Here is a 72,089-nt window from a genome sequence, read left to right on the forward strand (position 1 = left end):
AGGTCAAACCACTCAAAACAGCGGTAAGGAGGCACTAAGCCCCCAATCCTCCCAAGAGGCCCAAGGAAATCGGAGCCAAGAGAGTAACGCAGTGGAACTCCACTGACCCAGTCACCAGAATGAATGCTGAAAAAGGACTGACACAATCCTCCCAGCCATATGGATCCCTTTAGAGAGTTTAGCTGAACTTGTAAAGAAAAACAAGAAAACACACAAATAATAACTTGAGCACTCAGCACCCCACCTGACCAGCCAGGCAGAACAGGCGCCACGTGTCTGAATAAGCCACAGGACAGAAGATCTGAATCCCAGCAGGACCAGCCGCAGCTGGGGTCATAACTGTCAAGTTGGCTAAATCCTCCCTCAAAGGGGAAGGTAAAACAGACAAACCTAGGACTAACGTGTCCCTTAACAAACTTCCGAAGAAGCAACCAGCGATAATTGATCCCAGAAGTTCCTGAAGGAAACACATAATCGAAATTAAAAGACATCCTAACCGGATAAAAGAAAATATAAGGCAACCCGTAGGTTAACGCCCAGAAAGAAAGCAGGCATACCCGCAGGACCAGCCAAACGGAATCCCGATCTTCAAACAACAAACTGGTAAAGATCTCAATCAGACAATTTGGAAATTACGTCATCCCCCCCATGACTAATGAGGTGAGCCATTCGAAGAAGATGACTGCGGATTCCCGTATCCGTTAAGGATAGGATCCTCTAAAAACTCAAAAACGTGTCTGAGTAAAATGCGAAGACGCGATATTCTGTAACGAAAGGCACAACACTCAGGGACAGCTACACCCGCAGGGAACTGTATAGGCCCACCCAAGGCCGGTAGACCTGGGACGATCAGGCATGAGCACAAACGAGAATAAACGTCTGGACTTTGCAGACGCAAAAATATGTGAAAGCGAAAACGAGCTGCAACCTACGAGGGGAACAAGTCGCCCTGTAAGGAGGGATAAACATAATCTGGATTACCCGCATGTGTAGTAGTAGGGAGCGGTAGGGAATTCACCTCTTGGAGGACAGAACCCCCAGAGGCGGATGGCTCAGCAACAGGAACAGGGTGCTCTAATACGGCATATCAAACATAACTGATTGACCCGTGTCAACGTGGCCAATTCGCATTCTTCACAAGTCGAAGAATCTGAATCTGAAATTTGAACAGTCTCAGCATGAGAATGCTCCATAACTAGATAGAGAATATAATAATATGGACTAAGAAAAAAATTAAAACGGCACCCGACACCCACAATGGCCGGGGCACTCACCACCTCCTAGAACCAGACACAAGCAGACTCTAATTTTTCAGTCTCCACACGGTCAGGAATGCGGAAATGGAAGACCAGAACGTAAACACGTCCCGTCACAAGGTGAACCGTACAGTCCAAAAAAAGCGTGCCCAACCATAAGGTTGCGTCACTTCCAAAGGCCTTTATGTTCTAAGCAAAGAGCCCAGTTAACACTACACAGAAGCAGATTGAATCACATAACAAACATGATTAAAAAAAAACCTGTTCAATAATCCCCCTCGGGAGATATTAACCCTCAATTCCAAGATACCAAAGGAGCCTCACTGAGGCCCTATACATTTTTTTTCTTTAATGATTCAGAGTATGCAATTTTAAACAACTTTCTAATTTGCTCCTATTATCAATTTTTCTTTCTTCTCTCGCTATCTTTATTTAAAAAGCAGGAATGTGATGCATAGGAGCCGGCCCGATTTTGGTTGAGAACCTGGGTTATGCTTGCTTATTGGTGGGTAAATGTAAGCCTCCAATAAGCAAGCGCTATCCATGGTGCTGAATTCAAAATGGTCTGGCTGCTAAGATTTATATTCCTGCTTTTAAAATAAAGATAGCAAGAGAACGGAAAAAAAAATAATAGGAGTAAATTAGAAAGTTAATTACATTTTCATGCTCTATCTGAATCATTAAATAAATAATTTTCGTTCAGTGTCCCTTTAATAAGTCCCGCAAGATAGTTACTTACGGGAAAACATAAGTTACAGTACGTTCTGATGAAGTAAAATGAAACAATCTTACCGGAATCTTCGCCGTGGAACAGGAACAGGGCCCCCTCAAGTGTGACGAATAGTAGCAGCGCCTCCGCCATGGACTTGAGAGAAGAAAGCAGGCAGCAGAGCGAAGTTCGACAATGCCGATTGCCTGTGGAGCTGTTAATATGAGTCGGGATGGTTTCGCAGAGAGACTCTTCCTGCATCTCTGGACTCTAACTTTCATCCAGGCCCTCATTGAGAGACAGATAGGACTACTTAAAACTCCTGTCCCATGCCGAAGAGTACTACCCTCCATAAGAGACAAAACAAACTTCTGACACTTCTCTGCCAACCTCCTGGGACGAAAGGCAAAGAATGACTGGGGGATGATGGAAGTGGGAGGAGTACTTACGCCTTTGGCTGGGGTGTCTTTGCCTCCTCCTGGTGGCCGAGTTCTTATTTCCCAAAAGTAATGAATGCAGCTGTGGACTCTTTCCATTTAGGAAGAAAATGACATGCCCTATCTGAATCATGAAAGTTTAATTTTGACTAGACTGTCCCTTTAAAGGGACAATGAACACACACATATATTATATATATATATATATATATCAGCAATTTCATTTTGATCAATCAAATAACTGAAAGACACAGTAATATTTCAGTAGTGAAATGAGGTTTATTGGAGTAACAGAAAATGTGCAATATGCATCCAAACTAAAGTAGACAGGTGCATAAATTTGGGCACCCTTGTCATTTTGTTGATTTGAATACCTGCAACTACCTAGCACTGATTAATTGGAACACACAATTGGTTTGGTGAGCCCATTACGCCTTGAACTTCATAGACAGGTGCATCCATTCATGAGAAAAGGTATTTAAGGTGGCCAATTGCAAGTTGTTGTTCTCTTTGACTCTCCTCTGAAGAGTGGCAACATGGGGGGCTCAATACAACTCTCAAATGACCTGAAAACAGAGATTGTTCAACATTATGGTTTAGGGGAAGGCTACAAAAAGCTGTTGCAGAGATTTAAGCTGTCAGTGTCCACTGTGAGGAACATAGTGAGGAAATGGAAGACCACAGGCACAGTTCTTATTAAAGCCAGAAGTGGCAGGCCAAGTAAAATATCGGAGAGGCAAAGGATGGTGAGAACGGTCAAAAACAGCCCACAGATCGAAAGACCTACAACATAATCTTGCTGCAGATGGTGTCACTGTGCATCGTTCAACAATTCAGCACACTTTGTGAGTGATGCGGAAGAAATCTTTTCTGCACACACACCACAGAGTCGCTTGAGGTATGTAAATGCACATTTGGACAAGCCAGCTTCATTTTGGAAGAAGGTGCTGTGAACTGATGAAACAAAGATTGAGTTATTTGGTCATAACAAGGGGCATTATGCATGGCGGCAAAAGAACACAGCGTTCCAAGACAAACACTTGCTACCCACAGTAAAATTTGGTGGATGTTCCATCATGCTGTGGGGCCAGTGCCGGTACTGGGAATCTTGTTAAAGTTGAGGGTCGCATGGACTCCACTCAATATCAGCAGATACTTGAGAATAATGTTGAGGAATCAGTCACAAAGTTGGAGTTACGAAGGGGCTGGATATTTCAACAAGACAACGACCCAAAACACTGCTCAAAATCTACTCTGGCATTTATTGAGAGGAACAAGTACAATGTTCTGAAATGGCCATCCCAGTCCCCAGACCTCAATATCATTGAAAATCTGTGGGGTGATTTGAAGCGGGCTGTCCATGCTTGGCAACCATCAAACCTACCTGAACTGGAGATGCTTTGCAAGGAGGAATGGTCCAAAATACCTTCATCCAGAATCCAGACACTTATTACAGGCTATAGGAAGCGTCTAGAGGCTGTTATTTCTGCTAAAGGAGGCTCTACTAAATATTGATGAAATATTTCTGTTGCAATTTTTAATTGCGATTTTCACCTCAGCACCCCCTGTAACCCCTATAAGCCCCCTCTGTAACCTACATAAGCCCCATCAGCTCCCATTGTAACCCTGCACCCCCTGTAAACTCCATAAGCCCCCCTCTGTAACCCAAATAAGTCCCATCAGCTCCCATTGTAACCATCCAATAAGCACCCCCTTTAACATCATAAGCACTGCCTGTAACCACCATCAGCCCCAGCACACCTCCCCTCCCTGTAACCTGCATCAGTCACAGCGCACCCCCCTCCTTGTAACCCACATCAGCCATAGCGCTCCCTGGTAAGTCGGCCCCCCTCCCTGTAACCTACATCAGCCACAGCGCACCCCCTCCCTGTAACACGCATCAGCCATAGCGCACCCCCTCCCTGTAACAGGCATCAGCCACAGCGCTCCCCAATAAGTCGGCTCAATGTCGCAAGGCGGGCACGTTTAAGTCATAAGTGATGTCAAAGTGGGCGGGGGTAAAAAATTGCATACTCTTGCGTTTTTAAAAACGCATCCACGATTAATCGTACAGCCCTACTACATACCTACCATTCTCTGTTTGTAAAACACTATTGTCCTGTTCTCTGCAACTAACCCTTTCTTATCCTTGGTTTGCATAGCTTTGCCTATGTAGGTTTGCTCTTATATTTGGGGGGGGGGGGGGAGTACAGTTTTCTATTCTGAAGCAAAACATTTCTAAAAATTTGTTCCATTTGATCCAGAGAAAGAAAAATATTCCCAAAGCTTCATATATTATGTGCTTATATGTATTATATATGTGCTAATACATGTTATATATGTGCTTATATTTATATATGTGATTATACTTATATATGTGCTTATACTTATATATGTACTTATACGTATTATATATGTGCTTACACTTATTATATATGTGCTTATATTTATATATGTATTTATACGTATTATATATGTGCTTTTATTCATATATGTGCTTACACTTATATATGTGCTTATACGTTTTATATATGTGCTTATACATATTATATACATTATTTGCTTATAATGATATATGTGCTTATACTTATGTATGTGCTTATGATGATATATGTGCTTATACTTATTATGTATGTGCTTATGATATATGTGCTTATACTTATTATGTATGTGCTTATAATGTTATATGTGTTTATACTTATTATGTATGTGCTTATGATGATATATGTGCTTATACTTATTATGTATGTGCTTATATTTATTATATACTGTATGTGCTTATACGTATTATATATGTGCTTATATTTATTATATACTGTATGTGCTTATGATGATATATGTGCTTATATTTATTATATACTGTATGTGCTTATGATGATATATGTGCTTATACTTATTCTATATGTGCTTAAACTTAGATCTCTCTTTCCCAAATTAACCTATCACCCTTTTTTTTAGTTTCTATCTTCATCTATCTTATCCTCTCCAAATTCAGCTGTTACATTTGTTTCTATAATTTAAACAGACTTAATGCTAAACCAGATTATAAGGACATTATAACTAGCTTTTTATTTATACGGTGTGTGTATCAACAAATAAAGAGACAATGTAATCAGGGACACATTTAATAAGAATTAATTGTATTTAAATCAGCTGTAGTAGCACCCATTCAAAAGGACTGGTCTCTCCCACCCCCACTGGGAGGTTGATTTCTATTGCTGGCTCTTGTTAACATAGATTACTGCAGTATTTTCAGTATATCACACAATTTCATTTTTCAAGCAAGTGTTCACATCAGAACTTTCAAGCAGGTGTTTACATCAGAACTTTGTTCCGATGTTAAACACTTGCCTCAGGCATGAAGGGGTTAACGGGAAAACCACTTGTCCCAGGCATGAAGGGGTTAACAGGCAACCCACTTGCCCCAGGCATGAAGGGGTTAACAGGCAAACACACTTGCAATAACAAAGTAAAGGTAAAGGAGCTATTTGTAAATAACGGCAGATAAAACAGATTATTGAAAAACATTAAAGGGGAAAAAAATACTGTACAATGTTTCTTTAAGATTTGTGTACAGAATACATTTATTAAAACTGACATTTGTTACTTAGTTAGCAACAAGTGTGTAGGGCTTTGCAAATAAAAAATAAACAGCTTGGAAACCTGTGGTTATGCTCCCTTATCTCGCTTGACCGTAGCCAATTTGGGCTAGCTATAAATGAGTCTGTGCACTGCTCTAAGCAATCACTGGGTAGCATGTAGCCAGGTACGAATCTCCAGCATTCACTACGGAGTGCGAAACAAGCACAATTTCAGGAGGGATATTACAGTAAAATCATAAAAAATGCATTTTATTACAGTATAGTTATATCTTCATTAAACAAGCATTTTATGTTGGATTACACTTTGAGATTAAAGTCAATTTAAAGCACAAATACTGGTTGTAACGTGCAAATCCTCTTCAATCTCAATGTAGCCTCCTTCCCCACGCCCTACAACGTTGACCCCTTTATCAGACATTTTATTATTACTATCTTTGTGTAATGTGCCAGCTGATCGTTTAAAGCACTGAAGCAAAACTGCACAATGTTATTTATTTTGATGACAGCAGTGTTTGCACAATGTATAACATTGATAAAAGTATTGTGGCAAAACTGCTGTCATATAGAGCTCTAGATATATATGCATGCTACCAAGAAGAAGCATGCTCTTTAACAAAGGATACAAAAAGAACAATGTCATTGTGATAACCAAATTAAATTAGAATTTTTTTTTTATTGTACATTAAATACAAAATGCATTTCCCCATGTAATGTTGAGCAGAGCAAACCAACTTTGTAATATATATTTTGCCACCTTGTTATTCTGTAATGTAACTGAAAATTGTGATTTTATTTTTTCCATTGACCCAAGGAAACTGGAGAACGTGCCACAGAATTCAGAAGCCTGACCCTATGACATGCTACACAACAAAGCATATAAGGAGTATACTCGAAAGTCTTTTCATGGGTTAAGGCACTGGGCTGTATAACAATATACATTTTTGCTGACAAAAATGACTGTCTAAATGCTTTAAAAACATATTCTGTATGTAGAACTTTCTCAAGATTGTGCTTAAAGGGACATAAAACACAAAATGTCAGTTTCAGACAAAGAATACAATTTTAAACAACTTTCTAATTTACTTCTATTATCAAATGTTCTTTGTTCGGTTGGTAACTTTTGTTGAAAAGCAGGCATATGCGCTCTGCGGGGGTCAGCACTCTTTACGCTACATGTGTTCACAGGAAACACTTCCTCCGGAACTCTTAGTTCCCAAAACTGGTGCCCAGGATACACAAGGCTTCACCACGGCCCCATAATAGATGCAATCCATAGACAAATAATCCTCTCACTCAGCGAAGGAACATCAGACAGGTGCGCAATAAAACCAAAGCACATTTATTGAAAACTCACAACACCACGAGACATGCGAGTGAGTCAAACGCATTTCGTTAGACGTAACTTTATCAATGACCATGTAGTGCTCGACACAGACCTAGGTATCTCTTAAACAAAGAATACCATGAGAACAAAGCGAATGTGAGAATATAAATAAAATTAGAAACTTTTTTTTTTTAAATTGTATGTTCTGTCTGAATCACAAAAGAACATTTGAGTTTCATATCCATTCAATTGCTGAAATATATTAAATTTCCCTTTAGTGGAAAACATCTTCTTATTGTGAGTACATATAGATTTTATTTTAAAAATACATTGAACTCATAGCTATTTATAAATCACTTTCCCTCCATCCCAGGACTTTGAAGATTTGTTTTACCCTAAAAATTAAACGCACACAAAGGTTATTTTTTTTAGAATGTAATATTTATTATTAAGTTCAAAAAATGCTTAAAAGTAAAACAATTTAAAAAGGTGCATCTTAAAATATTTCCCTATCCGCAGATTTCTTCATTTCCGTATAATTTACACACTAGATTAAAACATGGCGCTGGCAGATAAAAATTGTAGTCTTTTTCATAAATATCTAGATAATTGGGAGTGGAATTGTTCCTTCTGTACGGGGGGCGGTAGATCAGTGTCAGATGTACTGAGCGCTCCATGTCTCAATGCCATAAAAGCACAAAAATAGCTTAACTGACAATTTCCTTCTGTTTCCTGGCGAGTCCATCCCAGCCAGTATTTTGCTACCACAGAAGACGCATGGAAATGAATATCACACAAAGTGCCATGCTTCACTGGTACAAAGGCTGGCATACAGCACCACGCGTCACTGGTACAAAGGCTAGAATACAGCACCACGCTCATGGCTGTATGCACAGACTGGCAAACAGTGCCACGCTCATGGTTACACGCAGGCTGGCACAGAGGCCCAAGCATATGGCTGTTTATACAAAGCTGGCACAAATACACAATGATTATTCACAGGCAACTGTCACATGGCACATCAAGCTTGCGCTAGGCAGTCTGTAGTGTATACTTTTCCCAACAGGCGGCTTCACACAATCACAGTGTGAGCTCCCTCTAACGGCCCCTGTGGAATGTGGGTGAAGGGGGTGAGACGATAAAGTCCTCTCACGACTGGAGACTGCAAATTACGTTAGAGACGGGTGGAATAAAAGGCTAATTCACAGAACTTATTCAGCCTTCTGTGTAGGAACAAGCACCTGAGAGAGGAAAGATACAGTCAGGATTCAATAAGACAGGAATCGGCAGGTTACACAGCATATTGTACAAACTCATATCACATACACATTAGTGATGGGACTGTGCAGCGGATAGGATTTACTTAAATCTCAAAATGCTGGGAGAACTTGCAAGTTAATTAACCCCTTGTAAGCAGAAGCCTGTCCAGTCTATTTATTAAAGGGACAGTCAAGTCCAAAAAAAACTTTCATGATTTAAATAGGGCATGCAATTTTAAACAACTTCCCAATTTACTTTTATCACCAATTTTGCTTTGTTCGCTTGGTATTCTTAGTTGAAAGCTAAACCTAGGAGGTTCATATGCTAATTTCTTAGACCTTGAAGACTGCCTCTAATCTGAATACATTTTGACCACTAGAGGGCATTAGTTCACATGTTTCATATAGATAACATTGAGCTCATGCACGTAAAGTGATTTAGGAGTGAGCACTGATTGGCTAAACTGCATGTCTGTCAAAAGAAGTGGGGGCAGTCAGCAGAGGCTTAGACACAAGATAATTACAGAGGTAAAACGTGTATTATTATAACTGTTAGATATGCAAAACTGGGGAATGGGTAATAAAGGGATTATCTTTTTAAACAACAAAAATTCTTGTGTTGACTGTCCCTTTAACTCTTTTAGGGTAACCCCAAATTATACACTTACCCATCATTCATCAATTCCAATAGAGCAGGCGTCAGGACCCAGAGCTGTAGGGAAAAGGAGGAAGGTAAAGTAAGAAAATGACTATATGTGAAGATTTCCAGCCTGTCCCTTCCCCATGATCAGGTCTATGAACCTCACACAAGTAGCAACATTGGATTTTGGATATTTTCTGCAGTAAAACGGTCTGTTAAGATAAAAGAATATCAGGACTCAATTTAGGCGAGCGCTATAGACTGTGCAGCATTAGGTATATGGAACATAGCATCAGATATTGAAAGCAGAAATGCAAAACTTCAGGATCTATGATTTGTTAGTGAAACAAATCCCAAAAATGGCCGTGGTTTGTGCTTTCCATTGGTTCTGGCACCAGCTTTATTAGAAGAAAGTGCACGAGTTGTAGCGCTGACAAAGTTAGGTGGTAATAGAAAGTGATTGTGACAGAAGGTTCAGCTTATCAAGACCATTTGCAGGTACAAAACTTCATTCACCATTGAGTTACACAGGAGGTTGTTTCACGTGAACCCACCTAACACATCTCGTGTCTCATCTTCCTTTGGTGTGAGGGGTTCAGTACTTTCATTTTGTGCATCCTCTGAAGAGAGAGACCGAGAACCTTCAAAACAAACAAAAAAAGGAGCAAGGTGAGGGGGGGCATGAATCCTTCTCAATATCTAGTTTACATGCATCAAATAATATTCACTTCTAACTTATAAAAATGGTGTTGTGCTTTTAACACCCTGCATAAGGACAGAAATATAACGGATTTACATCATTTGTAGGGGCAGGGGGATTACAAAGATGCGTAGCCTTTGCAACAAGGAACTGTAAGGCGTGTGGCTAAAAAAGTAAAAAAGAAAACAAACAGATCGATTTGTCACATAGAGGAACAGATCACTCAATAGGAAAGAAAGATTCTCTGAGTATCATAAGATTAATGGGGGGGAAAAAAAAAAAGAAGATTGTACAGTTAGATTTCAACAGAAATAAAGACCAAAAACAGTTTACTGGATACCAGGCAGAAAAAGAAATGAAGACACAGGTGTGTGTGAAAAAAAAAAAGCTGTAACCCCCACTGGTTCTTTGTGATAAACCAGATACTGAAAGTTTCTGCTGCACACTGATTTAGTTAAAGTGCTGACAGTATATAAATAAAATGTTGAATTGTACGTATTAGTTATTTTACCACTTTTCCTATAATTCAACTCTAAAAATCATGGGTTATCCCAACTGTGAGAATTGGAAGTGCAAACTGTAAACTTCATAAGCCCAACCCTGCTACATACCTGTCCCTTATTGGTCTGAGCAAAGATGATAAGATACTGCTAAACTATGCAAGTTTTGCAAAGAAAACAACAGTGAATAGACTAGTCTTATTTGGCCCCTTTAAATAAAGCAATTTAAATAAGGCTATGTAATTTGCTTGTCCTCTTCATATAAATTGTTAAATAGCATATCTAGGTAAACTCAGGAGCAGCCGTGCACTACTGTGAGCTGATTAGTGCCTGTATATTAGGTACACATTGCTAGTGCCGGGTTGCACCCCCTTTTGCCTTCAGAACTGCCTTAATTCTTCGTGGCATAGATTCAACAAGTTGTTGAGAACATTCCTCAGACATTTAGGTCCATATTGACATGATAGCATCACGCAGTTGCTGCAGATTTGTCGGCTGCACATCCATGATGCAAATCTCCCCTTCTACTACATCCCAAAGGTGCTCTATTGGATTGAGATCTGATGATTGTGGAGGCCATTGGAGTACAGTGAACTCATTGTCATGTTCAAGAAACCAGTTTGAGAGGATTTGAGCTTTGTGACATAGTGCATTATCCTGCTGGAAGTAGCCATCAGAAGATGGGCACACTGTAGTCATAAAGGGATGGACATGGTCAGCAACAATACTCAGGTAGGTTGTGGCGTTTTAAACAATGCTCAATAGGTACTAATGGGTCCAAACTGTGCCAAGACTTTCTTAGCTGACAGGATTAGCACCCGGTGTGGTCTTCTGCTGCTGTAGCCCATCTTCTTCAAGGTTCGACGTGTTGTGCGTTCAGAGATGGTTTTCTGCCTACCTTTGTTGCAATGAGTGGTTATTTGAGTCTGCTCATTCTCCTCTGACCTCAACAAAGGCATTGTCGTCCACACAACTGGATATTTTCTCTTTTTCGGACCATTCTCTGTAAACCCTACAGATGTTTGTGCGTGAAAATCCAAGTAGATCAGCAGTTTGTGAAATATTCAGACTGGCACCAACAACCATGCCACGTTCAAAGTCACTTAAATCCCCTTTCTTCCCCATTCTAATGCTCGGTTTGAACTTCAGCAAGTCGTCTTCACCACGTCTAGATGCCTAAATGCATTGAGTTGCTGCCATGTGATTGGCTGATTAGCAATTTGTGTTACCAAGCAACTGAACAGGTGTACCTAATAAAGTGGCCGGTGAGTGTACGTCTTGTCATTAACTCACCTAATGTGCTCAGCTAGCTTCCAGCCATGCATTGCTGCTTCTTCAACAAAGGATACCAAGAGAATGAAGGAAATGTCATAATAAAAAGTAAATTGCAAAGAGGTTTAAAATCATGTTCTATCTGAATCATGAACAAAATATTTGGAGCGCTCGTGTGCAACGGTAAATGCAGGTGGCGGATTGCTGCCTCCAGAGGAGAAGCTGGGCAGACAGGGGCGAATATGTGCTCCCCTGTCCGCCACAGAATCATTAATCAAGCTCTATGTACACATAAAATTCCCTTTAAAGTCAGAATTACATATTCATGGGTCAGACAGAGCATGCAGCTTTAAAAGCCTTTTCAGTTTACTCCTATTAACAAATTTACTTTGTTAAAAAAAGAATACCTAGGTATGCTCAGAAGTAGTAATGCACTACTGGGAGCTAGTGGCTACACACATGCCTCTTGTCATTGGCTCACCAGATGCGTTCAGCTAGCTCCCTGTAGTTCATTGTAGCTTGTAGAGCTGACTTAGGTTTAATCCCTTGCAGAGGTTAAACACAGTTATATGCAGTAGAGCAATAATACAATGCGCTAACACATTACAATATTTTCTTTTTTGACTTTTATGTCCCTTTAATGAGAGTGCGATCTAGCGCTCACCTCGGTGTGTGGGGACAATCTCAGGAGTGCCAGCCGCAGAGAGATTCTACAAGACAAAAGTTACAAAATGATACAAAGAAACGTCCAAGACCCTCTATTAAACGCAGAAGTTTTCACTTGCCTCTGTGTGAGACGGCTCACTGCTCAGGGAGCCCAGAAGAGCGGGACGTTCACTGTCAGAAACCGCAGACATGTCCTCGTCTTCCTCATGGATGGGAGAGGAAGGAGACCGCAGGCCACTGAGGAAGAGAACATATATATGAGGGGTGCAGGAAAGCACATGCATAAAGCTTATCAGAGAGAGCACTTGCACACGCTATAAAGAGGGGAAACGTTTAAATCATCACAATTTTCTCAGACGGAGAACCCATGGCTGAATTACAGATGTGTCCTCAGTATTGTAAATCCAAAACCTATGGGCCTGAGCATGTTAGTAGAACCACTGATAAGGAAGCAGTCCCAGGACTACATGATTTTACAGTCTGACAAAAGCTGGGCCCATATTAAAGGGATATAAACCCCCCAAAAATAATAATTCATGATTCCGATAGATCACCGGTTTACAAACTTGTCCTCAGACCTCCCTAAGAGGCCAGATTTTCAGGATTACCTTGGGTGAGAGCAGGTAAAATAACCATGGTTACTGATCAGCTGATTATTTCACCTGTGCTCTAGCTCAGATATCCTCAAAATGTTGCCTGTTAGGGAAGTCTGAGAACAGGTTTGAAAACCACCAGTGCAATAAATCATACCATTTAAAAAAAAAAAATTAATTTACCTTTATTGCCAAATTGTGTTCATTCTCTTGGTATCCTTTGCTGAAAACTAGGGAGGTACGCTCAGGAGTGTGCACGTGTCTGCAACACTATATGGCAGCAGTTTTGCATCAATGTTATACATTAGCAAGAGCACTAGATGGCAGCACTTTTTCCTGCCAGTGCTCTAGATATGTGCATGCGATCCATCTATATATCTCTTCAATAAAGAATACCATGAGAACAAAAACAAAATACAGCATAGAATATAATGCATTTTCATCTTTGCTTCCATGACCCTTTGATCTGTTCTGGCCACTTCCAAGGAATTAGAATTATATTTTACTTTTAATCGAAAGTGGATATTTCCATAGCAGATTTGTGGACCTCATTACTGGGTACTACACAAGGATAAATACGGTGTCAAGCTCAGTTTATTTAACCTGACACAGCTGAGACAAGTAGCCTATTCATTCACTGAGAAAAGGGCCACATTTTTGAGACAAGATGTTTTGATCCTATAGTTTTGCTGTGATGATAAAGCTGCCTATTTATATATTTTATTTTCTTAAGAAGAAACGCGTGTTGGTCCTTACCTGTCGGGGGTCTTGGTGTGCTTGCTTTTGTGGTGAGTGTTGTCAGGTGGTACACGGGTGGGAAGACCCTCATTATAGGAAATTTCTTCATACAACGGAGCAGTGGGTGGAGGGGACCGTAATCCATTAAGGGCCTCCAGTAGAGAAATAGGTTCAAACCCTGGAGGGAGATTATCAGCCCCCTACAGAAAGAAAGCACAGGGGATAGCGAGTATGTCAGCTGTGGCGCAGTAGGCAGTCTGCTAGTATACTAAACTAGTAATCACGAATTTGCTACTCACGTTATTGTCATCATGTTCCAGTGTTTGCGCCAACACAGGGCTGAATGAAATAGGGGGCAGAGGCCCGGGCTTCCTGCGAACTGCACGGATCTGTAGGAGGGCACGAAATGCTGTGCAAGAAAGTATTACATTGTTACAACTGTACACTCAGTGCCTGCACAATGAATCGTAAAGGTACACAAAACTCACGAAGTCTACAGATGGGGCAGTTGTTGGCCTGGTAGCGTAGAGTATCCGCACAGGAATTACACAGACATAGGTGCCGGCAGGGCAGAATCAGGGTGTCCCGCAGATCAGACAGACACACAACACATTCATTGCTATTGTCGCTATTCTCATCCTCTGATGGCTGAAAATGGGACAAACAATTAGGAAAAAAAAAAAAATCTTATTATGTTTTACAAAATACGTCTCATTCATATATTTCACGGTTATGCTGACTATACCAATTGGCTTTAAAAATAAAGTCTTGTTGAGGAAAATCCCATAATTTAGCAACCAATGAGAAAATGCTTCCTCCAAGAATGTTCTGCTGAAACTCTGAAGGCTTGTTGTAAGGGGTTCACTGTGCTACTTGAGAGAACGGGATATAAATAAAATGTATCAAGCAATTCCTGTCTAGCATGTTGCAGGGTCAAGTTAAAACATGTAGCATAAACAAAAATATTGTAATAAAAGCATTATGGGGTGACATTTGGGGTGTCTGGTACGGTTGAGTATGACGCTCTGAGGATTTGTTACCTTGGTCTCCTGATTGTTCTTGTTTTCAATGCCATAAATTTCTTGCAACAGATAACTGACCCGATCCACCTATAAGATACAAAATAACAGACTGTAGCGGGGACCATCAGAACCCAGACATATCAACGCGCCACATCCAACTCGCCAGCAGCAGAAAACACAATGCTAAGAGAATCAGTACAAGTGTAAACATCACAACACCTAAATAATCAAACCCACACTGCTCCTGACAGCATCAGTAACCCCCTAATCTAGAACACCGTGTCACCAATACACTGATGTAAACCTCACTGCTCCTGACGAGTGATAAACAGCATCAGTAACCCCCTAATCTGGTCTAGAACACTGTGTCACCAATACACTGATGTAACCCTCACTGCTCCTGACGAGTGACAAACAGCATCATAACCCCCTAATCTGGTCTAGAACACTGTGTCACCAATACACTGATGTAACCCTCACTGCTCCTGACGAGTGACAAACAGCATCAGTAACCCCCTAATCTGGTCTAGAACACTGTGTCACCAATACACTGATGTAACCCTCACTGCTCCTGACGAGTGACAAACAGCATCATAACCCCCTAATCTGGTCTAGAACACTGTGTCACCAATACACTGATGTAACCCTCACTGCTCCTGAGTGACAAACAGCATTAGAATCACCTAATCTGGTCTAGAACACTGTGTCACCAATACACTGATGTAACCCTCACTGCTCCCGACAGTGACAAACAGCATCATAACCCCCTAATCTGATCTAGAACACTGTGTCACCAATACACTGATGTAACCCTCACTGCTCCCGACAGTGATAAACAGCATCAGTAACCCCCTAATCTGATCTAGAACACTGTGTCACCAATACACTGATGTAACCCTCACTGCTCCTGACGAGTGACAAACAGCATCAGAATCACCTAATCTGGTCTAGAACACTGTGTCACCAATACACTGATGTAACCCTCACTGCTCCCGACAGTGATAAACAGCATCAGTAACCCCCTAATCTGATCTAGAACACTGTGTCACCAATACACTGATGTAACCCTCACTGCTCCTGAGTGACAAACAGCATCAGAATCGCCTAATCTGGTCTAGAACACTGTGTCACCAATACACTGATGTAACCCTCACTGCTCCTGAGTGACAAACAGCATCAGAATCACCTAATCTGGTCTAGAACACTGTGTCACCAATACACTTATGTAACCCTCACTGCTCCTGACAGTGACAAACAGAATCAGAATCACCTAATCTGGTCTAGAACACTGTCACCAATACACTGATGTAACCCTCACTGCTCCTGAGTGACAAACAGCATCAGAATCACCTAATCTGATCTAGAACACTGTGTCACCAATACACTGATGTAACCCTCACTGCTCCTGAGTGACAAACAGCATCAGAATCACCTAATCTGATCTAGAACACTGCGTCACCAATACACTGATGTAACCCTCACTGCTCCTGACAGTGACAAACAGCATCATAACCCCCTAATCTGATCTAGAACACTGTGTCACCAATACACTGATGTAACCCTCACTGCTCCTGACAGTGACAAACAGTATCAGAATCACCTAATCTGATCTAGAACACTGTGTCACCAATACACTGAAGTAACCCTCACTGCTCCTGACAGTGACAAACAGCATCAGAATCACCTAATCTGGTCTAGAACACTGTGTCACCAATACACTGATGTAACCCTCACTGCTCCTGACAGTGACAAACAGCATCATAACCCCCTAATCTGGTCTAGAACACTGCGTCACCAATACACTGATGTAACCCTCACTGCTCCTGACAGTGACAAACAGCATCATAAGCCCCTAATCTGATCTAGAACACTGTGTCACCAATACACTGATGTAACCCTCACTGCTCCTGACAGTGACAAACAGTATCAGAATCACCTAATCTGGTCTAGAACACTGTGTCACCAATACACTGATGTAACCCTCACTGCTCCGGGACAGTGACAAACAGCATCATAAGCCCCTAATCTGGTCTAGAACACTGTGTCACCAATACACTGATGTAACCCTCACTGCTCCTGAGAGTGACAAACAGCATCAGAATCACCTAATCTGGTCTAGAACACTGTGTCACCAATACACTGATGTAACCCTCACTGCTCCTGACAGTGACAAACAGCATCAGAATCACCTAATCTGGTCTAGAACACTGTGTCACCAATACACTGATGTAACCCACACTGCTCCTGACAGTGATAAACAGCATCAGAATCACCTAATCTGATCTAGAACACTGTGTCACCAATACACTGATGTAACCCACACTGCTCCTGACAGTGACAAACAGCATCATAACCCTCTAATCTGATCTAGAACACTGTGTCACCAATACACTGATGTAACCCTCACTGCTCCTGACAGTGACAAACAGCATCAGAATCACCTAATCTGATCTAGAACACTGTGTCACCAATACACTGATGTAACCCTCACTGCTCCTGACAGTGACAAACAGCATCATAACCCCCTAATCTGATCTAGAACACTGTGTCACCAATACACTGATGTAACCCTCACTGCTCCTGAGTGACAAACAGCATCAGAATCACCTAATCTGATCTAGAACACTGTGTCACCAATACACTGATGTAACCCTCACTGCTCCTGACAGTGACAAACAGCATCAGAATCACCTAATCTGGTCTAGAACACTGTCACCAATACACTGATGTAACCCTCACTGCTCCTGACAGTGACAAACAGCATCAGAATCACCTAATATGATCTAGAACACTGTGTCACCAATACACTGATGTAACCCTCACTGCTCCTGAGTGACAAACAGCATCATAACCCCCTAATCTGATCTAGAACACTGTGTCACCAATACACTGATGTAACCCTCACTGCTCCTGAGTGACAAACAGCATCATAACCCCCTAATCTGATCTAGAACACTGTGTCACCAATACACTGATGTAACCCTCACTGCTCCTGAGTGACAAACAGCATTAGAATCACCTAATCTGGTCTAGAACACTGTGTCACCAATACACTGATGTAACCCTCACTGCTCCCGACAGTGACAAACAGCATCATAACCCCCTAATCTGATCTAGAACACTGTGTCACCAATACACTGATGTAACCCTCACTGCTCCCGACAGTGATAAACAGCATCAGTAACCCCCTAATCTGATCTAGAACACTGTGTCACCAATACACTGATGTAACCCTCACTGCTCCTGACGAGTGACAAACAGCATCAGAATCACCTAATCTGGTCTAGAACACTGTGTCACCAATACACTGATGTAACCCTCACTGCTCCCGACAGTGATAAACAGCATCAGTAACCCCCTAATCTGATCTAGAACACTGTGTCACCAATACACTGATGTAACCCTCACTGCTCCTGAGTGACAAACAGCATCAGAATCGCCTAATCTGGTCTAGAACACTGTGTCACCAATACACTGATGTAACCCTCACTGCTCCTGAGTGACAAACAGCATCAGAATCACCTAATCTGGTCTAGAACACTGTGTCACCAATACACTTATGTAACCCTCACTGCTCCTGACAGTGACAAACAGAATCAGAATCACCTAATCTGGTCTAGAACACTGTCACCAATACACTGATGTAACCCTCACTGCTCCTGAGTGACAAACAGCATCAGAATCACCTAATCTGATCTAGAACACTGTGTCACCAATACACTGATGTAACCCTCACTGCTCCTGAGTGACAAACAGCATCAGAATCACCTAATCTGATCTAGAACACTGCGTCACCAATACACTGATGTAACCCTCACTGCTCCTGACAGTGACAAACAGCATCATAACCCCCTAATCTGATCTAGAACACTGTGTCACCAATACACTGATGTAACCCTCACTGCTCCTGACAGTGACAAACAGTATCAGAATCACCTAATCTGATCTAGAACACTGTGTCACCAATACACTGAAGTAACCCTCACTGCTCCTGACAGTGACAAACAGCATCAGAATCACCTAATCTGGTCTAGAACACTGTGTCACCAATACACTGATGTAACCCTCACTGCTCCTGACAGTGACAAACAGCATCATAACCCCCTAATCTGGTCTAGAACACTGCGTCACCAATACACTGATGTAACCCTCACTGCTCCTGACAGTGACAAACAGCATCATAAGCCCCTAATCTGATCTAGAACACTGTGTCACCAATACACTGATGTAACCCTCACTGCTCCTGACAGTGACAAACAGTATCAGAATCACCTAATCTGGTCTAGAACACTGTGTCACCAATACACTGATGTAACCCTCACTGCTCCGGGACAGTGACAAACAGCATCATAAGCCCCTAATCTGGTCTAGAACACTGTGTCACCAATACACTGATGTAACCCTCACTGCTCCTGAGAGTGACAAACAGCATCAGAATCACCTAATCTGGTCTAGAACACTGTGTCACCAATACACTGATGTAACCCTCACTGCTCCTGACAGTGACAAACAGCATCAGAATCACCTAATCTGGTCTAGAACACTGTGTCACCAATACACTGATGTAACCCACACTGCTCCTGACAGTGATAAACAGCATCAGAATCACCTAATCTGATCTAGAACACTGTGTCACCAATACACTGATGTAACCCACACTGCTCCTGACAGTGACAAACAGCATCATAACCCTCTAATCTGATCTAGAACACTGTGTCACCAATACACTGATGTAACCCTCACTGCTCCTGACAGTGACAAACAGCATCAGAATCACCTAATCTGATCTAGAACACTGTGTCACCAATACACTGATGTAACCCTCACTGCTCCTGACAGTGACAAACAGCATCATAACCCCCTAATCTGATCTAGAACACTGTGTCACCAATACACTGATGTAACCCTCACTGCTCCTGAGTGACAAACAGCATCAGAATCACCTAATCTGATCTAGAACACTGTGTCACCAATACACTGATGTAACCCTCACTGCTCCTGACAGTGACAAACAGCATCAGAATCACCTAATCTGGTCTAGAACACTGTCACCAATACACTGATGTAACCCTCACTGCTCCTGACAGTGACAAACAGCATCAGAATCACCTAATATGATCTAGAACACTGTGTCACCAATACACTGATGTAACCCTCACTGCTCCTGAGTGACAAACAGCATCATAACCCCCTAATCTGATCTAGAACACTGTGTCACCAATACACTGATGTAACCCTCACTGCTCCTGAGTGACAAACAGCATCATAACCCCCTAATCTGATCTAGAACACTGTGTCACCAATACACTGATGTAACCCTCACTGCTCCTGAGTGACAAACAGCATCAGAATTACCTAATCTGGTCTAGAACACTGTGTCACCAATACACTGATGTAACCCTCACTGCTCCTGATAGTGACAAACAGCATCAGAATCACCTAATCTGGTCTAGAACACTGTCACCAATACACTGATGTAACCCTCACTGCTCCTGACAGTGACAAACAGCATCAGAATCCCCTAATCTGGTCTAGAACACTGTCACCAATACACTGATGTAACCCTCACTGAAATACAAACTAACTACAAAAACAACATTATATGGCCTGAAATACAATATAAAAAACAAGCTATTTGTACAACATAAAGTATATATCCAGTCTACAGCACGCAAATACACAACCCATGTTAAAGGGAGATTGAAACACAATTTTTTTTCTTTCATGATTCGGATAGAGCACGATATTTAAAATGACTTTCTAATTTACTTCTGTTATCAATTCTTTCTTTGTTCTCTTAGTATCTCTTGTTGAAAAGCAGGGACGCAAGCTCAGGAACATGCACGTGTATAAAGGCACAGCACAGACTCACAACATATTCCTTAGAGGGGGGATGCCCTGTGAGACAAGCGGCCACTATAATACTCACTATTTGCTTCTGTTTGAGAGGCTTCACTGAGAAACTGCCATCCACGTGCTGCAAAGACATTTAACATTATCATGACAAAGTGCCGATCCAGTCACGAAACCTGTAGGCTCTATTGGACTCCTATTTCTGGCTGGTAACTACATCAGGCTGTGATTCTGATTTTTTTTGTACCACTGCCTTTTTAATGGATATAATAAAATGGTGGCATGAAATATACCAAAATGGGCCTAGATCAATACCTTGCATAATCTATTTTAAAAAAAATAATGAAATTTATGCTTACCTGATGAATTTATTTATTTCTTGACACGGTGAGTCCACGGATCATCTCTAATTACTATTGGGAATATCACTCCTGCCCAGCAGGAGGAGGCAAAGAGCACCACAACAAATATGTTAAATATAACCTCCCTTCCCTCCAACCCCAGTCATTCGACTGAAAGAAAAGGAGAGAAAGGAAATAAGGTGAAGAAGTGCCTGAGGTTTATAACACAAAAAAAAATGTCTAAATAAACAGGGCGGCCATGGACCGTGTCAAGAAACAAATTTTTTCAGGCAAGCATAAATTTTGTTTTCTTTCTAATGACACGGTGAGTCCACAGATCATCTCTAATTACTATTGGGAATAGATACCCAAGCTAGAGGACACAGATGATAAGGGAGGGACAAGACAGGGAACCTAAACGGAAGGCACAACTGCTTGAAGAACCTTTCTCCCAAAAGCAGCCTCAGCCGAGGCAAAAGTATCAAATTTATAGAATTTTGAAAAAGTGTGTAGAGAGGACCAAGTTGCAGCCTTGCAAATCTGTTCCACAGAAGCTTCATTTTTGAATGCCCAGGAAGAGGAAACAGCCCTCGTAGAATGAGCCGTGACTCTCTGAGGAGGCTGGTGTCCAGCAGTTTCATAGGCCAAGCGAATTATACTCTTCAGCCAAAAGTAAAGAGAAGTAGCCATAGCTTTATGGCCCTTACGTTTCCCAGAGAAAACAACAAACAGAGCAGAAGACTGGCGAAAATCCTTAGTCGCCTGTAGATAGTATTTCAACGCACGCACCACGTCTAGGTTGTGCAGCAGACGTTCCTTATGAGAAGACGGGTTAGGACACAAAGAAGGAACAACGATTTCTTGATTAATGTTTCTATCCGAAAACCACTTTAGGGAGAAACGCAGAACTACCTTATCCGAATGAAAAATAAGGTAAGGAGATTCAAACTGCAATGCCGAGAGCTCCGAGACTCTATGAGCAGAAGGAATTGCAACAAGAAACAAAAAACTTTCCAAGATAACTACTTAATATCTAAGGAATGCATAGGCTCAAACGAAGCCTGCTGAAGAACTTTAAGAACAAGGTTAAGACTCCAGGGAGGAGTAACAGGTTTGAACACAGGCCTGATTCTGACCAAGGCCTGACAGAAACATTGCACGTCTGGTACATCCTGGGAAGGATAAGACTCTTAAGCGCTACCGCTTAATAGCGCTTAAGAGTCTTATCCTTCCCAGAATTTACCTACATTTGAAGTTTTTGAGATTACTTCTTTTAGACTCAATAGCTTTTACCCCCACAGCGCATAGTTTATTACCCCATCTCACCACGTCTGGTACATCCGCCAGACGTTTCTGCAACAAAATAGACAAGGCAGATATTTGACCCTTCAAAGTACTCGCAGATAAACCCTTCTCCAGACCCTCCTGGAGAAAGGACAAAATTCTAGGAATCCGAACTCTACTCCAAAAATAGCCTCTGAATTCACACCAATACAGATATTTACGCCATATCTTATGGTAAATCTTTCTAGTGACAGGTTTACAAGCCTGAATAAAGGTCTCAATAACCGCTTAGAAAGAATTAAGCGTTCTATCTCCAAGCAGTCAGCTTCTGAGAAACAAGATTTGGATGAAGGAAGGGCCCTTGAAGTAGAAGGTCTTTCCTCAGTGGAAGTCTCCAAGGTGGGAGAGATGACATCTCCACTAGGTCTGCATACCAGATCCTGAGAGGTCACGCCGGTGCAATAAGGATCACCAACGCCTTCTCCTGCTTGATTAGCGCAATTAACCGAGGAAGGAGAGCGAACAGAGGAAACAGGTATGCTAGACTGAAATTCCAAGGAACCGCCAGAGCATCTATCAGTACCGCCTGAGGATCCCTTGACCTCGGCCCGTACCTCGGAAGCTTGGCATTCTGTCGAGATGCCATGAGATTCAGCTCCGACTGTCCCCATTTGAAAATCAAGTTAGAACACACCTCCGGATGGAGCTCCCACTCCCCCGGGTGAAAGGTCTGTCTGCTTAGAAAATCCCAATTGTCCACTCCTGGAATGTGGATCGCAGACAGACAGCAATTGTGGGCTTCTGCCCATTGAATAATCTTGGCTCCCCCTGCCATGGCCAAGGAACTCTGAGTTCCTCCCTGATGGTTGATGTAGGCCACAAGAGCATTGAAGATTGCCCTCTGCTCTAGGATGTTTATGGGAAGAACAGACTCCTCCCGAGTCCATGTCCCCTGAGCCTTTATGGAGCCCCAGACTGCTCCCCAGCCCAGCAGGCTGGCGTCCGTTGTCACAATCACCCAGGTGGGTCTGCGAAAGCAGGTTCCCTGGGAGAGATGATCCTGAGACAATCACCAAAGAAGAGAGTCTCTTGACGCCTGATCCAGAAGAATTTGCGGAGACAGATCCACATAATCCCCGTTCCATTGCCTGAGCATGCATAATTGCAGAGGTCTGAGAAGGAACCGGGCAAACAGAATGATGTCCATGGCAGCTACCATCAGACCGATCACCTCCATACATTGAGCCACTGATGGCCGAGGAGAGGACTGAAGGGCCAGTCAAGAGTCGAGGATCTTTGCTTTTCTGATCTCTGTCAGAAATCTTTTCATTGATAAGGAATCTATTATGGTTCCCAGGAACACTACCCTTGTAGCTGGAATCAAGGAACTCTTTCCCAAATTCACCTTCCATTCGTGAAACCGCAGAAAAGATAACATCTCTGTGTGTGAGTTCGCTAGATGGAAGGATGGCATATCCAGAATGTCGTTCAGATAAGGCACCACTGCAATGCCCCGTAACCGTAGCACCGCCAACAAAGATCCCAGGACCTTTGAAAAAATTCTGGGAGCTGTGGCAAGGCCGAATGGAAGAGCCACAAACTGGTAATGTTTGTCTAGAAATGCAAACCTCAGAAACTTGTGATGATCCCTGTGGATGGGAACATGCAGGTATGCATCCTTTAAATCTACTGTTGTCATGAATTGACCCTCTTGAACCAAGGGAAGAATGGAATGAATAGTTTCCATCTTGAAGGACGGAACTTGTTTAGACTCTTGAGGTCTAGAATTGGTCTGAAAGTTCCCTCTTTCTTGGGAACCACGAACAGATTGGAGTAAAAACCCAGACCCTGCTCCTGCATTGGAAAAGGAACTATCACTCCCAGGACAGATAGGTCCCGGACACAGTGTAAGAACACCTCTCTTTATCTGGTTTACAGATAATCTTGGAGGAAAGGTCTTGAACTTCAGTTTGTATCTATGGGACACGATATCCACCGCCCAGGTATCCGGGACATCCCGAACCCAGGCCTAAACGAAGGAAAGTCTGCCCCCCACAAGATCCGGTCCCGGTTCGGGGCAGACCCTTCATGCTGACTTTGAGTCATTAAGGGGCTTCTTAGATTGCTTCCCCTTGTTCCAAGACTCGTTGGTCCTCCAGGAAGGTTTGGACTGGTTCTGCTTGGCAGAGGGAGAGGAAGGCTTACCTTTAAAGTTTTGAAAGGAACGAAAATTACTCAGACGTCCTTTCTGCTTATTCCTCTTGTCCTTAGGGAGGAAATTACCCTTTCCTCACGTAATGTCTGAAATAATTTCCGCCAAGCCCAGCCCAAACAAATTCTTACCCATGTAGGGGATTGCCAGAAGCTTAGACTTAGATGATACATCCACAGACCAGGACTTCAACCATAAGGTTCTGCGGGCCAGTACGGCAAAAACCGAAATCTTTGCTCCCAGCTTAATAACCTGAAGGGAAGCATCCCTAATAAATGAATTGGCCAACTTAAGAGCCTTGATCCAATCTTGGATCTCTTCAAGGGGAGTATCTGTCTGAATAGAATCAGATAATGCATCAAACCAATATGCCGCCACGCTGGTGACAGTAGCAATACACACCGCAGGCTGCCATTGTCAACCCTGGTGTACATACATCTTTTTAAGTAACCCCTCTAACTTCTTATCCATAGGATCCTTAAAAGGAACAGCTATCCTCTATGGGAATAGTAGTTCTTTTGGCCAAAGTGGAAATTGCCCCTTCCACCTTGGGGACCGTCTGCCAAGACTCCCTGATAGAGTCAGCTATTGGAAACATTTTCTTAAAAATTGGGGATGGAGAAAAGGGTATCCCAGGTCTCTCCCATTCCCTAGCAATAATCTCTGTAGCTCGGTCTGGTACAGGGAAAACCTCCACCATGGAAGGTACATCAAAGTACTTGTTAAGCTTACTAGATTTCTTAGGGTTGACTACGACAGTAGTGTCAGAGTCGTCCAAGGTAGCCAAAACCTCCTTAAGTAACAAACGGAGGTGTTCCAGCTTGAATCTGAAAGATACGACTTCTGCATCAGAAGAAGGAAATACACTATCTAAATCTGAGATTTCACCCTCAGACGCCACCGAAGTTTCTTCCTCCTCAGATTTCTGGAAAGGAACATTCGGAATAGCCACGACTGTGTCAGAAACCTTACTCACTGATTCCTTAAATTTCCTCTTGCGCTTTCTCTGCAGCATGGGAAAAGCATTCAGCGCATCAGTTACCGCACAAGATATGTGGGTAGCAATGTCTTGCAACGTAACTCCAACCGGAGTGAGAGAGGAAACGCAGGCACTGCATGTGTGGACGATAAAGTTTGGGACACTTGAGGAGAAAGCTGCGGCATATCTTGAACAGGAGACCCCTGAACAGCATCCTCCCTAGACAATGATGGCTCAGGATCAAAAAGTCTATCCCTGTAATGCAATGGTTTTCTCAGTACATGAGGAACAAAAAGGGATTGGTGGTTCCAAGTTAGCATCAAAACACAAAGTACAAGTAACATTTTGCAGGGCCTCTTAATCCATCTTTACCCAATAATTGAACAAATAAGAAATAAAATGCTTATATTTTAATCTGAAATTAATGCAAAAAAACCCATTACTGTTAAAAAAAGAAATGTTATTCCAGAGCACCCCAGACAGCCTCTACACCTCAGCTTAGCTCTGCTGAGGTGCCTACCTGCCCTGCTGGTTACCGGAGACAATAGCTAGATGAGATCTAGACTCAAACCAGAGCTGCTCCCACCGGTGCTTGGCGACCATTTCACTGAAAACTGCAGAGCCACAATAAAGTACGTCTCCCTTCCGGTACACAGGAAGTGAAAGAGAAAAGCACGCAAAAGAATCTTTGCCGCCTCAGACAGCCCCGCCCATCGTGGGCGTATCAAAACTAACCACCCGGCCGGCATTATTGTACTCTGAAAGTAAAGCCGCCAGAAGCAAGTGAAAACACTAACACTTAGACCGGAACATACACCAACTGAGCCTCTACTCTCGTCCCCAGTCCCTGCAAACACTGCTTTATATTATCCCATTAACTCAATAGGAGCAATGTATCTGGTGTTCCATACCAAGTTAACTATTAAAGTGCCATATTTTTCCTTATACTTGCTCAGAAAAATAAAATTAGCACTTACCTCAATGTAATCTGCCAGGCAGCAGGGCAGCTCACTAGGTTTGAGAGGCGTTCTCCCTCACATGGACCTGTGGAAAAAAGGCAAAGACTAAGTAATCTTACTCAGGCTTTGAAGTTAGGGCAGCAATAACTATTTGGGAGGCGCAGTGAGGATTGTATCCCACAAGTTCCAAATTGCTTAAAACCCACCACTGCTCTACTGAAGAGACTGACATGGGCTACGACTACACCCCAGGAAAAAGCAGAACAAACTTGCACTGCTGGAAAATAATAAAATCTTGATTGAAGAATCTTCTTCCAGGCACCAAAACTTTACCATCTCCTTGCTCTTATCGTAGGCAAAGAGAATGACTGGGGTTGGAGGGAAGGGAGGTGATATTTAACAGCTTTGCTGTGGTGCTCTTTGCCTCCTCCTGCTGGGCAGGAGTGATATTCCCAATAGTAATTAGAGATGATCCATGGACTCACTGTGTCATTAGAAAGAAAACCCATATAGTTTTGTTCGTTAAGTAAAAACAAATCCAAGACTGTTTCAGTTTAAATAGAGTGACAGCAAAAATGCTAAAAATCCTCAGATATTTTGGGCAAGTTCTTCTTTGAAATTCCAGGTAGCAAAAGGGTTAACCACAGTTTAATATGCCAATAATAAAATGCTCTAACACGCTAAATCCTTTTAACTTTCTTTTCTTGTGTAAAGTTAATCAGTTTAAATCTGTTATTTTGTTATCGGATTATTTTATAAATGGAAAAATTCTTATTTTTTTTATTTCACGGGGTGCTAAAATAGTTCAGTGCTGCACTGAAATAAAGATATATTATCTAATGTGCTGTAAGCAATAATCAAGCAATCACTGTGTAGCATGATCGGGGTTATGGATTCTGCTGTATGTGACAATAAAAAATAAATAAAGTATATTGCTAAGTATTTTGTACTATGCATAATTAAACAATTTATGGAGATTAGCATTTTCAGTTTAATGATCCATTCTAGGGCATGCGCCTAGGAATAAGAGATAAACACATTAATATATGGTAGATGATAAAGCAGATTGGGGCACAGGGAAATAAAAAGGGAGAAGGTATTAACCCTTTCCCGCCGGGACTTATTTGTCTATATCGGAACTGTAAACAAATAAGTAAAAATTGAAATCATGTGACCACGTGATTTCAATGATGGGATCGGGTCAGGACGGATTGCCTATGACGCTAGGCACGCCCTCCAGCCCACAATCACATTTACAAAGCGGCTATGGCTTCAGGACAGCCAAACGGCTAGGATGTTTCATGCCATCCCAACTGCGCTAAAGCCCAGGGCAGGCGGGAAAGGGTTAAAGACAATATTTTGGCAAACAAACGGGGAGCAAAGGCTGTAACTCACCTTCTCAAAGGCAGCAAGCAGCACGTGGGCATGTCCTGATGTTTCTGCATAGGAAGAGACAGAGTCTGAGAGGGGCACATAACACACAGCAGACGCACAGAAGACTATATGAGGTTTCCTTACCTCCTCCCTCAGCCACCACAGCCTGGATAACCAATGGTGTGATTCCTTTATCCAGGTCAAAATTCAGCTGAAAAAGTTGGAAACAAAGTTACATCTAACAGATCTTCATATACTGTGCCAGGCTCAAACTGTCCACGAGACTCAAGAAAGGCACCGTTTAATCCAGATTTCCAGAACACTCACCTCGTCATCCTTCCAGTCAGATAAATCAATCTTGAACGATGGCAGAGAGAAGTGCTGGCTGAGTCCTCGCTTGTAATACACAGTTTGGGATATCAGACCTGGGCTGCGAGAGCTGTACCTGCAAAAGCCAGGACATTGTCATGGTCAGATTGTGCCTGCTGCCCCCACTAACTATAGTGCAAGAGATGGTCACGGAGAGAAACAAATAATAAGAGCTCGATTTATCAAGCCTTCTCCTCCCCTACAAGTGCAATTTCAATCTCCCCAGTCTCGTCAGAGCAGGGAGATTGACAGCTCCTGCCCAAACGTGATTGGCTGTGCGCGAGGGTGCAGTGTTGCATGTGAGCGCAAAATAGTGCTTGTGTGCAATGTTAAATTTAGGCTGCACATTGCTGCCCGCCAGAGGAGAGCTGGGACGGAGAGGGGCGAATATGTACTCCCCTGTCCGCCCTTGATTGATAAATCGAGCCCAAAGAGGAGCAATATAAAGAGAGACAGTGAGCCTTAAAAACCACATGTTCAGACTTACACAGCCATGCCGCTCACAAACTCCTCACAGGCCTGGCAGTATACAGTGATAGCCACACGAGCATCTGCATCAAAGGTGAACTCCAGGCTATATAGCACCCGAGGCTTTCCACCCTCCTCCAATGGGTTGTCAACTCCTTCCTTGTACCTACAGGAGACAACCATGGAACCAAATATCAGCGTCACTATACACACCATGGTCTAGTTTCTACTGCTGCTGTAAACTGGCGGTAACAACGAGAATCTCCATTAAAGAATACAGAGACATTTTCTGTTACATTCAGCTTACAAAGTTCACAACAGCAATGGAAACTATGCCTATGTATCCCAGAGAATATGTACAGACTGGAAGTCATCTCAGTGAGGGGTACCTGACAAGGCGCAACGAGTCCTTGCGAATGTTCACCAAACTGCGTAGCGTTTTCACAGGTTCATGAGGGGCTGGCGTGAGGTAGGGGAACTGCAGGAACAGATGCATAATTAGTACAAATGGTTAAAGGGACCCTCAAGTCAAAATTAAACTTTCACGATTCAGATAGAGCAGCAATTTGAAACAACTTTCCAATTAACTTCCATTAACAAAATGTGCACAGTCTTTTTATATTTACACTTTTTGAGTCACCGGCTCCTACTGAGCATGGCCAAGAATTCACAGAATATACGTATATGCATTTGTGATTGGCTGATGGCTGTCACATGATACAGGGGGAGTGAAATAGACAGAACTTTGAAATTTGTCAGAAAAAAAAAATCTACTACTTATTTCAAGTTTAGACTAAGTGCTATTACATTGTCTTTTTACCATGCATTTGTTTATTATGCAAATCTACTGTATTTACTGGTCCTTTAAATCTAACTATGCACTTTTCACAATGTACCTACAGAGGTGAATGTCTCAGGAAACATCTTCTCTTCTGTCTCCCTGTATGACCTCAGAGGAAATACTACGGACCATAAAAGTGAGAAACACTGAGCATCTTTACATGCCAACAATATTATTTCAGAATTAGGAGGTCTCAGGTTCTGTATATTTATACCATGAATGTTAAAGGGATAGTAAACCCACATTTTTCTTTCATGATTCAGATAGTTTGTGCTTGCTGATTGGTGGCTAAATACACCCACCAATAAACAACTAGAGTCAGGGGAAGAACATTAAAAGGGGTAATATAATACAAAACCTTCACACCCTAATTCAATAAGGCATTTCAGTTTTGCATTATTGACCCTGACACTGTTTAACAAAGCGGTTAAACACTTTGGTAATGTCCAGCATGTTAGCCACTAGCACGGATATGGACAGTGAGCCAATCAGATGCAACAATCTCGCACAGCTGCCAATCACCAGTGGTTTCAGAGTTGTGAACGGCTAATTTTCCCAAGAGACTGCAACTTATGTGTTTAACCCCTTTGTAAGTGCCGATCACATCGCTCCCATCCTCAAAAGGGCCAAACTCTGTTTCTTTACCTGCACAGGCCGGTTCCCCAGAAAGTTGAGGTCACTGTTTTCTCCAAATAGATAACCCTCAGGGTGCGGGGTTTCAAATTTCTCTCCCCCCATAAAGAAGTGACTGGCAAAATAATTACCTTTGGTGGAAACAAAACGGGTGTTATTTTGTGATAAGGCAGCAGATACGCCTATAGCAAGTCAATAAGGTTTTGCGGGTACGTCCAACCTGCATCTTATTTACAAGTCATTCCGCGGTAATGTAACATAGTACACAACTACACTTGTAGGTGGCAGAGAGGAAAGTGCACGAGTACTCACCAGACTTGGGAGGATATCTGTAAGCAGAGTTAGCCTGGATATCAATATCTTCTACGCCTGCAATTCGTCTGCCCCAAACCATACCCATGATCTGAAGAAAAAACACCAATAAAAAAATCCATAAATTAAGTATCAGGAGAAATAACATCAAAATTCCCTCTAGGTCAGGGGTGTCCAAACTTTGCTCTCCAGAGGTTTTGGAAATACATTTCCAATGATGCTCAGCCAGCATTTTATCTAGCTGAGCATCATGGGAAATGTAGTTCCAAAACCTCTGGAGAGTTTGGACACCCCTGCTCTAGGTGGTTTGTTGTTGTTTTGAATAAGGTTTGCATAAAAAGAAAAAAACACTCACGATTCAGATAGAGCAGCAATTTTAAGCAACTTTCTAAATAAATCCTATTATACATTTTTTCTTCATTCTCTTGCTATCTTTATTTGAAAAAGCAGGAACGCAAGCTTAGGAGCCGGCCCATTGTTGGTTCAGCATCTGGGTAGCGCCTGCCGATTGGTGGCTAAATGTCGCTTCCAATTTACTTTTATTTGCTTTGTTCCCATGGGATTCTTTGTTGAAGAGATACTTAAATAGGCGTCTGGAGCACAGAAATTGTGCTGCCATCTAGTGCTCTTGCAAATGGATAACATTCTTCCAAAACTGCTGCCATATAGTGCACTAGACACGTGCACGCTCCTGAGCTTCCGTTCCTGCTTTTCAATGAAAGATACCAAGAGAACAAATAAAATTTGATAATAGAAGTTAAAAAGTTCTTTAAAACTGCACGCTCTTGAAGCATGAAATAATAAATGTTGTGTTTCATATCCCTTTAATCATGCGCACAGCACCACTTAGACTCTGCAGGGCTCGCCAAACCCAGGAGCCAGGGAGCTGGCACATAACTGTTTGGTTTATTCTCCATGTGCCTATATACAAATACCACTGTCTGGCTCCTAAACATTCTTACTAGCTCCTCCTACATTTTAAACAGATTTGGCGACCCCTGCATAAGAGCATGTCATTTTAATAGTACAAACTCTGGATTGCTCTATGTTTAATCCCTGCAAAGGTGTTAAATACATAGTTAAAGTACAGCTCTGGAAACGCAGAGAACTGCTGGTCCAGAGCAGAAAATGACAGTAGCCATATCATCAGCAGTAATCCAACCAACAGTAACTGGTGAAACTATTGTTGGAGGGACAGTCAACACCAGAATTTTTGTTGTTTAAAAAGATAGATAATCCCTTTATTACCCCAGTTTTGCAAAACCAACACTGTTATATTAATACACTTTTTACTTCTGTGACTAACTTGTATCTAAGCATCTTCTGACCGCCCCTAATCACATGACTTTTAGTTATTATCTATTGACTTGCATTTTAGCCAATTAGTGCAGTGTCTGCCACTAGCCACGAGCGTGATCACAATGCTATCTATATGGCCTACATGAGCTTGCTCTCCCCTGCTGTGAAAAGTAAATAAAATAGAGGCGGCCTTCAAGGGCTTAGAAATTATCATATGAGCCTTCCTAGGTTTGCTTTCAACTAGAATACCAAGAGAACAAAGCAAAATTGTTGATAAAAGTAAATTGGAAAGTTGTTTAAAATTACATGCCCTATTTGAAAAATGAAAGTTTTTTTGGAGTTGACTGTCCTTTAAAGCATTGTTCAAATTGGTCACAAGGAGGGGTACTTGTCCGGTACAGAAAGATTATAGATACGGTGTGGAGATTCATGCGCTCTGTAACAACGGACTATCACACGCATAGTATCTTTATATGTTTGTACCCGTTACCCTTAGTGATCTACAAGAACTTTGGCTTTTGTTTTTAATAAGTTGTACATTTGCTTTAAAGGGTCAGTCTACACTAAAATTGTTATTGATTAAAAAGATAGATAATGCCTTTAATACCCATTCCCCAGTTTTGCACAACTAACATTGTTATATTAATATACTTTATAACATTTAAACCTCTACATTTCTGCCTGTTTCTAAGCCACTACAGACAGCCTCTTATCACATGTGTTTGTATTTGCTTTTCACAACAGGAGACTGATAGTTCATGTGTGCCATATAGATAATATTGTTTTCATACGAGGAGTAATTTAAGAGTTAGCACAACACAGTACTAAATGCAAGTCAATAGATAATAAATATAAAGTCATGGGATCAGGGGACTGTCAGAAGATGCTTAGATACAAGGTAATTGCAGAGGTAAAAAGTATATTAAGAGAGGGCGGTCGGGAGTGTTGCCGAGGGCAATGAGCTAGTTTCTCCTAGACCTTTTTTTCTCCCTCTTTCTTTTCTTCTTGAGTTTGGTTCTACTAAGTTTTTATCCTTTTTTCCCTTTTTCTAGGAGGTGCTCTTAGGATTGCATCACACTAATGCTTTCTGAGAAATACATGAAAGTATCAACAATACTTCTTATTAATATTTTTTAAGTAAGGAATTGTGTTGAGTATAAGGCATCTTTTTTGTTGCTCTTTGGAATGTAAAAACTTACAATAATGTCACCTCTTTGCTTAATGAAACCTCATCCAACAATATAACTTGGATTTCTTATTTTGCCCTGTATATATCTGTTAGGACAACTATGCTGTATTGTATGCTAATATTTTGCCTAATTTTCAATTATTATGCTGTGATGTATCAATAATAAAATAAAGAGAAAAAATTTTTTTTTATATATATATATATATATATATATATATATATATATATATATATATATATATATATATATATATATATATAACTGTGTTGGCTGTGCAAAACTGGGGAATGGGTAATAAAGGGATTATCTATCTTTAAAAACAATAAAAATGATATTGCAGACTGTCCCTTTAAGCATGCCATGGTCTATATCCAGTCTGCCTGGGGTCTGCACTATAGAGCTAATTATCTTTAGCTGTTGAAGCTCTAACTAATGTGAGTATTTAGAGTGAAGATTTAGACAGTATTATATACACAATTGATCACTTTTTTATTATCATCTCAAAGTGTTTAAAGGGATAGAAACCCCCAAAATTGTCTTTTATGATTCAGATAGAACATACAATTTTAAACAACTTTCCAATTTAATTCTATTATCACATTTTCTTAATTCTCTTGTTATCCATTGCTGAAGGGACAGCATTGCACTACTGACAGGAAGCTGAAAATATCTATTTAGCCAATCTCAAGAGACAAAATGTGTGCACTGCAGGTGCTCATTTATATCTGCCTATGTATTCTAGCATTTTTGGGGCAGTAGAAAAAAAAACACAGGAAAATTGAAGGAAAATATGGCAAAGCAAATAATGCAACATTGCAAATTTTGGTTATTTAAACACACAATGGTGATTTTATTTTAAAGAAACTTTGCAATGCACTTTCATTATTTGCTTTGCCTTATTTTCCTCCAATTTGCCTGTGTTTTTCCCCCCCACTTCCCCTAGAAATGCTGAATCAATTTGCAGATATACATAAGCTCCTGCAGTGATCCAGCAATCAGTGTGTAGAATGTTGCATTCCATCAATTGGCAGTGAAAAAACACAGGGGGAAAAAAAATGCAAATCAGATTAAGAAAATGGAATGCAAAGTGTGCAAGAACAGGGCTTATGTCAACATCTTACTGCCCATGATACCTGTGTGCATTAGTAGTCTAAGGTCAGGTGTTGGAATTAGGGTGGCAGCTCTAACACTTCAAATCTTCTATATGACTCTGGGGTATGTCCAGCCCTGTTAATAGTGTGTCAGGATAACCCTTTGTATGCATCCTATGAGTAAATTAGAGCAATGTAACATGGTCTGTGCCACATTTAGTGTAGTAATCATGTACACAGCTTGTGTATGAATGAGACCTTGGGATTGTCTGGCAGAGATGCTCACAACGGTTTTCATAACATTGAGGAAGTCAAGTCTTTGATGGCTGCAGAGGCTCTTACTGGGAATTGTGTGCTCAAGCTGAATCAATGCCCTACACTCGCTCCTCTTCTCCGTGCGCTCCACTTCTGTAACGGCACACTTCTTCCTTGCGGTCCCGCACTCCTGCCTCCATATAAAACAGTGCTTTCTAACTGAATTAGATCAGACGCCTATAGAAACGATGCGCACACGCGTAGTAGCACCCCCCCCCCCGGCACAGATTAGATTAAAATAGGCGCCGCCAGCCGCAATGGGAAGTAATTTAATCAGATGGCTGGCGGAGGACCAAGAACAGTGTGGCGGTGGGAAAAGGGACAATAAGGACAGATAAGGGGAATAAAATGAAGGCGCCAAACACAATTTTGAAGGCGCCAGTGGCGCTAAGGATAATCGAGCTCTGGCTTACAGAAATATAAACTTTAAAAGGAATAGTCTAATCAAAATTAAACTTTCATGATTCAGATAGAGCAGCAATTTTAAGCGAATTTCTAATTTACTCCCATTATCAATTTTTCTTCATTCTCTTGGTATCTTTATTTAAAAAAATAAATGTTCAGATTTGTAACTAACTATCCACTCACCCAAACAAAGATTCTTTTATCAGGCCTCTGACACCATTTGAAACGTTATGCTCTACACATTCTCACAAAAGGCACCTTATATAAATTTTTAACAGAGATCACATCTAGGTCTCTCCCTACTTACACAACCCCATGGAACCGAGAACTTAAAGGGACAGTTCACCCAAAAACTTTCTCCCCTTTAAATTATTCCCAATGATCCTTTTTTACCTGCTAGAGTGTATTAAATTGGTTGCAAGTAGCTCCTTTACTCATATTTCAGCATTTGAAATAGCTGATTTAGCTTATGGTTTCCCAACCTATACTGAAAGTTTTGATACTGGCGTATACGCTATTGACAAGCCTAAGTAAACAAAGCCAGCAGAACAGATTACACTCCCAGTGGAATGCAGGATAGTTAAGTAATAAAATGATAATTTTCCATTGTTCTCTCTATGTATTGAGCTTTGGTGTTCCAGACAAATATAAGATAAGGAAGCAAGTCTGTTTACACAAAAGTGATAACATAATGAGATCTGATATTACCTGAAGCTCAACCCATTGTAATAGGCTGTGGTTTCAAAGCACAAAACCAGCTACTTCAGATACACAAATAAACCCGAAAATGCAATTTCTCAAATATTTTATACTCTGCAGTTGGTATAACAAGTCATTTAAAATACATTTATGGAAAAACAATTTTACAGTGTACTGTCCCTTTAATATTGAAATAACCACACAACAATGGCATAAAATATACTTGTCCACAAAAAAAGTCTTCAATTGCAGCCTCTACACTTGAAACAAATTATAAACTGCTCTCGACTAAAGACCAAATACCACTCTACATCAGATAAATGTTGGAGGGAATGCAGTGAAACTGGGACACTAAGCCATATTTGGTAGGATAGTAAGGTACATAAACCATTTTGGTCACAAATAATACTCCATATGAACACAATTCTACATGACCCCAAAAACATATCCCCCTTGGTTATCCTACTTAACTATCCACCCAAAATGTCATGCCAATATCAACTAACTCCATTTAAGACAATGTTAAACAGTGCCAAATGCCTTATTCCAAGATATTGGGAAATAACTCAAATTCCCTCTATCCTACAATGGAAATAACTAGTTACAAAACCCTTACAATTAGAAAAACCACACTATAATAAAATGGGAAAATTAGACTTCTTCCTTAATGTTGAACTACCTAAAACATCATGGTCTCAGAGATAGCGATCTCACCTGGACATCTCTGACCGCAAATCACGTCTCTCTGACTCTAGATTTACATTTAGATTAAATAAAATTGAATTCTCAACTGTGAGTACTTGTAATATTATTCATATTTCAAAAGGGAAAACTTTATTGTGTAATGTTAGCCTAAATAACAAGTAATCATGAACCAAATTGTAACAGTTTATGTCACATTAACTATCAAAGCTAATTTTGTAAATGCTTTATCTTACCTTTTGTACGTTTGTAATGTTTATTTGTTTATGAAAAAAACAATAAAAAAAAGATAAGTTTTGAAGCATTATACGTTAGGGGTTGTTAAATGAGGATATTCATATAAATGACAATATCACAAAGTTTTAAACAGATAAAAAACAATTGTGTTCCAGTGATAAATTATGCATTCTGGAATAGTAAGTATCAAATTATTACAATATTTTTAATAAATTATCAAATAAAACCAGTTTATGATGGCGGACTCAGACTTTTGAACCCTCGTGTATACACACAATAGGCATGAGCATTTTCAGATATTCAGCATTTGTTTGTGTAAGCGAATGCCGAATATCGCAGAGGTTAGCAGCGTTTGCCTCTTTTCGGAGCCGGATTTGTTTGTCTAATAGTGAAACACACAAAGATCTGAATACGCACAGGTCTTTGTGTGTTGCACTATTACACAAATACACCGCTACCCGCAGCCATATTTCCACAAACGAATGCTGAATATCTGAAAATGCTCATGGCTAGTACATAAACATTACATACATTTACATTCCTACACTTTCTGTCTTGAACTGCTACAGGGGTTCTGAGCTTCTAATCTCTCCTGTGCTTCCTGTCCACTGATTCATATGCAAGTATCTGTGCAGCTGCTTGCAGGGTCACTGTCCCCGTGTCATGCACACTGATATTGATGCACTATGAGCTGTATGGCTTCTCTTGCTGAGGTTCACAACTCTCACATTAACCATCCAGCATGATGCACACATGGGAATTGGCAAATCACAACATGATGTACACAATTCCTGAAAATAAAAAAGGCACTGGGGCAGTATGCAGACACACCCCCTGTTATACCTCACACTGTGATACACTCTCACACACACACATACATACATACATATAGATAGACCATTTTATAAACACATAGCATTGTGGGATACAACATACAAATATATACACACACAAACATACACATACTATGATGGGATACACTGTACTATATATACACACACATACATACATATAGATCATTTTATAAACACATAGCATTGTGGGATACAACATACAAATATATACACACACACAAACATACACATACTATGATGGGATACACTGTACTATATATACACACACATACATACATATAGATCATTTTATAAACATATAGCATTGTGGGATACAACATACAAATATATACACACACAAACATACACATACTATGATGGGATACACTGTACTATATATACACACACATACATACATATAGATCATTTTATAAACATATAGCATTGTGGGATACAACATACAAATATATACACACACACAAACATACACATACTATGATGGGATACACTGTACTATATATACACACACACATACATACATATAGATCATTTTATAAACATATAGCATTGTGGGATACAACATACAAATATATACACACACACAAACATACACATACTATGATGGGATACACTGTACTATATATACACACACATACATACATATAGATCATTTTATAAACATATAGCATTGTGGGATACAACATACAAATATATACACACACAAACATACACATACTATGATGGGATACACTGTACTATATATACACATACATACACACACACATATATATATATATCACCATAATATCTCTCCTTGTAAAACTGTATAAACGCTCCATTGTATTTTACAAAATTGCACCTTATACAAGATATAGTATATACCCCCATATAGAACAGATATAGATCACTGTTTATATACACAGGTCTATAGTTGCTATGTAAACTATAAATACTGTCACACTATACACACACATCATATCCCTACAGTATAAAGTAGCACTACACATTAATACACACGGATCCCCCATGCACGCTATATATACACACCGCCACCCGGTATATACTCGGTAATAACTTACGTTTTCTTGTGCTGAACCCTTCGGCCCCTCTGTTTCTCTCTCTGCTCCCAGAATACCACCCCCCAATGAGCCACTGAGGATGCTGGGAATAGTAGTCTCACGTCATTAAAGCCTATTACATGGCTGCAACACTTCCGTTAGTTTTCCTACAATTCCCAGAATGTTTTGCGCAGGTGTAGGGCCAATACACATCCGTAGAAAACAAGAAATGGCCTGTACCAGCGGGGGGGGGGGGAATCAGCTGTGTAATGGTACAACCCAAAGGGCCCTTTGTATTGGTACGTCGTTTCAGTTGTATTAACCCTTTACATGAAGGATTATGCAGAATATTGCTCTAGTTAACCCTTTCATACCGTGCAAAATGTTGATTTCACCTCTTGTATACTAGTTTTTATCACAGTATTTTAACAGAAAAACAATAATCATATAATTGAATATCATACAAGTTTTTTATATACAGTGAATGATGATTATTTTTATTGGTTATTTGTAGAGCGTCAACAGATTCCGCAGCGCTATAAACATAGGCTGTATACAAGGTAACATTTATAGGGATCAAATGGGTAGAGGGCCCTGCAGAGAGTCGCACTGTTGTAGTCAGCACTTATGAAGGTGATCTGTTGGGCTCATAGGCTCACATGCTAAGGGGGTTCAAGGGGATAGCAATGGAGGAGAGGAACTGGTACAAAGAAAGGTTAGTGTAGGTTGTAAGCATCACTGAACAGTAGAGTCTTCAGGGAGCACTTGAAGCTGTTAAAACTTGGGGAGAGTCTTGTGGGGGGGGGGGGGAGAATATCTGGAGACAAGGACTGAGATATAGGGGGGAGCAGTGCAGTTGAGGGCTTTGTATGTCAGAGTCAGAATTTTGTGTTTAAAGGGACACTAAAACCAAACATTTTATTTCATGATTCAGGTAGAGAATAATTTTAAATAACATTCCAATTGAATTCTATTATCTAATTTGCTTCATTCTTTAGATATCCTTTGTTGAAGAAAAGGCAATGCACATGTGTATGCCAATCCCACGAGGCATCTATGTGCATCTACCAATCAGCAGCTACTGAGCATATCTCGATATGCTTTTAAGCAAAGAATATCAAGAGAATGAAGCTAATTAGATAATAGAAGTACATTAGAAAGTTGTTTAAAATCACATGCTCTTTCTAAATCATGAAAGAAACAATTGGGTTTCATGTCCCTTTAAGGCAAGAGGAAGCCAGTGAAGGGATTGGCAGAGAGGTGCAGCAGATGAAGAGTGACATGTAAGGAAGATGAGCCTGGCAGAGTCATTTATTATGGATTGTAAAGGAGCTAGGCGGTAGGTGGGGAGACCAGAGAGGACAGAGTTGCAGTAAACAAGACGGGAAAGGATGAGAGAGTGGATTAAAATCTAAGTTGTGTCTTGTGTAAGGAAATGTCTAATTTTAGAGATAGTAAGTTATGTAGATACACAGCCATCTTCTGAAATATACTTTTTGTGTGTATGGACTAAAACACACTTTACTTGCATTGTTACAAGGTTGCATTTATTTTTTTCATTGAACCACAGTGATTGTGTTTGTGGCTAGTGTTTTTTTCTTTTGTTTGCTTTTACAGAAAGCTGATTTTTCTTCTACATTGTAGAGCACCCAACTGTCTTGCATTTTTCGGGACTGGTCTAGTCTATCATGCTCTCCCTCCAAACAACTTCCATTTATATGTCCCATTTTGATTACCTAAACCCCACCAATAAATGCTAGGTCATGCCCCAGACCATGTCCCAGGACCACACAACAATGCCTGAGACCCCAAAGTCCGCCAGTCTTTTAACTCCCCTGCTCCCCCTTTTGATACTTGGCTAAGAGACGGAACCTGTTGTGTTTACATTCAGAAAGAGAAGCAGTCTGCCAGGAAAATATAACTTAGTAGCTTGTTCTATGGCCTAGTTACCACCTCGGAGCAGCTTTTTTTAGTCCATAGCAAGATCAGTCCAGCCCTGAAATACCAGCCCATTCTCCTCTGAATAAGATAAATGGCAACCCCAGATGATCGTTTCAACTTTGTTAGTGAGGTACAGCCATACCCCCCTAGGCACATTGGGTAACGTCTGGTTCCCCCGTCACCCTTAGGGAGACTTTCCTCAGGGTTATAATACAAATACATACAGAAAGAGATGCAATCTGCCAGGAATGAACAACAGCTCAGTGTTGTTTTCTATGGCCTTGGTTACCACCTGGGAGTAGCATCTTTTAGCCCAATTGTGCTTTTTACAGAGGAGAACTTTCTTGAAGTACATAAGTCTGATCCTTCCTAACAAGATCAGTCCAGCCTGCAATACCCGGCAATTCTCTGAACAAGGGAAATGGCAACCCCAGACGAACGTTTCGGCCCTGTCAGTGAGGTGCAGGGGCAGCCATAACCCTCTAGGCACATTGGTCAAGGAGTCCCCCATCAGGAAAGCTCTCCTCTGCAAAAAGTACGATTGGGCTAAAAGAGGCTGTACCCAAGTGGTAAATTGCCATAGAACAAGCTATTAAAGGGACATTAAACCCCAAAATTTTCTTTCATGATTCAGATAGAGAATATAATTTTAACCAACATTCCAATTTACTTCTATTATTTAATGTGCTTCATTCTTTAGATATCCCTTGTTGAAGAAATAGCAATGCACATGGGTTAGCCAATCACACGAGGCAACTATGTACAGCCACCAATCAGCAGCTACTAATCCTATCTAAATATGCTTTTTAGCAAAGGATATCAAAAGAATGAAGCAAATTAGATAATAGAAGTAAATTAGAAAATTGTTTAAAATTGCATGCTCTTTCTAAATCATGAAATAAAACTATGTGTACTGTTTGACATCATCCAGTGTCACCCTGACTCCACTCTTGTTTAACTGTCTGGTGTGAAATAATAAAAATCATTAAAAAAAAATAATATATATATATTTATTTTTTTAAACTTTATATACGACAAGTCCATGAAAGGTACAATTGCTATAAACTTCTTACATGTTGTCTATTGCAATTGAACATATGATAGTCCTTACAGCTTATTTTTATTGTATTCGGCTCAAGGGGGAAAGAGGGTTAAAATACCTCCTGGAATTGTGGTCTTTATACCCAAGCAAGACACCACCCACTTTATTTACTCTTGACACCATCATTTTGAAAAGTAAGTGCGGCACATGTACAAAAAGCTAATGTATTTTTTTACCCAATGTAATTTTTAAACAAATTCCCTTTTTTTTACTGCGTGTTTTTATCCGTGCAAAGGGGATACATTCATAGCAAACTTGGCACGTGTCTGCAATCTCTTTAATGAAGAAATAAAATATCCATATTGGTGCTTATAGGGCAGTTTTTATTGTGCTAAAAGTGACACCCTACCACAGGGTCTGGCAAGATTCACACTAAATGTACATTCATTTTTGTATTAATATAAATTTAAAAAAAATATGCGTATGTGGTACATTTAAAAACAAATAAATGAATTGAATTTAATGGGAAAAACTAAAGAACAAATTCAAGCAAGACAAAATATAGTTGATTTGCTTGCGTAGTTAGAAAGATTTTTTGATTTGTTTTTTCAAAACGTTTAAATTTACATCATTTAGGTAGGAAAGGCTTGAAAAGTTAAAATTTACACTATTCAATAACCATTTGGTAAAGTCCTTGTTGGTTAACTGATTCCTGCGTTAGCCATAGGGTTGCCAGCTGTGCGCTATAAAAATACCGGACAAACTATAGGTGACTGGACACGGGTTTTAGCTGGGTTCACACAATGTCCCCACAAAGCTCAAGCCCCACCCTTGATCCCACCACATATATTTTTTACAACTAAGCAGTCATTTTATCCCCTTAGTTGCCAGAAACACATGTACGTAGTAGTGATGTGACCCCTTTGGCTACCAGAAGTAAACACCCAGCAATGATTGAACAAACCCCATAAAGCTTTAGAAGGCCCTTTACATTTAGCTGAAAGGGGTCTTTAAGTATCCAGTACAGATTATACTGAACAGCCTGCTAAAATACTGGACACCTTATTTGTATGGTTCAGGTTAACTATAATTAGATTTAAATCACTAGCTGTATCATCATCTGGCGCAGAATGGGGTGCTTTCCAGGAGTGCACCTTTGACTAAAGGGTTAAACACATAGTAAAAGAAATGATCTTGTTAAAAAAAAGGGCTAGATTACAAGTGGAGCGCTAATTTATTGTGCACCCGTAAATGGGCAAAATCTCCAATTTATGGGTGCACGATAAATAACCAGCCATTACTAGTGGCTGGTTAATGCTACCACAAGCTCCCGGTAGCAATTAGCACTCTAAAAGTGAACCAGAGATCAGATGTATGGTTAATTTTAAAAATGTCCCCCAATTGCCCCCAAAATAAACTGTATGGTGCCTTTATTAAAATGAAAAATGTAGCATCTTTAATATTCCCCTTACATTATCTTGTTTTGCTGAGGTAAATTAACGAAAGAAATAAAGTGGACCATTAAAGGATGTGATTTTTGCATTACTCTTTATGGAACTATATGTTCTCTACTTTGTGGGGATTAAACACATAGGCCTAGATTACGAGTGAAGCGCAATATTACGCGAGTGCGTAAATGTGTGCTGGTATTACAAGTGAGGCGCAAAGCAAATGTGACTTTGCGTACGCATTGCCCAGAAGCCTTGCGCTCACGAGAGCGGGCTTCCATAGGCTCCAATGGGAGTCTCGTTCTCATGCCGCAAGACAAGGCAAACCACCTGGCACAGGGGGCAAATCGCAAAGTGTTGAGCGGTAATAAAGAAATATATATGTATATGAATATATATGTATATAAGCATATACATATATATTTATAGCGAACACAACGTCCCCATAGACCCCAATGTAAAGTCACTTTAGCTGCCGTTTTTTTTTCTTACAACCCACATCCCCTCACTTTAACCCTTTATAACTCCTTTGTGCAGTTTTTTGTTTCTTTTTTTAAATAAAAATGCTCATCTTTATTTTTTAATGTAAACCACTGTACTCTTTATTTTGGGGGCATATTTAACGTAATTGTGCTAAGCGCAAAGTGAAACCGCAAACGCTCACAGGAGCATTAACCAGCCACTTGTATTGTAATGGCTGGTTATTTACATTCGCCTGTAAACTGGCAAATTTGCTCCTTTATGGGCGCACGTTAATATAGCGCTCCACTCGTAATCTAGACCATAGAGTTCCATGATAAACAAAATGATGACTGTATATAGTGATGTTTCATTTTTTAGTATTTAATCATTTTTTACAGGTAAAGTGCCATTATAATTCGTTAGAGGATGTCATTTTAAGACTAGTTACCCTACACTTCTATGTGTTTAATGCCCCCCCCCCAAACAAAGGGGTTAAACACATAGTTAAACTTTCACTTTGGAGCCACAGAGCAATGCTGGTCCGAGCAGAAACTGTGTTAACCTAATCAGCAGCGCTAGTTGCACAACCTACCTCTGTAACTAGTGCTGCTGATTAGATCAGCGCCAGTTTCTGCTCAGGACCAGCAGTGCTCTGCAGGTCATGAGCAGTACTTTTACTACACAGGGGTTAAACACATAAAGTTATAGGGTCACTAGTAGTCTGTAGTCTTAAAATTACAGAGTATAATAGACATTTCAATGCTGAGTTTAATTTCCCTTTAATTATAGTCTACCTATTACTATCTAAATGCTTTTTGTGCCAGGTTCCATAGAATAATATTGTTATCATTGAGTCCCATACTGTGCACTTGCTGATTGTAGGATCTGCTGTGTAATAAAGACACAAGGCAGCCCTAAGTTCCTTTTTTCTGTCTCTCTTTATGCCTCACCCAAGTAGACTTGTGGCACTTATCTTGCTGAAATGTTAATTTGACATTTATTTATACAAAAGTGTATCTTTTTGTTCTGATAAATAGAAAGCAAAGTATTCATCTGCCCTGCAAGTTAAAAAAAAGACAAGTTTGGGTGTTCCTGAGCTATACAATTTAATTTGCATTTGCTAAATAATTAGCTACATAAGAAACCAATAAAAAAAAGCCAGTTGTATCTCTCCTGGCCAGTGAGTTTATGCTTCTTACAACCAGGGTGAGTGAGGTTGCTGCACTCTGCACTGACTGCGTAAGTATCACGTGATGCGTACAGATAATCACTGCCAGCTTGTCAAGCATTAATCTAATGTCAAAGCTCCAAGCCACACCCACTCATCCCTATTGGTGCTCTGTGATGTTTGCCTTATATGGCCTGCCACTGCCACAGCACAGCTTCCCATTGGCCAGAAGCTTAGTCTCTTTGATGACCTAACTACACAAACAAACCAGAGGATTGTGGGGATTGTAGTTTATGGCTGGTTGTCATTCTTAGGTGCCTATGACAAGCATTTGATATAAGCAATATACTATTTTATTTTCACTTTTCTAATCTCCTGTGAATCATATGTTCCTGGAATATATGCTTATGCCAAATAAATTGTCTTAAAGGGACATAAACCCCCAAAATTTTCTTTCATCAATCAGGTAGAGCATGCAATTTTAAATAGCTTTCCAATGTACTTCTATAATCAAGAAAACAAAACAAATTAGGTTTGGAAGGATACCTAGGTAGGCTCAGGAGCTGCTGATTGTGGGCTGCACAGTTATGCCTCATGTTATTGGCTCATCTGGTGTTCAGCTAGCTCTGAGTAGTGCATTGTTGCTTCTTCAACAAAGGATACCAAGAGAACAAAGCAAATTAGAAAGTTGTTTAAAATTCTATACCGTCTAACTGAATCACGAAAGAAAATTTTTGAGTTTCATGTCCCTTTAATCTTTTACAATCTCCCAGTTATTCTATGTAATGTATCAACTCTTGTTTCTTTAGAATCACACTTTTTAAAAAAAAAAACTTTTTATGAACTTGTCAGCCCTTCATTTCGTTCATGGTCGCATTTCTTTTGCTGTGAAACGTATTCATATTTTGCTTATACTTTCTCTGCTGTTCATCAGTGCAGCTTTTCAAAAGTTTAACAATCAAATCCAAAATAACGGATTTTAAAGAAAAAACAAAAAAACAATCAGGTTAAAAGAACATAAAAAGATTTAGCCAAAAAAAAGATTATGCAATGAAAACCTTTGAGAACAACAGACTACCAATCAAATCTGTTAGAGTCCAATACACCCCCATTAGCAAGTAAATGACCAGTCTGAGTATGTGCTCCTGAAGTTCAGGACTACGATTCCCAGCATACCCTGCTCCCTCCCCTTCCCTCCCCTTCTGGGTTGCAGCTCCTGGATGGGTAGCTGTGCAAGGAGGCAGCGAGTCTGATGTGTGTGTTTAGAAATGAAATATACACATCTACATGTGAGTGCATACAGAACTATATATAATATATATATGTGTGTGTGTATATATATATATATATATATATATATGTCTCCATATCTAGATAGCTTTTTACCTTTTATTTGTGTGTTGTATGTGTGTGTACATATCTATATTACGTATTGTTTTTTTAATAATATGATGTCATATTAGTGCGTGTATTTTGTAGTATTACTTATACACAATCGCATTTATATAATTATGCATGTGAGTGTGTCTAAATAAAACAATTTGTATTGTAATAAGAATTTGTGTTACATACATTTCTACGTATAAATTGAATATACATATACTTGTATGTTTATGTCTGCTTATTCCCTTGTGTATTAGAGATATATACAGCCTCCTGCACACAATTATATACGCACACAGTGTGTGTTTATGCTGTGTTACCTGCCTATATGAGCATCTTTATCTTTTATAGGTATATCTGCCAGTTGTATGTTTATGTCTGCATATTCCCTTGTGTATTAGAGATATATACAGCATCCTGCACACAATTATATATGCACCCAGTGTGTGTTTATGCTGTGTTACCTGCCTATATGAGCATCTTTATCTTTTATAGGTATATCTGCCAGTTGTATGTTTCTATCTGCATATTCCCTTGTGTATTAGAGATATATACAGCCTCCTGCACACAATTATATACGCACACTGTGTGTGTTTATGCTGTGTTACCTACCTATATGAGCATCTTTATCTTTTATAGGTATATATGCCAGTTGTATGTTTCTATCTGCATATTCCCTTGTGTATTAGAGATATATGCAGCCTCCTGCACACAATTATATATGCACACAGTGTGTGTTTATGCTGTGTTACCTGCCTATATGAGCATCTTTAGCTTTTATAGGTATATCTGCCAGTTGCAGAACTTTATGTGTCTCTCTCTGTTCCAGGAAGAACGCTGCGCTTAAATTAATCCATTGGTGTTACAGACAGAGAAGCGAGTCACGGCTCTTACAATGTCAGGGGACATGGAGCAACTAAAACATCAGCTACTGGTGTCTCAGTTTGTCTTGACTGCTGGATGCGCAACTGACCAGGCGGAGCAACTTCTGCGTGCAGCTCACTGGCAATATGAGGTGGGGGCCATTTACATTTTACATCCTGATTTCTCGTCCCTTTTTTACTCTCACCATATTGTCTCTGTATATTCCACATATGTCACTTTCTCTTTTTGCTTCTAGTCAGAGTGGTCCCGAAACATAACCCCAGGGCCGTCTTTAATACTGACTGTACCCTGGGCAAAAATTTTCTTGGGCCCCCCCCTACCCCATGCAATTTCGCTCTCTCCACCCCAACATCCCAAAAACAATTAAATCAATTTTATTTTTATTTTTTAATTATTAGCCCAGCCGTGGATCATCCACTGCTGGGCTAATCATTTAAAAAAAATGAAATAAATTGCAATATGTGAAACTGGACCTAAGCAGTACTAATAAGTAAATAAATATATAAATTCATCCACTGTGGATTAATTTAATATTCTTTTGAATGTGATTCTGGTGTGAGGTTAGCTGGTTAGGGCAGCCAACAGGAGCAAAGCAAGGTAAAGACTGTGGAGGAAGCATGAAGGTGCAGACAAATATAAGTTTACTGACTAGAACAGCAGAACTACTATGGGAAGCGGAGACAGAGAGAAAATAAAAACTATAAAAATAAACCTTACATTAATGTGTGAAGTATCAGCATGGCACTATACATCAGCCACAGCAGCACATGTCACTTCTCTGCTAGGAACAAGTTCCCTCTCACCCTGCACTAGACAATGCTGCATGGGGAGGGGCGTGTGTGCACTCACTTATTCTTCCCACTGACACCTTTCTACAAAGCACTGTTCCCCTTACAAACTTCACTTAGTTGATCTTAGAGCCATAGAAGAAAGAGCAGGGCTAAGGGGACCAGCAGAATGGATGCTGTCTGTCCAAGGCTGCATGGATACAGTGTGAGATGAGTCACACAGCCTCAAGACTGAAGAGAGCAGTGTATGCAACTGCACAGATGCTCAAAGCCTCACGTGCCTGCAGCTCCAGCTTTCTGCTGCATGCGCCTACAGTCAGCCCTACCCAGAAACAATCGCCACCACCAGAGCAGTTACCTGGTAACAGTGGTAACCCCAGTAGGACCTTTTCTGATGCAGTGTGAATGGCTGGATGCCGAATTAGGGCTTTGCATTCAGTGCTGCACAGTGCACATCTAAAACAGCACATGGCAATAGCTTGGCATGTCACATGACACCGGCACGGTCTGGCACAGTTTTAAAAAAAATAAAAAAAAATATATATATATATATAAGCAGAGTACTTTTGACTGTGACAGTATTAGGACCGAATGTGTGTGTTCCCCATGTCACATCAACAATCTGGTATAAACCATAAAAAAAAAAAAGTAAAAAAAAAAATTTTTTTTTTTTTTTTTTTTTTTTTTAGGATTCTTGATTGGGCCCCTCAACAGAGACTGGGCCCTGGGCAGCTGCCCCTTTTGCCCTGTGTTAAAGACGGTCCTGCATAACCCTTCCTTTGTTTATTAGAGTGACAGTAAACAAAGATACTAAGATAGAGTAACACTCTTAGGTACAGCTATGTGTTTTTACAGCTGGCACATATGCAGAGGCACTCCTAAAATGCACGTGCACACCATCTGTAAAATGGGGATATATGTTAATTATTTATTTTGCCCCCTTTTCATTTTATTTAGCTCTGAATTCTCAGAATTGCACCCTGCTGACTTCTCAATGCCAATTCTCCTACATAACTGTCACTAATTGGCTTTAGCTGTTAACAAGTGAAAAACAATGCACTTTATAATAAAAAATATGACTGTGGCTAGCCTTGTTGTCTGCAGACTCAACCCTGAATTGGCTCCTCCGAATGAGGCTAGAGGTGGGTGGAGTTTTGCTATTGAAAAACAATTGCAGCTAACAAGATGTTAATTTAAAGAAAAAAATGTTTAGACTTGGCTGATAAGTTATTCTATAGCAACACAACAGAAATGTCTTGTAATTAAAAGGTGTTTACTGTCCCTTTAAGTACAAGCATTTGGGGCGCCTGTACCCATAATTGTTGCTTTACTGATGGTATCATTGTTTTTTATACAAAAAGAAAACAGATTTATTTCTTATGCTGAAGCTGTATATAAAACAACATCAATGTAAGTATATTAACTGATGCAGTTGTTTTTCTTTATTGGTTAAAGGGACATGAAACCCAAACATTTTCTTTCATGATTCAAATAGAGCATACATGTGTAAACAAGTTTGCTTCCTTCTTTTGATATCCTTTTTGTGAAGGAGCAGCATTGCACTACTGGGAGCTAGCTGAACACATTAGTAAGCCAAATACAATAGGCATATATGTGCAGCCACCAATCAGCAGCTACCTCCCAGCTCCTAAGCCTACCTAGGTACACTTTTCAACAATGGAAACCAAGAGAACAAAGCAAAATAGATAAAATAAGTAAATTGGAAAGTTATTTATTTATGTGCTCTATCTGAATTACCAAAGATATTTTTTTTTGTTTCATGTCCCTTTAAAGGGACAGTAAAGTCAAAAATAAAATGTCATGATTCAGATGCTTTCCAATTTACTTTTGTTATCTAATGTGCTTCATCCTCTTGGTATTCTTTGTTGAAAAGCATACCTAGGCAGGCTTATGAGCAGCAAAGCACTACTGGGAGCTAGTTGCTGATTGGTGGCTGCACATATATGCCTCTTGTCACTGGCTCACCTGACGTGGTCAACTAGCTCCCAGTAGTGCATTGCTGCTCCTTTATCAATGATACCAAGAGAATGAAGCAAATTTGTTAATATAAGTAAATTGGAAAGTTGTTTACAATTGTATGTTCTTTTTAAACCTTTGGGTTCCATGTCCCTTTAATATACTTTTCTTTTTTCATTAGAATACATATTTATTTTCCCTTCTGTCGCCTCTCTCATTATTACATTAAATCCCTCATTGTGCAGTTCTGATTGGTGTATTCCCCTTCACAGACAGCACTCAGTGCCTTCTTCCAGGAGACCAACCATCCCTACATCCCTCACCACCAGATGGTAAGTGGTACCCACCAAGTAATTGCTCTGGGAATACTGAAGGGGTAGTGTAAATGGAGGGCAATATAAGCTCAGCCTCTGCCTGAATTTCATCCTCTTTGGCTGGTTCTTTTAGCAAGTTTAAACTTGCATTTTAGACAATCAGTGCTGATTCATAAATAACTCCACGGGAGTGAGCACAATTTTTATCTATATGATACACATGAACTAGCGCTGTCTAGTTGTGAAAACGGTCAAAATGCACTGAGATAAGAGGCGGCCTGCAAGGGCTTATATATTAGCATATGCGCCTTCCTAGGTTTAGCTTTTAACAAAGAATACCAAGTGAAAATATAACATGTTGGATTACATATAGCAAATCAACGTTGCAATATACAGTACTTTTCTTATTTATTTTGTCCTCTTTTCCTGTAATCTAATTCTGAATGTCTTTGTTTTTCTGTTAAAAAAAGTGCAGACATTTAAACAACTAATATAATTTAATGTAAAAGAGGGCATTTGAAAATGTTTCACATTATTTAAAATAATGTGCATTCCTGTTCTGAATAGATTAAAGTTTTCTTGTCAGGATCTCCTAGTCATGTTCCTCTCAATCTATAGAGGTGTGGGACTTTTGTCTTTTGTATCCAGTGAGCATTAATAGAAAGTATTCAGCAAAAATAGCTCTATTAGGTAATGAAAACAGCTTTTACCTTTTTTCGCCAGGAAAATATTTTCAACACATTTAAAATGTTGCTCCCTCATATACTTTATAGAACATGCTTGTTGAGCAAAATATAATTTTAAAGGGACTTGAAACCCAAAAAATTTCTTTCATGATTTAGGTAGAACATACCATTTTAAACAACTTTCCAATTTACTTCTATTATCAAATTTGCTTAATTCCCTTGGTATCATTTGTTGAAGGAGCAGCAATGCACTACTGGTTTGTAACTGAATACATGGGTGAGCCAATGACAGTCGGTATATATATGCAGTCACCAATCAGCAGCTAGAAGGCTAATATGGTGTCGATAGTATAATAGTACAATATATACTAGCTTCAAAGAAGTGATATGTCAATATGCTGCGTGCTATAGGAAATACAAGTTAGGTTATAAATTATATATATAGGACTCATACAGAGAATACGATCGATAATTGGAGTTTATTAAATAACATAATATAGATTATACCATGAATAAAATAATGACACCGGTGTCTAATCAATAAAATACAATCTTATACAATACTATAAAATGGCTAAAATTTAGCACCAAATGATACAAGGACTAATAACCTTATTAAAATGATTATATGACCGGAGAATACATTGCTTCCATTGAGTGTATTATATACAGTAATGTTGATCTTAAATCTAATATATCGTTAGGAATCAATTCTGTAATCCTCAGAAATCTATGATGTTAATTTTCAGGATGTATCAAAATGTTCATCAAATGTTGTAACTTATAATTGATACTTGGTTTATATGGCTCAAGTATATGGTTTGCTAAATTCCAGCGTGAAGTATTGCATATATGGCGTACATTTAAGTAATGGATAACAGTGATAACATGCGATTCTATTGCACTGGATAGGAATAGTCTTGGGCTAATTAGCCCAAAAGTACCTGCGTTTTCAGGTGAATAGTAGTTCCGTGTCTCTTTAGAAAAAATACTCACAGGTTCTATGCGTTTCGGCTGGGAGCCTTTTTCAAGATCATCTTGAAAAAGGCTCCCAGCCGAAACGCATAGAACCTGAGCACTCAATAACGGGATTACAGGGAGAGCAGAGAAACACATTGCTCTGCTAAACCAGAGGTTGATTAAGAACAATCCACTGCAAAAACCGGACACTGTAATGAGCACTCCAAGGAGAAAACGGAGGCTGAGAAGTAAGCACTTCACCCGGTAACTTGCAGACCGTCATACAGGTCTTATTAAGGAGGAACAGACATCAGCACTAGAAGCCTGTAAGGCACATCAGATTGGAAACCGGAGACATTCCGGGATAACACCGCAGTGCACTGTGAGTATTTTTTCTGAAGAGACACGGAACTACTATTCACCTAAAAACGCAGGTACTTTTGGGCTAATTAGCCGAAGACTATTCCTACCCAGCGCAATAGAATTGCATGTTATCAATGTTATCCATTACTTAAATGTATGCCATATATTCTATACTTCACGCTGGAATTTAGCAAACCATATACTTGATTCATATAAACCAGGTATCAATTATAAGTTACAACATTTGATGAACATTTTGATACATCCTGAAAATTAACATCATAGATTTCTGAGGACTACAGAATTGATTCCTAACAATATATTAGATTTAAGATCAACATTACTGTATATAATACACTCAATGGAAGCAATGTATTCTCCGGTCATATAATCATTTTAATAAGTTTATTAGTCCTTGTATCGTTTGGTGCTATATTTTAGCCATTTTATAGTATTGTATAAGATTGTATTTTTTTTGATTAGACACCGGTGTCATTATTTTAATCATGGTATAATCCATATTATGTTATTTAATAAACTCCAATTATCGATCGTATTCTCTGTATGAGTCCTATATATATAATTTATAACCTAACTTGTATTTCCTATAACACGCAGCATATTGACATATCACTTCTTTGAAGCTAGTATATATTGTACTATTATATTATCGACACCATATTAGCCTTTTATTTTGTCCGAGTTTCAAATCAGTTATAGACCTTTATAAGGTATATGCTAATAATTATATATTTATTTTTTGGGAATCAGCATTCATTTGCGCCACCTTTGGTATTTTTTGATAATTTACAACTGTTGTTTTAGGAATAAACGTTTTCGAGGTGTGCAGTATTCCCTTTTGCCCAGGACAGATATATCACATTATTTAGCTTGAATCAGCAGCTAGAACCTAGGTTCTTTGCTGCTCCTGAACTCAGATAGATAAACCTTTCAGCAAAGGATAACAAGAGAAGGAAGCAAATTAAATAATAGAAGTAAATTTGGAAGTTTTGTATAATTGTATGCTCTGTCTAAATTATGAAATACAATTTTTGGGTTTCATATCCCTTTAAACAGACACAAAAACAGTATTTTTTATTGTTTGTAAAATGGAGGTTCCTTTGCTGACGGAAAAAAAAGTATTCATATTTTTAAGGCAGCACTCTGTCCACCAATAATACAAAGGGAATTCTGCTTATTAGCCAATCTGACCTTAGCATCCAATTGTACATAGACTTACACTTAGGGGCCGATTTTTTATTGTGCGGGCTGACATGATCTGCTGTAGCTGATCATGTCCGCCGCACATCGATAAATGCCGACAGCTTTTCTCGTAAAATGCTTGTGCAATGCCGCCCCCTGCACATTCACGGCCAATCAGCTGCTAGCAGGGGATGTCAATGATTGCTGTCCGCCACCTCAGACGTGGCAGACGAGTTAAGGAGCAGCGGTCTTAAGACCGCTGCTTCTTAACTTCAGTTTCAGGAGAACCTGAAACTACTGGGGTTGATTGCAGCATCCGCTGCTTGATAAATCTGCCCCATAGTATTAGCTTAAAAAAAGATTTTTATATATATATATATATATATATATATAGTCTGAGGAAGGGGATACTTTGTCCCAAAACGTCACTTACTTTTCACAGTAAAAGTTGTTTGGAAAAGCTTTGTTTATTGTATGTACAGTCAGGCCCGGCGCTTGCATAATGGCAAACTTGGCAACCGCCTTAGTGCGACCCAGCAGTGGGGCGCAAAATTGAAGAGCGAGCAGTGTTTTGTTTTTTGTTTTTTAAAAAAATGTTTACATTTTATCAGCGGCGAATCTTCCAGGGCCCCAAAGGTCGCATAAACTAATCCATTTGCGGCCACCGGACCCTGGAGATCCACCACTTAGGAGGGCCCAGCTGGCTGCAGCACAGTTTCCCAAACTTTCCCTAAGGTAAGGTGCCAGACCAGCAGTGTGCCATTCCGGTATAAGCTTCGCCTCCTCCTCCAGCTCTACCATAACGCGCGCGCTCTGTCACCCACCCACCACCAGTCATCTTCCCTGCTATCACCTTGCAGGGCTGCAGGGTGAGTTGTAATCCTGTTATTTGCATACATGACATTAGTTAGATTGCATGCTGGATTAACACAGATGGGTATCTTTGTAAACTGTCTATATGAAAAAAGAAGCTGACTCATTACGGCTTTCAGAAGACATTTTTATGGCCAATTGGCCATCACAAGGGCCATGACAATTACTGTCACACTGATGTTGTTGGCAGGGACGCTGTGTCACTGAGCACTAAATTCCAAACTTTCCTTCCTCTCATTGTGTCTGACAATCAAAAGATCTGCGGGAACATGTTTATGTTTATAAAGAATGCACAGTGGGGGAGTAGTATATTATTGCATAGTATTAAACACTGGTTATGATTTTATGCGCTCATGTACTGAAACAAATATTTTTATATAGAAATTTAAATAGTTGTTGCCAACTTAATATTATTTGTTATATATTGTCACCTCTGTGATGGTATATGAGTTGCTTATCCGAAAATTTGAAAAACTTTGAAAATATTTGAAAGCTGTCTAAATACAAATTAAAATACAATGAATAAAACTGAATGAAACATGAATAAAAAATATGTTAAAAATACAAATATTCCCTAATTCTGAAATAACTAATCAAATCCCCTTATTCCTAAAAGAGATATGTGTTAAACCATCTATGATTTAAAAAAGTCCATATATATAAAATAATAGCAGCCAATAGATCTGGAATTTGATACTTTAGGATTGTACTGGGATTTGAGAAAATTGGTCTTTTACAGTTCTATGTAACAGTACCTTAGGTGTTAATGACAGAAGATATTTATAAGTTCCGTGAATAGTCCTGAGTTTGTAGGAGATAATGTTCAATTGAACCGCAGAAAAGCAAAAAATATTTTGATTGCAGTGCCACTGTAGTGCCGCCTGGTCGCAGCCAGCAATCCCACTGGTCCCGGCTCAGATATGGTTACATGAAATGAAAGAAAAGACAGGCGCACAAGGCACGATTCAAGTCTAGGGTTTTATTATACTAGTGAAACACACGGTTAAAAACACTTACTAGATAAAAGTTAAAAGTCAGCATTGAGAGCATATGCTCGTTAGGATTATCGCAGCTCCTGCAGCACCAGGGAGATAGTTGGTCCTTCTCCTCTCCGTTTACAACAAGACTAAGTGGGCGGCGGTGTTCCGGATCCTGTCACCCCAGTCTTAGTAACGCTAGTGCTGAACAGTATTCTTTAACTACTTTGCAGGAAAGCAGTTAAAGAATACTGTTCAGCACTAGCGTTACTAAGACTGGGGTGACAGGATCCGGAACACCGCCGCCCACTTAGTCTTGTTGTAAACGGAGAGGAGAAGGACCAACTATCTCCCTGGTGCTGCAGGAGCTGCGATAATCCTAACGAGCATATGCTCTCAATGCTGACTTTTAACTTTTATCTAGTAAGTGTTTTTAACCGTGTGTTTCACTAGTATAATAAAACCCTACACTTGAATCGTGCCTTGTGCCACTGTCTTTTCTTTCATTTCATATTGCATAGTATTAGTGAGCATTTCTTTGGATAGATTGCCTGCCTGCCTGTCCTTAATCCCTGGCACTGGGTGCAATAGTAATTACTTGCAGTTAGAGAGTTCTCAGGGTAACAATGTATCTGAAGGGGTACTTGCTATGTAAAAAACTTGGTACTACACTATTTTTTAAGATGAGTTTATTATTACAATCACACATGCCAGAAAAGATAGTATTTATGCTCTTATTTAACTGCTGATAACCTAATAACTATACAGAAGTATTCGTAAGAGGACAGAAGTGCCCTAGAGCATTAGTCAGGAAAGGAATATGTGGCTCTGGCTAATGAATGAACTAGACCAGAGTGTGGCAGCACCACACCCTGCTCTTCCAGCTGCCGAAGCTCCCTCTGAGCTTGGAAACTCTTGTACAGGCACGCAAGCAGAGTGCGGGACTCGTGCGCGCAACATGTCGCAGGGGCATATGCCATCGCATGCTGGTGCTGGCCTGCACTGAGTGACCATGCTGGCTGAGTGACAAGATGTCCAGCTTCCTTCATATCGGTCTAAACATCATCAGTTATGCTTTACAACATACAGTAACCCCACACACATCGGTTATACTTTACTCCAAAGTATGGGGTAAAGTATAACCTAAGCTTACATTCCTGCTTTATAAATACAGATACCAAGAGAATGAAGTAAAATTGATAATAGGAGTAAATTAGAAAGTTGCTTAAAATGTCATGCTCTAAAAAAATTGGGTTTTATATCCCTTTAACTAGCAATGGGATGGTATGTAATGGGGGGGGCGTCAAAATATATCTTCGCCTGTGTGGCCAAAAATCCTAGCACCGGCCCTGTGTACAGTATATATATATATATATATATATATATATATATATATATATATATATATAGATATATATATATATATATAGATATATTATTATTTATTTATTTTTTATGCAAAAAAAAACAAAAAACATTGCAAGTTTAAACGGTGCCCTTTGATATGCATGATAGAAAAGTTAAGTGTTTACTGTTGGGAGCCAAATACAAGCGTGCACAAGCCACAAGAAGCATAGGAAGATAATTTAGTGAAAGAAAGCAGGAGTAAAGGAAATAGAGGGTGAAGGAGAGAACAGAGATTGTGAGGGAGAATAAGAGAAGGAAATATTCACTTGGGATAGATGGGAATAAAACGAGACGTGAGGGCATAAGATATTTATTAAGAGTGACACTTTCTTCTTTTGATAGATGGGAACTCCTGCCAATACTCCGGCCACCCCCCCAAACTTCCCGGATGCCTTGGCCATGTTTTCCAGACTGAAGGCCTCAGAAAGTGGCTACCTCTCCTCATTGGCTACGTCGCCTCCTCTTCAGCAAACTGGTGCCAGCGGTCACTTCTCCCAGGATCCTCAAGGGCAGCAGATAAGCACAGTGCTGCCTAGTTCTGGGGTGATGTATTGTTCTCACCAAGGCAGTGGCACGGACCATAACCCTACTGCAGAGGCAGAGAGATGAGGAGTGTCACCGAAGGGGGAGGAAACAGGGTAGCGCATAGACTTTAATTGAAGGATTAAACTTCCAAAGTTCTGCAGAGTATTTCTCCATTGAGTCTGCAGAGTATCTCACAATAGCAATAAAACAATGGCAGAGATTTATTCTGCAGGTTTTTCTCCTTATTACCTCACACTTCTGCAGACCATAGCACCTATGATCAGTGGTCCCCTTTAAGAGTATTGATCGCACACTAACGTGCGCTACATGCCTGCTTGCAGAGTGTTGCATCTTTCAGCAGTACCTCATGACGTTCTGTGTTCTGACACAGGCCTACCCAGACCTCACAACATCTTAAATAGTTCTGCTCTACTGATATCCCTGATGTCTTTTAACACTGAGATACGCAATCACACTGTAAATGTCTCTACTGGTTTTTAACATCAGCACAAATAAATATTGTGGACTGTAACGTTTTTACACAGCACAACCATATTATGTAGCACAAAAGGATTTCATTTAAAACTAATTTCATATGGATGCTCTGAACTATCCTATTTTTTGTTAACTTTTCTACGCTGGTTTTGGAACAATTTTATGGATAGTTTTTTATATTCTTCTTAATTTTTTGGGGGTTACAAGTCATGGCTTTTAAGAAATGCGTAAGAGAAACTCAAATGTCTGGGACTGATAATGCAAGTTAACAAAAATTAAGGGGGACATTTTTTTTTTTTTTCATTTTTTTTTTTTTAAATCTTATACAATTGTGTTTGATGCTTCCAAGGTAATTGAGGTTCCAGATTTATTGATAAACTGTACATGGGAGAATCAAATAAAAAGTCTCTAATTACAGGATGAAAAAAAATCAAGCATTTGTTTAGATACCCGTAGACAATGGTGATACATGCTGGCTCGTGATTGGATATATCCATAGCAACAAGAATGTGATGTATTGTCATGGAGTAGCATGTGTGAGATTGTGCAGTGTGTGATAGTCGTGATCGGCATGTTTGGCTCTGTGTACGGGTATTGGATGATTGTGGTGTGTAGTCTTATGTTTAGACACATTTGTGCTGATATTTGCGGTTTTGTCCTCGCTCAGCCTCCCACTCAGTTCCCGAGTATCAGCTCTGTGTTGTCTGATGGTTGTGGTAGAATTATGGGAGTCTCTGTAGCAGATGGCACATGGAGAAGATTGCGTGAGGTCTTGGCCGAGGTAGACCCTGCAGAGAGACAAAACCATTATATTTGTTTTCTGTGCGCCCTCAATTGTATTAATAACCTCTTTCCTTGCCCCAGACCATCTGACAATCCTACTACTCTTTACTCCTGCCCTGCAGATACTTGTTTCTTCCCCACAAACGTGCTTTCCAGGTTCAGCATTTATAGACCTCCAGATGGGCAAGGTTTTCTGTAGATCACTACATTTACCTTAATGAATTTGTGACTGGGGATGGATATCACAAAATCCAATGTGTTGGAGGTCTTATAAAACTGGAGTTGGGAAGCTCAGTCACAACTCACAAATGAATGTTCCCTGTCAATCATCTTTTGTAAACATGTTAACAGTTAACTATGACTCATGGGCAGCACTTTCTGTCCATTATGGGTAATGCAAACATCTTTTGATTGCTCTCTTCAATTTTATATCTAATGCAAAAGGGCTACGCACTATACTGGAGCATTATAAATAAATCATTACAATAAAAGCATCTTTCTTCTCTCCCTTCCCCACAGTAGATTTCTTATATCTCTTTCTCTGCTAAGAGCGCCTCATTCCATGTACATCATTTCTAAAAAGTCCACATTATGCTGGAGTCTTGGTACTTTCCTCAGTTCCCGGTTATACTCACTTGTAATGGGTGATTTAGTCCTTGGAGTGGATGTGGCAGAACGGGCTCTTTGTAACACAATCCTGGAAGGTGGCTGTGGAGTCATTGTCACTATAGAAAACATTTTTGTCAGTGCTTTATTGAGGGGCATTGGAGTATTGTACTACACTTCTAAGATGACTCTTACCTGAAGAGTCCCGTTCATGAAAAGGATTTTTATCCAGGCGCCCCTTGTACATCAAACCATCAATACCAATCAGGTCAACCTCGCTCTGAGAGAAATAGGAGAAATAGGACAGAATTAATTAAAGTCTCCTAGATTCAATGAGACTGGAATAGTCTCTTCAAATTCACAAGTCCTTAGGTTGTTCCTCAGTACCCATTCATTAAATAATAATGGTGAGAGAGATTTAATGAATATACAAACACATCCACTGCTCCACAAGTCTCCTGTGAGTTATATCGACAGGGGAAGAGTGACTACAGTTTCCATCCTGCTGCGGTGGCACAAACCATAGCAGAGAGACTAACTTCTATGATTAAATTCCAATATTTGGCGCGAAATGCGTTAGAAGTTATTTGGATTACTCCCATGCATGCATTACATTCAAAAATTCAATTAAAAAAAGTCAAATTTTTACACAATTTCCTTTGAGCACAATTTATTTACTGTTCAGCTTTAATAAACTTTGTTGCACTGAAAAATGCTTGGAAAGATTCAACAAACAATTCTAGTCTTTTTGAAACTAGGTGACTGTTACTCAGCCAGAGACAATTAAACATTTAAACTGAGAAACACACATCACCTGGCAGAATGCATCTGTAACTATATAGATACAGGTATGTATCAGATACGTAGGTGAACACTAACACAGAGATATATATATAGTGCTGATTACAAACCTACATTTACTGGTTCAGATTGCACTAATCAATCTACATATTACAAACAGCCACACTACTGTCCACAGGGAAATTTACTAACACAATATACAAGATTTATGCCAACTGTATGAATAAATAACATAAGACACACATCACAATCAAAACAAAACTCATATTAATACATAATAGCATGTAAAACATTATAGCTATATACAGCAGACACTGTGTGGAAACACATACTTACTAACACACACCACTTTACCCACACAGTGACAACTACATAAATATTTGCAAACACCACAAAAGACAAATACTCTGTACATGCAAAATCACAGTAGGTCAAGGGTTTGACACTGCACAGATACTTAGAATGACCTATCCATAAGCAGAAACTGTAACAGATATACAGTACCCCACTCAACCTCAGACCAATGAGCAATGTTACACAGATGGGCACTTAATGTTAAAATGCTAAGCTGAGCATCTCCCCTTGTATGTGTACACCCACATTTTTGTACTGGATCTGGGAAGGGTCTCCATAAGGGTACACTGTGGTGAGGTTTTGTGTACGTGTTGTCTTCTTGTGGTGTGAACAGGAGGTGTGGGGCCGAGGGACCTCTGAGTACCGGAACTCTACGTCGACCTCTTCAGAGGCATCCCTATGACAAAAAGGGAGTTTGTCATTATGAGACAAGACTGTTCAAAGGGAGGCCTCTATTTAAGTGCAGACTGTATGTAGAGAAGTCATCACAGATAAATATGTTAGAAGACAGATTGGTACTGTGACTGAAATGCATCAAGTGAGAAGCAGGTAGTGTGCTAGAGATGTATGAGGAGATAGGCCAGGACTGTGAGAAAAATGCACGAGGAGAGAGGCCAGGAGTGTGAGAGAAATGCGTGAGGAGAGAGGCCAGGAGTGTGAGAGAAATGCATGAGGAGAGAGGCCAGATTGTGAGAGAAATGCATGAGGAGAGAGGCCAGGAGTGTGAGAGAAATGCATGTGGAGAGAGGCCAGAAGTGTGAGAGAAATGCATGAGGAGAGAGGCCAGGAGTGTGAGAGAAATGCATGTGGAGAGAGGCCAGGAGTGTGAGAGAAATGCATAAGGAGAGAGGCCAGCAGTGTGAGAGAAATGCATGAGGAGAGACTTCAGTAGTGTGAGAGAAATGCATGAGGAGAGAGGCCAGTAGTGTGAGAGAAATGCATGAGGAGAGACGCCAGTAGTGTGAGAGAAATGCATGAGGAGAGAGGCCAGTAGTGTGAGAGAAATGCATGAGGAGAGAGGCCAATAGTGTGAGATAAATGCATGAGGAGAGACGCCAGTAGTGTGAGAGAAATGCATGAGGAGAGAGGCCAGGAGTGTGAGAGAAATGCATGAGGAGAGAGGCCAGGAGTGTGAGAGAAATGCATGTGGAGAGAGGCCAGGAGTGTGAGAGAAATGCACAAGGAGAGACGCCAGTAGAGTGAGAGAAATGCATGAGGAGAGATGCCAGTAGTATGAGAGAAATGCATAAGGAGATAGTGACCAGGAGTGTGAGAGAAATGCATGAGGAGAGAGGCCAGTAGTGTGAGAGAAATGCATAAGGAGATAGTGACCAGGAGTGTGAGAGAAATGCATGAGAGAGAGAGGCCAATAGTGTAAGTGAAATGCATGAGGAGATAGTGACCAGTAATGTGAGAGAAATGCATGAGGAGATAGTGACCAGTAATGTGAGAGAAATGCATGAGAGATAGGCCAGTAGTATGAGAAAATGCATGAGGAGATAGGCCAGTAGTGCAAGAGAAATACATGAGGAGAGAGGCCAGTAGTGTGAGAGAAATACATGAGGAGAGAGGCCAGTAGTGTGAGAGAAATGCATGAGGAGAGAGGCCATTAGTGTGAGAGAAATGCATAAGGAGAGAGGCCAGTAGTGTGAGAGAAATGCATGAGGAGAGAGGCCAGTAGTGTGAGAGAAATGCATGAGGAGAGACGCCAGTAGTGTGAGAGAAATGCATGAGGAGAGACGCAAGTAGTGTGAGAGAAATGCATAAGGAGAAAGGCCAGTAGTGTGAGAGAAATGCATTGAGGAGATAGGCCAGTAGTATGAGAGGAATGCATGAGGAGAGAGGCCAGTAGTGTGAGAGAAATGCATGAGGAGAGACACCAGTAAAGTGAGAGAAATGCATAAGGAGAGACTTCAGTAGTGTGAGAGAAATGCACAAGGAGATAGGCCAGTAGTGTGAGAGAAATGCATGAGGAGAGAGGCCAGTAGTGTGAGAGAAATGCATGAGGAGAGACAACAGTAAAGTGAGAGAAATGCATAAGGAGAGACTTCAGTAGTGTGAGAGAAATGCACAAGGAGATAGGCCAGTAGTGTGAGAGAAATGCATGAGGAGAGACGCCAGTAGTGTGAGAGAAATGCATGAGGAGAGACGCCAGTAGTGAGAGAGAAATGCATGAGGAGAGACGCCAGTAGTGTGAGAGAAATGCATGAGGAGAGACGCCAGTAGTGTGAGAGAAATGCATAAGGAGATAGGCCAGTAGTGTGAGAGAAATGCATGAGGAGAGACGCCAGTAGTGTGAGAGAAATGCATGAGGAGATAGGCCAGTAGTGTGAGAGAAATGCATGAGGAGATAGGCCAGTAGTGTGAGAGAAATGCATAAGGAGATAGGCCAGTAGTGTGAGAGAAATGCATGAGGAGAGAGGCCAGTAGTGTGAGAGAAATGCATGAGGAGAGACGCAAGTAGTGTGAGAGAAATGCATGAGGAGAGACGTCAGTAGTGTGAGAGAAATGCATGAGGAGAGACGCCAGTAGTGTGAGAGAAATGCATGAGGAGATAGGCCAGTAGTGTGAGAGAAATGCATGAGGAGAGACGCCAGTAGTGTGAGAGAAATGCATGAGGAGAGACGCCAGTAGTGTGAGAGAAATGCATGAGGAGAGACGCCAGTAGTGAGAGAGAAATGCATGAGGAGAGACGCCAGTAGTGTGAGAGAAATGCATGAGGAGAGACGCCAGTAGTGTGAGAGAAATGCATGAGGAGATAGGCCAGTAGTGTGAGAGAAAAGCATGAGGAGATAGGCCAGTAGTGTGAGAGAAATGCATAAGGAGATAGGCCAGTAGTGTGAGAGAAATGCATGAGGAGAGAGGCCAGTAGTGTGAGAGAAATGCATGAGGAGAGACGCAAGTAGTGTGAGAGAAATGCATGAGGAGAGACGTCAGTAGTGTGAGAGAAATGCATGAGGAGAGACGCCAGTAGTGTGAGAGAAATGCATGAGGAGATAGGCCAGTAGTGTGAGAGAAATGCATGAGGAGAGACGCCAGTAGTGAGAGAGAAATGCATGAGGAGAGAGGCCAGTAGTGTGAGAGAAATGCATGAGGAGAGACGCAAGTAGTGTGAGAGAAATGCATGAGGAGAGACGTCAGTAGTGTGAGAGAAATGCATGAGGAGAGACGCCAGTAGTGTGAGAGAAATGCACAAGGAGATAGGCCAGTAGTGTGAGAGAAATGCATGAGGAGAGACGCCAGTAGTGAGAGAGAAATGCATGAGGAGAGACGCCAGTAGTGAGAGAGAAATGCATGAGGAGAGGCGCCAGTAGTGTGAGAGAAATGCATGAGGAGAGACGTCAGTAGTGTGAGAGAAATGCATGAGGAGAGACGCCAGTAGTGCGAGAGAAATGCATGAGGAGATAGGACAGTAGTGTGAGAGAAACGCATGAGGAGAGACGCAAGTAGTGTGAGAGAAATGCATGAGGAGAGACGCCAGTAGTGTGAGAGAAATGCATGAGGAGAGACGCAAGTAGTGTGAGAGAAATGCATGAGGAGAGACGCAAGTATTGTGAGAGAAATGCATGAGGAGAGACGCCAGTAGTATGAGAGAAATGCACGAGGAGAGACGCCAGCAGTGTGAGAGAAATGCATGAGGAGAGACGCAAGTAGTGTGAGAGAAATGCATGAGGAGAGACGTCAGTAGTGTGAGAGAAATGCATGAGGAGAGACGCCAGCAGTGTGAGAGAAATGCATGAGGAGAGACTTCAGTAGTGTGAGAGAAATGCATGAGGAGAGAGGCCAGTAGTGTGATTGAAATGCATGAGGAGAGAGGCCAGTAGTGTGAGAGAAATGCACAAGGAGATAGGCCAGTAGTGTGAGAGAAATGCATGAGGAGAGACGCCAGTAGTGTGAGAGAAATGCATGAGGAGAGACGCCAGTAGTGTGAGAGAAATGCATGAGGAGAGACGCCAGTAGTGTGAGAGAAATGCATGAGGAGAGAGGCCAGGACTGTGAGAGAAATGCATGAGGAGAGACGCCAGTAGTGTGAGAGAAATGCATGAGGAGAGACGCCAGTAGTGAGAGAGAAATGCATGAGGAGAGACGCCAGTAGTGTGAGAGAAATGCATGAGGAGAGACGCCAGTAGTGAGAGAGAAATGCATGAGGAGAGAGGCCAGTAGTGTGAGAGTAATGCATGAGTAGAGACACCAGTAGTGTGAAACAAATGCATGAGGAGAGAGGCCAGTAGTGTGAAACAAATGCATGAGTAGAGACACCAGTAGTGTGAAACAAATGCATGAGGAGATAGGCCAGTAGTGTGAGAGAAATGCATGAGGAGAGAGGCCAGTAGTGTGAGAGAAATGCATGAGGAGAGAGGCCAGTAGTGTGAGAGAAATGCATGAGGAGAGAGGCCAGTAGTGTGAGAGAAATGCATGAGAGGAGAGGCCAGTAGTGTGAGAGAAATGCATGAGGAGAGACGCCAGTAGTGTGAGAGAAATGCATGAGGAGAGACGCCAGTAGTGAGAGAGAAATGCATGAGGAGAGACGCCAGTAGTGTGAGAGAAATGCATGAGGAGAGACGCCAGTAGTGAGAGAGAAATGCATGAGGAGAGAGGCCAGTAGTGTGAGAGTAATGCATGAGTAGAGACACCAGTAGTGTGAAACAAATGCATGAGGAGAGAGGCCAGTAGTGTGAAACAAATGCATGAGTAGAGACACCAGTAGTGTGAAACAAATGCATGAGGAGATAGGCCAGTAGTGTGAGAGAAATGCATGAGGAGAGAGGCCAGTAGTGTGAGAGAAATGCATGAGGAGAGAGGCCAGTAGTGTGAGAGAAATGCATGAGGAGAGACACCAGTAGTGTGAGAGAAATGCATGAGGAGAGAGGCCAGTAGTGTGAGAGAAATGCATGAGGAGAGACTTCAGGAGTGTGAGAGAAATGCATGAGGAGAGACGCCAGTAGTGAGAGAGAAATGCATGAGGAGAGAGGCCAGTAGTGTGAGAGTAATGCATGAGTACAGACACCAGTAGTGTGAAACAAATGCATGAGGAGAGAGGCCAGTAGTGTGAGAGTAATGCATGAGTAGAGACACCAGTAGTGTGAAACAAATGCATGAGGAGAGAGGCCAGTAGTGTGAAACAAATGCATGAGTAGAGACACCAGTAGTGTGAAACAAATGCATGAGGAGATAGGCCAGTAGTGTGAGTGAAATGCATGAGGAGAGAGGCCAGTAGTTGAGTGAAATGCATGAGGAGAGAGGCCAGTAGTTGAGTGAAATGCATGAGGAGAGACGCCAGGAGTGTGAGAGAAATGCATGAGGAGAGAGGCCAGTAGTGTGAAATAAACAACTGAAGAGAGAGGCCAGTAGTGTGAGAGAAACAAACAAGTGAAGAGAGAGGCCAGTAGTGAGAAACAAGTGAGGAGAGAGGTCAGTAGTGTGAGAGAAACAAACAAGTGAAGAGAGAGGCCAGTAGTGAGAAAGAAACAAGTGAGGAGAGTGGTCAGTAGTGTGAGAGAAACAAGTGAGGAGAGAGGTCAATAGTGTGAGAGAAACAAGTGAGGAGAGAGGTCAATAGTGTGAGAGAAACAAGTGAAGAGAGAGGTCAATAGTGTGAGAGAAACAAGTGAATAGAGAGGCCAGTAGTGTGAGAGAAACAAGTGATGAGAGTGGTCAGTAGTGTGAGAGAAACAAGTGAAGAGAGAGGCCAGTAGTGTGAGAGAAACAAGTGATGAGAGTGGTCAGTAGTGTGAGAGAAACAAGTGATGAGAGTGGTCAGTAGTGTGAGAGAAACAAGTGAAGAGAGAGGTCAGTAGTGTGAGAGAAACAAGTGATGAGAGTGGTCAGTAGTGTGAGAGAAACAAGTGATGAGAGTGGTCAGTAGTGTGAGAGAAACAAGTGAAGAGAGAGGCCAGTAGTGTGAGAGAAACAAGTGATGAGAGTGGTCAGTAGTGTGAGAGAAACAAGTGAAGAGAGAGGCCAGTAGTGTGAGAGAAACAAGTGAAGAGAGAGGCCAGTAGTGTGAGAGAAACAAACAAGTGAAGAGAGAGGCTAGTAGTGTGAGAGAAACAAGTGAAGAGAGAGGCCAGTAGTGAGAAAGAAACAAGTGAAGAGAGAGGCCAGTAGTGAGAAAGAAACAAGTGAAGAGAGAGGCCAGTAGTGAGAAAGAAACAAGTGAAGAGAGAGGCCAGTAGTGAGAAAGAAACAAGTGAAGAGAGAGGCCAGTAGTGTGAGAGAAACAAACAAGTGAAGAGAGAGGCCAGTAGTGAGAAAGAAACAAGTGAAGAGAGAGGCCAGTAGTGTGAGAGAAACAAACAAGTGAAGAGAGAGGCCAGTAGTGAGAAAGAAACAAGTGAAGAGAGAGGCCAGTAGTGTGAGAGAAACAAACAAGTGAAGAGAGAGGCTAGTAGTGTGAGAGAAACAAGTGAAGAGAGAGGCCAGTAGTGAGAAAGAAACAAGTGAAGAGAGAGGCCAGTAGTGAGAAAGAAACAAGTGAAGAGAGAGGCCAGTAGTGAGAAAGAAACAAGTGAAGAGAGAGGCCAGTAGTGAGAAAGAAACAAGTGAAGAGAGAGGCCAGTAGTGTGAGAGAAACAAACAAGTGAAGAGAGAGGCCAGTAGTGAGAAAGAAACAAGTGAAGAGAGAGGCCAGTAGTGTGAGAGAAACAAACAAGTGAAGAGAGAGGCCAGTAGTGAGAAAGAAACAAGTGAAGAGAGAGGCCAGTAGTGAGAAAGAAACAAGTGAAGAGAGAGGCCAGTAGTGAGAAAGAAACAAGTGAAGAGAGAGGCCAGTAGTGTGAGAGAAACAAGTGAAGAGAGAGGCCAGTAGTAGTGTGAGAGAAACAAGTGAAGAGAGAGGCCAGTAGTGAGAAAGAAACAAGTGAAGAGAGAGGCCAGTAGTGTGAGAGAAACAAGTGAAGAGAGAGGCCAGTAGTGTGAGAGAAACAAGTGAAGAGAGAGGCCAGTAGTGTGAGAGAAACAAACAAGTGAAGAGAGTGGTCAGTAGTGTGAGAGAAACAAGTGAAGAGAGAGGCCAGTAGTGTGAGTGAAACAAGTGAAGAGAGAGGCCAGTAGTGTGAGAGAAACAAGTGAGGAGAGAGGCCAGAAGTGTGAGAGAAACAAGTGAGGAGAGAGGCCAGTAGTGTGAGAGAAACAAGTGAGGAGAGAGGCCAGTAGTGTGAGAGAAACAAGTGAAGAGAGAGGCCAGTAGTGTGAGAGAAACAAGTGATGAGAGTGGTCAGTAGTGTGAGAGAAACAAGTGAAGAGAGAGGCCAGTAGTGTGAGAGAAACAAGTGAAGAGAGAGGCCAGTAGTGTGAGAGAAACAAGTGATGAGAGTGGACAGTAGTGTGAGAGAAACAAGTGAAGAGAGAGGCCAGTAGTGTGAGAGAAACAAGTGATGAGAGTGGTCAGTAGTGTGAGAGAAACAAGTGAAGAGAGAGGCCAGTAGTGTGAGAGAAACAAGTGATGAGAGTGGTCAGTAGTGTGAGAGAAACAAGTGAAGAGAGAGGTCAGTAGTGTGAGAGAAACAAGTGAAGAGAGAGGCCAGTAGTGTGAGAGAAACAAGTGAAGAGAGAGGCCAGTAGTGTGAGAGAAACAAGTGAAGAGAGAGGCCAGTAGTGTGAGAGAAACAAGTGAAGAGAGAGGCCAGTAGTGTGAGAGAAACAAGTGAAGAGAGAGGCCAGTAGTGTGAGAGAAACAAGTGAAGAGAGAGGCCAGTAGTGTGAGAGAAACAAGTGAAGAGAGAGGCCAGTAGTGTGAGAGAAACAAGTGAAGAGAGAGGCCAGTAGTGTGAGAGAAACAAGTGAAGAGAGAGGCCAGTAGTGTGAGAGAAACAAGTGAAGAGAGAGGCCAGTAGTGTGAGAGAAACAAGTGATGAGAGTGGCCAGTAGTGTGAGAGAAACAAGTGAAGAGAGAGGCCAGTAGTGTGAGAGAAACAAACAAGTGAAGAGAGAGGCCAGTAGTGTGAGAGAAACAAGTGAGGAGAGAGGTCAGTAGTGTGAAAGAAACAAGTGAAGAGAGAGGCCAGTAGTGTGAGAGAAACAAGTGAGGAGAGAGGTCAATAGTGTGAGAGAAACAAGTGAAGAGAGAGGCCAGTAGTGTGAGAGAAACAAGTGAGGAGAGAGGTCAATAGTGTGAGAGAAACAAGTGAAGAGAGAGGCCAGTAGTGTGAGAGAAACAAGTGAGGAGAGAGGTCAGTAGTGTGAAAGAAACAAGTGAAGAGAGAGGCCAGTAGTGTGAGAGAAACAAGTGAAGAGAGAGGTCAATAGTGTGAGAGAAACAAGTGAAGAGAGAGGCTAGTAGTGTGAGAGAAACAAACAAGTGAAGAGAGAGGCCAGTAGTGTGAGAGAAACAAGTGAGGAGAGAGGTCAGTAGTGTGAGAGAAACAAGTGAAGAGAGAGGCCAGTAGTGTGAGAGAAACAAGTGAAGAGAGAGGCCAGTAGTGTGAGAGAAACAAGTGATGAGAGTGGTCAGTAGTGTGAGAGAAACAAGTGAAGAGAGAGGTCAATAGTGTGAGAGAAACAAGTGAAGAGAGAGGCTAGTAGTGTGAAAGAAACAAGTGAAGAGAGAGGCCAGTAGTGTGAGAGAAACAAGTGAAGAGAGAGGTCAGTAGTGTGAGAGAAACAAGTGAAGAGAGAGGCCAGTAGTGTGAGAGAAACAAGTGAGGAGAGAGGTCAGTAGTGTGAGAGAAACAAGTGAAGAGAGAGGCCAGTAGTGTGAGAGAAACAAGTGAGGAGAGTGGCCAGTAGTGTGAGAGAAACAAGTGAAGAGAGAGGCCAGTAGTGTGAGAGAAACAAGTGAAGAGAGAGGTCAGTAGTGTGAGAGAAACAAGTGAAGAGAGAGGTCAGTAGTGTGAGAGAAACAAGTGAAGAGAGAGGCCAGTAGTGTGAGAGAAACAAGTGAAGAGAGAGGCCAGTAGTGTGAGAGAAACAAGTGATGAGAGTGGTCAGTAGTGTGAGAGAAACAAGTGAAGAGAGAGGTCAATAGTGTGAGAGAAACAAGTGAAGAGAGAGGCTAGTAGTGTGAAAGAAACAAGTGAAGAGAGAGGCCAGTAGTGTGAGAGAAACAAGTGAAGAGAGAGGCTAGTAGTGTGAGAGAAACAAGTGAAGAGAGAGGCTAGTAGTGTGAGAGAAACAAGTGAAGAGAGAGGCCAGTAGTGTGAGAGAAACAAGTGAAGAGAGAGGCCAGTAGTGTGAGAGAAACAAGTGAAGAGAGAGGCTAGTAGTGTGAGAGAAACAAGTGAAGAGAGAGGCTAGTAGTGTGAGAGAAACAAGTGAAGAGAGAGGCTAGTAGTGTGAGAGAAACAAGTGAAGAGAGAGGCCAGTAGTGTGAGAGAAACAAGTGAAGAGAGAGGCCAGTAGTGTGAGAGAAACAAGTGAAGAGAGAGGCTAGTAGTGTGAGAGAAACAAGTGAAGAGAGAGGCTAGTAGTGTGAGAGAAACAAGTGAAGAGAGAGGCCAGTAGTGTGAGAGAAACAAGTGAAGAGAGAGGCTAGTAGTGTGAGAGAAACAAGTGAAGAGAGAGGCCAGTAGTGTGAGAGAAACAAGTGAAGAGAGAGGCTAGTAGTGTGAGAGAAACAAGTGAAGAGAGAGGCTAGTAGTGTGAGAGAAACAAGTGAAGAGAGAGGCTAGTAGTGTGAGAGAAACAAGTGAAGAGAGAGGCTAGTAGTGTGAGAGAAACAAGTGAAGAGAGAGGCCAGTAGTGTGAGAGAAACAAGTGAAGAGAGAGGCCAGTAGTGTGAGAGAAACAAGTGAGGAGAGAGGTCAGTAGTGTGAGAGAAACAAGTGAGGAGAGAGGCCAGTAGTGTGAGAGAAACAAGTGAGGAGAGAGGTCAGTAGTGTGAGAGAAACAAGTGAGGAGAGAGGTCAGTAGTGTGAGAGAAACAAGTGAAGAGAGAGGCCAGTAGTGTGAGAGAAACAAGTGAAGAGAGAGGCCAGTAGTGTGAGAGAAACAAGTGAAGAGAGAGGCCAGTAGTGTGAGAGAAACAAGTGAGGAGAGAGGCCAGTATTGTGAGAGAAACAAGTGAAGAGAGAGGCCAGTAGTGTGAGAGAAACAAGTGAGGAGAGAGGCCAGTAGTGTGAGAGAAACAAGTGAAGAGAGAGGCCAGTAGTGTGAGAGAAACAAGTGAGGAGAGAGGTCAGTAGTGTGAGAGAAACAAGTGAGGAGAGAGGTCAGTAGTGTGAGAGAAACAAGTGAGGAGAGAGGTCAGTAGTGTGAGAGAAACAAGTGAGGAGAGAGGTCAGTAGTGTGAGAGAAACAAGTGAAGAGAGAGGCCAGTAGTGTGAGAGAAACAAGTGAAGAGAGAGGCCAGTAGTGTGAGAGAAACAAGTGAAGAGAGAGGCCAGTAGTGTGAGAGAAACAAGTGAGGAGAGAGGCCAGTAGTGTGAGAGAAACAAGTGAAGAGAGAGGCCAGTAGTGTCAGAGAAACAAGTGAGGAGAGAGGTCAGTAGTGTGAGAGAAACAAGTGAGGAGAGAGGCCAGTAGTGTGAGAGAAACAAGTGAAGAGAGAGGCCAGTAGTGTGAGAGAAACAAGTGAGGAGAGAGGCCAGTAGTGTGAGAGAAACAAGTGAAGAGAGAGGCCAGTAGTGTGAGAGAAACAAGTGAAGAGAGAGGCCAGTAGTGTGAGAGAAACAAGTGAGGAGAGAGGCCAGTAGTGTGAGAGAAACAAGTGAGGAGAGAGGCCAGTAGTGTGAGAGAAACAAGTGAAGAGAGAGGCCAGTAGTGTGAGAGAAACAAGTGAAGAGAGAGGCTAGTAGTGTGAGAGAAACAAGTGAAGAGAGAGGCCAGTAGTGTGAGAGAAACAAGTGAAGAGAGAGGCCAGTAGTGTGAGAGAAACAAGTGAAGAGAGAGGCCAGTAGTGTGAGAGAAACAAGTGAGGAGAGAGGTCAGTAGTGTGAGAGAAACAAGTGAAGAGAGAGGCCAGTAGTGTGAGAGAAACAAGTGAGGAGAGAGGCCAGTAGTGTGAGAGAAACAAGTGAAGAGAGAGGCCAGTAGTGTGAGAGAAACAAGTGAAGAGAGAGGCCAGTAGTGTGAGAGAAACAAGTGAGGAGAGAGGCCAGTAGTGTGAAAGAAACAATTGAGGAGAGAGGTCAGTAGTGTGAGAGAAACAAGTGAAGAGAGAGGCCAGTAGTGTGAGAGAAACAAGTGAGGAGAGAGGCCAGTAGTGTGAAAGAAACAAGTGAGGAGAGAGGTCAGTAGTGTGAGAGAAACAAACAAGTGAAGAGAGAGGTCAGTAGTGTGAGAGAAACAAGTGAAGAGAGAGGCCAGTAGTGTGAGAGAAACAAGTGAGGAGAGAGGTCAGTAGTGTGAGAGAAACAAGTGAAGAGAGAGGCTAGTAGTGTGAGAGAAACAAGTGAAGAGAGAGGCCAGTAGTGAGAAAGAAACAAGTGAGGAGAGAGGTCAGTAGTGTGAGAGAAACAAGTGAAGAGAGAGGCCAGTAGTGTGAGAGAAACAAGTGAAGAGAGAGGCCAGTAGTGTGAGAGAAACAAGTGATGAGAGAGGCCAGTAGTGTGAGAGAAACAAGTGAAGAGAGAGGTCAGTAGTGTGAGAGAAACAAGTGAAGAGAGAGGCCAGTAGTGAGAAAGAAACAAGTGAGGAGAGAGGTCAGTAGTGTGAGAGAAACAAGTGAAGAGAGAGGCCAGTAGTGTGAGAGAAACAAGTGAGGAGAGAGGCCAGTAGTGTGAAAGAAACAAGTGAGGAGAGAGGCCAGTAGTGTGAGAGAAACAAGTGAAGAGAGAGGTCAGTAGTGTGAAAGAAACAAGTGAGGAGAGAGGTCAGTAGTGTGAGAGAAACAAGTGAGGAGAGAGGTCAGTAGTGTGAGAGAAACAAACAAGTGAAGAGAGAGGCCAGTAGTGTGAGAGAAACAAGTGAAGAGAGAGGCCAGTAGTGTGAGAGAAACAAGTGAGGAGAGAGGCCAGTAGTGTGAGAGAAACAAGTGAAGAGAGAGGCCAGTAGTGTGAGAGAAACAAGTGAGGAGAGAGGCCAGTAGTGTGAGAGAAACAAGTGAAGAGAGAGGCCAGTAGTGTGAGAGAAACAAGTGAGGAGAGAGGCCAGTAGTGTGAGAGAAACAAGTGAAGAGAGAGGCCAGTAGTGTGAGAGAAACAAACAAGTGAAGAGAGAGGCCAGTAGTGTGAGAGAAACGCGTGAAGAGAGAGGCCAGTAGTGTGAGAGAAACAAACAAGTGAAGAGAGAGGCCAGTAGTGTGAGAGAAACAAACAAGTGAAGAGAGAGGCCAGTAGTGTGAGAGAAACAAACAAGTGAAGAGAGAGGCCAGTAGTGTGAGAGAAACAAACAAGTGAAGAGAGAGGCCAGTAGTGTGAGAGAAACAAACAAGTGAAGAGAGAGGCCAGTAGTGTGAGAGAAACAAACAAGTGAAGAGAGAGGCCAGTAGTGTGAGAGAAACGCGTGAAGAGAGAGGCCAGTAGTGTGAGAGAAAGAAACGCGTGAAGAGAAGGGTTATTAATATGAGAGAAATGCCTGAAGAGATAAGCTGTGAGTAT

General features: G+C 41.1%; 3 protein-coding genes across 4 annotated transcripts in view; 1 reads left to right on the top strand and 2 right to left on the bottom strand.

Moving 5' to 3' along the window:
• Window positions 1–7,747: 7,747 nt before the first annotated feature.
• Window positions 7,748–38,334, bottom strand: MGRN1 (mahogunin ring finger 1). Its single transcript, XM_053694638.1, has 18 exons — window positions 38,194–38,334; window positions 30,344–30,434; window positions 30,044–30,162; window positions 28,947–29,035; window positions 28,577–28,723; window positions 28,048–28,165; window positions 27,865–27,931; window positions 27,742–27,785; window positions 20,648–20,695; window positions 14,737–14,805; window positions 14,185–14,344; window positions 13,996–14,105; window positions 13,715–13,896; window positions 12,485–12,602; window positions 12,364–12,409; window positions 9,782–9,868; window positions 9,256–9,299; window positions 7,748–8,569 (listed from the first exon to the last, which is right to left on the bottom strand). The coding sequence occupies exons 2-17, from the start codon at window positions 30,429–30,431 to the stop codon at window positions 9,259–9,261; spliced, it is 1,533 nt and encodes a 510-aa protein (XP_053550613.1). The 5' UTR covers window positions 30,432–30,434; window positions 38,194–38,334; the 3' UTR covers window positions 7,748–8,569; window positions 9,256–9,258.
• A 7,057-nt stretch (window positions 38,335–45,391) lies between these two features.
• UBALD1 (UBA like domain containing 1) lies at window positions 45,392–57,129 on the top strand. 2 transcript variants are annotated; one of them, XM_053695129.1, is made up of 4 exons: window positions 45,392–45,522; window positions 46,446–46,631; window positions 49,539–49,598; window positions 56,392–57,129. In XM_053695129.1, the coding sequence occupies exons 2-4, from the start codon at window positions 46,512–46,514 to the stop codon at window positions 56,656–56,658; spliced, it is 447 nt and encodes a 148-aa protein (XP_053551104.1). In that variant the 5' UTR covers window positions 45,392–45,522; window positions 46,446–46,511; the 3' UTR covers window positions 56,659–57,129. The 2 variants fall into 2 exon arrangements, with proteins under 2 accessions (XP_053551104.1, XP_053551103.1); XM_053695128.1 differs by having other exon boundaries at window positions 45,428–45,522; window positions 46,485–46,631.
• Window positions 57,130–57,419: 290 nt separating this feature from the next.
• The window catches only part of C11H16orf96 (chromosome 11 C16orf96 homolog), a 66,970-nt gene continuing 52,300 nt past the window's right edge, over window positions 57,420–72,089 (bottom strand). The window contains exons 13-16 of the mRNA XM_053694195.1: window positions 59,860–60,010; window positions 58,654–58,738; window positions 58,488–58,577; window positions 57,420–57,857 (exon numbers count right to left, since the gene is read on the bottom strand). Of these exons, the coding sequence (XP_053550170.1) occupies window positions 57,745–57,857; window positions 58,488–58,577; window positions 58,654–58,738; window positions 59,860–60,010 (439 nt within the window). The 3' untranslated portion in view covers window positions 57,420–57,744. The remainder of the gene's footprint in view (window positions 57,858–58,487; window positions 58,578–58,653; window positions 58,739–59,859; window positions 60,011–72,089) is intronic.

The sequence above is a fragment of the Bombina bombina genome, chromosome 11, assembly GCF_027579735.1.
Source record: "Bombina bombina isolate aBomBom1 chromosome 11, aBomBom1.pri, whole genome shotgun sequence".
Classification (NCBI taxonomy): Eukaryota; Metazoa; Chordata; class Amphibia; order Anura; family Bombinatoridae; genus Bombina; species Bombina bombina.

Bases quoted from the DNA above. Each gene is read 5' to 3' on its own strand.
- MGRN1 (XM_053694638.1), bottom strand. From the start codon at position 30,431: ATGGGTATGGTTTGGGGCAGACGAATTGCAGGCGTAGAAGATATTGAT. The intron at 28,166-28,576 runs GTAAGTCTGAAC...TGGCTTTTGCAG, and splicing joins TTTGTGAGCGGCATGGCTGT to GTACAGCTCTCGCAGCCCAG. The intron at 27,932-28,047 runs GTGAGTGTTCTG...CAACTTTTTCAG, and splicing joins CTGACTGGAAGGATGACGAG to CTGAATTTTGACCTGGATAA.
- UBALD1 (XM_053695128.1), top strand. From the start codon at position 45,502: ATGAAATATACACATCTACAT. The intron at 46,632-49,538 runs GTGGGGGCCATT...TCCCCTTCACAG, and splicing joins CAGCTCACTGGCAATATGAG to ACAGCACTCAGTGCCTTCTT. The intron at 49,599-56,391 runs GTAAGTGGTACC...TTCTTTTGATAG, and splicing joins ACATCCCTCACCACCAGATG to ATGGGAACTCCTGCCAATAC.